Source organism: Adiantum capillus-veneris, chromosome 28 (genome assembly GCF_014529385.1).
Source record: "Adiantum capillus-veneris isolate H3 chromosome 28, ASM1452938v2, whole genome shotgun sequence".
NCBI classification, from domain to species: domain Eukaryota; kingdom Viridiplantae; phylum Streptophyta; class Polypodiopsida; order Polypodiales; family Pteridaceae; genus Adiantum; species Adiantum capillus-veneris.
The window spans coordinates 7,709,967-7,782,055 of record NC_140958.1 but is presented as its reverse complement, the minus strand read 5'-3'; the positions used below and the strand labels follow the sequence as shown (position 1 = coordinate 7,782,055).

At 41.9% G+C, this 72,089-nt stretch overlaps 1 long non-coding RNA gene across 1 annotated transcript; it reads right to left on the bottom strand.

Moving 5' to 3' along the window:
• Window positions 1-55,186: 55,186 nt before the first annotated feature.
• Window positions 55,187-64,933, bottom strand: LOC147420025 (uncharacterized). The gene is made up of 3 exons (XR_015187039.1): window positions 60,567-64,933; window positions 57,296-57,437; window positions 55,187-55,584 (listed from the first exon to the last, which is right to left on the bottom strand). It is a non-coding gene; the product is annotated as an uncharacterized LOC147420025 (long non-coding RNA).
• Window positions 64,934-72,089: the final 7,156 nt, after the last annotated feature.

The following is a 72,089-nucleotide window of genomic DNA, read 5'->3' as shown; positions in this document are numbered from 1 at the left end:
CTCCAAAAATGACTGTTAAACTTGGGATCACGATCACTGACAATGTTACTTGGCAAGCCATACAACTTGTATAGGTTTTCCACAAATAACTTGGCTAATTCTGGAGTCTTAATCGTTGATTTGGTTGGAATAAACGTACATAGTTTAGTCAACAAGTCTACGACCACCCATACTGAGTCATGACCTCGTATAGTGGTTGTTAAACCCACAATTAAATCCATAGAAATACTTTCCCATTTACCATTGGGAATCTCCAAAGGATGTAAGAGTCCTCCTGCTTTCAGACGCTCTGCTTTGTTAACCTGACATTTTTGGCAATGCAAGACATAATCTTGAACAAAGCCATGTAAACCTAGCCAGTAAAACTGTCGTCGTATGAGAGCATATGTCTTTATAATATGCGGGTTTCTTGCACTTGGACTGTCATGACATTCATAAAGAATTTTCCGCCGAATGTCTATGTCTGTCGGTATGCAAACTCTCCCCTTATGGAGTAGGTACCCATTGTCGATGGTAAATTCTTCCATTGCTGTAGTTCAAGACTCGATAGAGGAGAACTGTGCGTGGAGGTTAACAATACACTACCAGCATTGGAGTGAGAAGGATCCCTCATTTGTACATGGCTCCACACTTTGGAATATGTGTCATCTTGCTCATATTTGCTCTTTAGAGAATCCAAAAATTCACTACGAAGTTCCATGAACAAGAGAGAATTGATCTCTGGCATACGACTAAGAGCCTCAGCCACCACATTGTATCGTCCTTTATGATACCGGAGCTTGCCATAATATTCTTGAATAATCTCAGCCCATCTAGCTTTTCGAACCTTCAAATCGGTTTGTTGTGTAAACCATTTAATGATTTCATGGTCAAACACAGTCTCAAACTGAGCATCATACAAATAATGTCTCCATGTTTTCAATGCAGACACTATTGCATAGAGTTCACGTTTATAATCAGAGTAATTCTACTGTGCTGAATAAAGCTTCTTGCTTTCAAATGCAATTGGCCATCCGTCTTGTAGTAGGACTGCTCCAATAGCACGATCACTGGCATCCGTTTCCAAAATGAATGGTTTCAAGGGATGTACAATATCTAGGATTGGAGCTGTAGCTAATGCATCCTTGAGCGTATCAAAACTATGCTGATGAGTGGGTCCCACTGGAAAGCTTTGCCTTTGCCTTTCAGTTGGTCCGTCATGGGAACAACAATATTAGCATAGTTTTTAATGAACCTTCGATAAAAACCTGCAAATCCTAAAAAAATATGTAACTCTTCCAGATTTTTAGGAGAAGGCCACTTCCGAATGGTATCCACTTTGGATCGATCCATATGTAGCCTAGTAGCTGAAATAACATGCCCAAGATAGTGAATTTCTTCCTTCAAAAAATCACACTTAGATTCCTTGGCATATAATTGATTTGTTCGTAAAAATTTGAACACCTGCCTCAGATGTTGTGAGTGTTCTTCTTCAGAAGCACTGTATACTAGAATGTCATCGAGAAAAACAATGACAAATTTGCCCAAGTACGGCCTCAAGACACTATCCATAAGTGTCATGAATGTTGCAGGCGCATTGGTTAACCCAAAAGGAAAAACCAAAAACTCGTAGTGTCCAAACCTTGTTCGGAATGCAGTTTTGGGTATATCAGCAAGTCTAATACGTACTTGGTGATAACCTGCTCGCAAGTCTATTTTTGTAAAAATACGAGCATGAATGAGCTTGTCGAACAACTCATGGCAATGGGTATTTGTTCTTAACAGTAACCGCATTTAAGCCATGGTAGTCTATGCACATGCGCATACTACTATCTTTTTTCTTCACTAATAGGATAGGAGAAGCCCATGGTGAAGAACTTGGTTAGATAAACCCTCTGCTAAGATAGTCAGCAAGCTGAAATTCCACCTCAGTAGCTTCAGAGTAACTCATGCGGTAGGGTGGTTTACTGATTGGTTTACTGCCTGCAACCACATCGATGCTATGTTGCACCGATCGTGTCGGCGGTAATCCTGATGGAAAATCATTAGGAAAAACATTGTGAAATTCATTTAATAAATTTTTAAATCACTAGCAACCTTTGCTTGTTGGGAAGTAGCCATTGGTGGAAGAGATGAGAGAGAAGCATGCGGTGTTGAGGAATGTTCAGCAGATTCAATGTTAGAGAGAAAGTGAGACAATGAGTAACACAACAAAACTTGATCTATTTCATTATCAGGAAATGAGTTGCATAAGCTCAGTTGTACATATCAGTGGTGGTGAAGAAGGCACATCCTTCTCTCCTAACAACAACACATGTGCGCTATGGGGTTCAAACATCAAGCTGTTGTGCTCATAGCTATGCTTCAGTGATGGTCCTAGGCTATGCAACCATTCCCTACCAAGGACCATGACTGCCCTCTCCATGTTCATAACCTGAAAATCCAAGGATATGGAGTAGCCTTGTACTTCCAATGGTACAACTCAGACTTGAGTATCCCAGATTTTGGCATCATATCCATTCATCATTGCTACCTTGTAGCGGTGGGTACATGGAGTTTGAGGCAATTTGAGTTTTTTCACCAATTAATGAAAATGTGAGTAGCATTGTCATCTACCAAGATGCGCACCTTGTGCCCTTGCAGATATCCGTGCATACGTACTAACTCATGTGGTCCGAAGGTCTGTTGCCACATGGAAACTGTGAGACATCATTCATGCACCACCTTGGTGTGTGTTACTTCCACTGTAGAGAATCGTGAGGAAGAATCAAGAGGAAACAGTTGCACCGTGTGCAACTTCTTTCTCCTTGCCATGAGCAGTAGATTTCCCCTTGGGACAATCTTTTTTGCCATGACCGCTTCCCAAGCATTGAAAACATAATTTCTCTTTTTTAGCCTTATCAAAGTCCTTAGGAGAGAGAGGACCTCTAGAACCCTTGGGTTTTTTAGCTGCTTCAAAATTGGCTACTATAAAATTTCCTTTTATTGTGCCCATACTGTGTGCGTGTATTACCATGTGTATTAGCAGGCACGTGATTATTATGTGATTTCTTTTCATCAAGATCATCATGAATGTGTGCTTTCACTATGGCTTCCTCAAGTGTTTTAGGGTCTTGAGTCTTGACGTGCTTCTTAAGCTCTGGCGTCAGACCACTGATAAACCCATGTACCTGCTGAAAGGTGTCTAGTCCTTCCAATTTGAGGATAACATCCCGATACTAGTGAGAGATATATTCAAGTAATGATGGATGTTGGAGCATGGAACACGTGCCCCAAGCTGTCCAATTCTGATCTGCCTCATTTGTAGGCAAGAATTCTTTGCGAAACATAGCCTCAAAGGCTGTCCAAATCTATGGTATGATATTCTTCTCCTTGAGAGACATCCACCACTTGTAGGCCTTGCCTTTTAGGGTTAAGCTTGTTTGCAATGCTCTGATTGCATCCGGAGTACACCGTAAGACGTGAATTCCATCCCACTTGCTGAGAAAGATATTCACTGCATCTTTATTGCGATCTCGGTCTTCTTCCTTAAAAGTTGGTGGTTTGGTGTTTTTCAACAACTAATCCACCTCCTTTGCAGTGAGAGTGTGCAAAGAATCTGGAGATGGACCTTGTCCATGATCAGAAGGGCCTTGCCCCTGAGTAGCAGTTTGCTCATGCATGTGTGTAGCAACATGGCCCTTGGCCTGCTGCTGCGTAAGTTGTATCACTAATGTAGAAAACTTAGTGACGTTTTCATTTAAAGATGCAAAATTTCCTTCCATGACTAATATACGTGTCTGAAGTGCACGGAATTCTTGAATATCGAGCAGTTCATAAGCGTCTTCACCCACCATAGCGTTGCGGGTACTCTCTGTGAGAGCATCCATCCGCGAGCCACCACGGGGAGGATCAGGTGTATGATGCTCAAAATCAAAAGCCATATTGATATCTGAATCCATGGAAACACCGTGCAGTGGAATGAATAGAAGGAAAAATACATGGAGTCAAAAAATAATCCCGTTGCCGTATAACGCACCGCAATAAGTAATTAGCCATGCTAATTACGTTCGTGATCCAAGCTTAAAGCGATTGGTAATTTTTTTGGAAGTCCAAGATTTAGTGAACGTAAATTCACCCGTTCAAGGGTACCGAGTAGATTTATCGCAGGCGGCTGAAGGTTTCACGGTATCTATTGATTCCGGACACCAAGGAGGCAATCAATTTTTTTTGCACTTTAAGCTTGTCTGCAGCAAACAGATTGCCTTTTGGAGTGCCTTTGTCAATATGCTTGCACCCTCAAGTGAGGTCGATGGCATGTTTGGTGGTGATCCCTTGCATGTCGTGTGGGCATGCCCCCTTTGTCAAAAAAAAGTCCAACTTTGGACCTTAGGGCAAGCCCATGTGAAAACAAACCTCCCGTGTATGGCGATGGCATTGCAGGCCGCCATCAAGTGGACGAGAAGGTCTTAGCACCCTACGTGATGCTCCATCGGGGTCGCCTAAGAGATGTAAAGTGGTCGCCAAGGCAGCGCGAGTCCGTAGATCTCCACAGTGCAAGGGATGGTTGAGGTCGACCTTTGCTCCTCCCTCGGCCAAGCCCGCCTGCACACGCTCCTTCGGTGCAATTTTTCTCTTGCTTAGAAGGCAGCCATGCCCGCCTCCAACTCCTTTCTCCTCAAAGCTTGCATGTGCATGCTAAAAAAAGCAGTGGTCCACGACCCACCCCTCTTGCCTAGAATAAACCTTTCTCTTGATACCAGTGTAATGCATGGGGTGAGTAGAGCCTGGAATCCACCTCCCAACCTCCCACTATATAGGCAATGCTCCTAGCCCTTTGCCCTAGCCGGATTCCCTTTTCCACACTGCCTAGTCCGACCCCTGGCCCAATCCATGAATCCCTGGCCTTGCCCTTGTCCTAACTGCCAAGGTATACAATGCCCAGTCATGTGTTTTCCACAAGCTTTACACAAGTCCTCAAATCAACGACCATGCAGCCAATTGACCACGCACAATATGTCTTTTCCACATTAAAAGGGACAAAGAAAGAAGCAAAAATCACATACCTAGGTGCACTAGAGGTTTTGACAAGGATTTCTTACCATGTCATCGGCATGGCCGACAACTTGCCACCTGAGAACACTTGGATAGTGTCAGCACAACCTTTCCCTCAAGCTACAAGATCTGCTAAGAGATTCTATGAGTCGGATAAAGAGTTGGCTCAAAGATTGCCAAAACGGCATAGTAGTGATAGCTCAGATAATGAAGAAAAAAGAGCACGACGGGAGGAAATGAAGAGAAAATCTGTGGCAACACACCAAGAGAAACCCGTACAAAAGCAAGCCCGGTTTGAACGAGAAAAACACTCTTACCAATGCAGCTACCAAGCACAAGGAAAGGACCCAAAAAAGTGGGTGCCTATTGGGCTTAAAGGACCAAGAACCAAGTATCACACCAGGAAGTAGGCTGAAGACCTCACGGAATCCCTGGAAGGAATGTATCAAGAAGTAGAAGCTTTAAAGCTAAAAGAAGCACAAGAAGCAGCAAGTAAAGCTAAAGAGACGGTAGAACAGCAAAAGCAAGCAAATGAAGACATTGCACAAGGAGAAGAACAACATGCTCAAGGTGATGTGTCTCCCCGCATCTCTTCTCTTGTTTCCGAACACCAAGATCACCCAATGCCGGGATCACCACCATCACCAACAGTTAGAACCACAAAAACTGAGCAAACAGAGCCTGAACAGGAAAAGGCAGTTGAATCTAAAGAGGAACCTGAACAAAAAGCGGAAGCTCAATGAACAAAAAAGGCAGTTGAGTATGCACAAGAACAGGAAAAGGAGCACAACAAAGATCCAGAAAGGGTAGCCAGTCCTGCACTAAAAGAGGACACCACAAAGTTTGTGCACACAAGAGAACAAGAGGCCGAGGAAACACCCTCTACCTCAACACAGCATGAGAGGCCGAGGCATCCACGAAGCCTCAGGATGATAAGACAAAAGAAGATCAGCCATAGCCACAAGGGCAACAACAAGCAGCAACCATGACACAGCCAAAGGATACACAAGAGACTGCAGAAACATCAAGTAAGCTGACACGTAATGAAGACTGGCAATCAAATGACGAAGTCATCCTGCAAGTAAATGAGTATGCTAAGAAAATGCAGGATATGACTGAACAACTTCGTTTAACAGCACTTGGCCATAGCACAAGGGCCAAAGAGTTAGAGATGGTGATTGACACACTCCAATGGGAGATAGACGACCAACTCAATGTCATCACTGATCTACAGAGGCAAGTGCAGGAGTTGAAAGAAAAAGCTGAACAACATCAGCTCGCGAGGGATAAACAACAGAAAGAAATGGAGGAGATTGGTGAGTTACTTACAAAATTGTCAGATGCATGCAAAGCAAAGGATGAGCAACTGACAAAAGTTACAAATGAACTTCTAACTACAACCCTCTCAGTTCAAAAAATTCAGGTACAATTAGATGTGGCCAATGCTTCCTTACAGTACTCAAAACAAAGGATAAATGATTAGGCGATATTCTTGTGGCAAATACAAGAGAATCCAGTTGTAGCTTCGATCGAGGGCATAGACGAGGTCTATAAGGCACTAGAGAAGAAAAACAAAGACCTCAAGCTGGAGCTTGAGCTAGAGTAGTCTCAGTGCAAAGACATGGCTTTAATGCGGGTCCAAAGAGAAAACAAGTTACTGAAGGAAACAGTTGAACTCAAAAGAGTCAACCAACTATTGTGAGAGCGGCGGTTGGAAACACAAGAAGAGGCAGACACTTCAGAGCAACCTCAAATAGAAATCCGCTCAATTTCATTCGCTAAAATGGAGACACAGTCAGTAGTAGAGCTAAGTGGCAAGGAGAAGTTTCAAGTACCCATTACCGAAGCAGACACAGTGCCAATGGTCCAGCTATCAAAGGCTGAGGAAGATGCACTGAAGGAAAAAATTACACAAGAGGTAGATGAGCAGTGGAAGGCAGCAATGAATTGGGAGCTGAGAGTAATTCATTTCTTCAATGTCACACAACTCACTCCCAATCAAATCAATGCACAATGGCACCAACAACCCCTACCCTACCCTCTGATTAAAGTGGAGATGCTACAAGTGAAAGAAAGGCTTTACACCGACATGAAAGTCGAGGGTGCAGATCAAGACCACCCAAAGTGGAGGTTGAGCTGGTTGAACAAGAATCCAAGGTACTTGATTATGTTCACAAGAGCACCTGCAGCCCTGAAAAACGATCCTACCTTCTATCCTGTACTAAGAGTAAGGACCTAGATAGCACATGAGGCACTACTAAAGAAGCCACCAACTTGGCTGAATTACCCCAGATTGCCTGCTCCAAAAAAGGAACCACCGATTGAAGAATACATGGTGAAAACCCTCAAGGGTGCCATGTCATTCTTTAAAAGTCTACTAGATTTGTCATGTGCAATGTCATACAAGATCTGCCAAATCTTGCTCACCTGCATCGAAGTGTTCCATGAGCCAGAGCAAGCAGGCACGCCTTGGATGTCATTTCTTGAGGGTAACAAAGGGTTGTGCTATGATCTCAGTGGCCAACCTTTCAAAGAAGTCCTCTATGGCTTCAACGCTAGGTGTATGTTTCTACCTTCTCACAATATGATAGCGTTCAAGGAAGCATTCTACACGGGATTCTTCACTTGGAAAACGAAAATATTTGGGCCAGTGATGATCAACAACCTAACATCAAGGTTTGTGGGCTACTCAGCAAGGGAGCTAAAGAACAAAGTCACCATGTAGTTTTTGCAAGTGCCTGAGAAAGAGCGAAAGATCAAATACGAAAAGGCTCTCAATGCGATTAAAGACCGCCTCACCAGTCTTCAACCCGAAGACTACTTCAGTCCATAAATCTTTGTCAAGGGACGACACATGCGAGGAGGGGGGGAATGTTAGCAGCAAGCTAACACGGACACCACAGATACCATTTTTTGGAGCTCTCATTGTAAAAACACTTACTATTTTGATAAATCGAGAATATTGTAACTCCTATTTTTTGGATAAACCTTGTAATTGATGAGCCGGGGCTACAAGCTCCCAGATTGTATCAACCTGTCATTGCCTATCTTTAGTTAGAGCTCCCAGATTATTAGTTTTGACCACCAAAAACCTTGGCTAAGGTATAAAAGCCAATTTTTGTAAGTTATCTGTAAGTTTTTGGATAATGAAACACAGGTGAGCTAACGGTGCTCACTTTTCTCTTTCTCGAGCTTCCTACTCCCTCCTCGGTTCTCAAATTGCAGACGCGATTGTTGCATTGCAACCGCAAGTAAGAGCTCTAGCATTGACGTAAACACATCACATTATTTCGTAGCTTTTGGCATCCCCGACTAATTTCATCATAAGTAGGAATTTACACTTCAAAATAAAAAACTAAGCATAGGCGGGGTATTGGCGCATCATTACTAAGCATTTAGGTGCATTCTGGGTCGAAAACAGCTAGGTCAAAAATCCACTGCTGTTAATAATCGCGATTTTGGCACTTGACCTAAAGTGGGGTTTGAGACCATAGCAATGTGTTCTTAGGTCTTATAAACTTGTCCTAGAAGTTTTGTTATGTTTGGATGTCATTTGATGTTGTAACGGATGTGATTTATTTGCTGATGAGGGATTGTCTTTTGGTGATCTCAATCACTTGAGTGTAGCTTGAGTTAGATGCGAGTTGTTAGTTGTTCTCCGAGAGATGGACAACCTCTTGTAGCCTCTATGCACTAGTCGAGTCAGCTTCATCCCATGGATTGACAATTTAATCGTGGTTCTTGCTAAAACTGCAATAAGATACAATAGTGAGGTTAGACACGCGTCCCACAGTTATTTTGGCCTCTTAAAGACATTAATATATCATTTCATGTCCTTTCTCTGTCTATTTTTATGTACAAAATTTTTGTGTTCTAGTCTCATAGGTCATTTTTTCCTCTTGAAGATGTTAATATATCATTTCATTTCATTGCATTGCAAGGATCTCTCTCTCTCTCTCTCTCTCTCTCTCTCTCTCTCTCTCTCTCTCTCTCTCTCTCTCTCTCTCTCTCTCTCTCTCTCTCTCTCTCTCTCTCTCTATTGGACAAATAGAGGAGTAATCACCACTACAAAGCTTAGCTCATGCTCACACCCACAATACTCTCATTGATTGAGCATTGGATCCAGGGATATCAAGACGCCATGGATAAGTAGAGGGGCTTCACAAAATTTACAGGGATTGCAACACACGATTCAAACCATACTATCTTGACATGCCGAGTACAGATGACAATAGACTCATGATCCATTATATTGCCCTCTTGTACTGCGCACCCATTGTATCAGTGATCACACATACCCCATACAATTCCAACAAGTAGCTCTCCTACATTCATTTAGCATCTCTTTTTTGTACCCAGACATGGTATGAGATTCAGTAGTCTACAACCGTTTGGTCTCAGAGGCCTTTTTGGCCTCACACGTTAATATATAATTTCATCTCTCTCTCTCTCTCTCTCTCTCTCTCTCTCTCTCTCTCTCTCTCTCTCTATATATATATATATATATATATATATATATATATATATTCCCCCCCCCCTACAGCTAGCTAAGGTTAACCTATTTACTTCCAAGCATGACGTCTTTTTGCAGTAGTTCTTGATTAAAAATGTCACTATAAGCATTAAAATTCTTACTTGTCTTAATCCTTCAATGGGGAATGGCCAATGATCAACACAAGGTAGCAGGCGGCATGTTGCTTGGGAGAGTTGCATGAGCAGCAGCTGAAGGTTTCAAGCATCGCCACGGCCAGACCAGACATACGAGGCATGCATAATATTTGTTTGGGATGATTGAAAGTAAATTTTCATTGTCATGGTGAATCTGGTGATGATTATATCAAGAGGGGAGTGGAGGTAACTGCCACAAGTTGTGTCCTCAAATGCATAAGGAAACAACTGCTGCATTTTAGTAGTAGCGCCCCGGTGCTACTGCACATGATATATATTGGTGGTTTTTATAAAACGTACGAGCTCATGTGACCCACCTTCGGCGGGTCTCATTCGCTCTTACCAAGGGATCATTCCAATTTCAAGCTCAAACATGTGAGTATGTGTGTACGTACCTAAGTGTGTAGTAACTATGTGTGTGTATGTGCATGTGTGTATCCATCCTTACATATCTCCATAAGACACACATCACATTCTCTCTATCTCTCCCTTGTTGGCATCCCTCACCACTCTCTCTCTCTCTCTCTCTCTCTCTCTCTCTCTCTCTCTCTCTCTCTCTCTCTCTCTGAGATTAGTGGCCTCCACACACACACACATATATACTTGGGTACAATTTTAAATTCTATCACGGATGTACTGATGATTAATTTCTCTTGCTAAATTCTACTACAAATTGTGGCAACATGGGTGACACACATCCTATCAAAGAGCACATACCAAGTGACTTTTGTTAAATATGCACTATTTCACCCTTATTTCCAATGCTTGGTATCTTAATGCATTCTTCAAGATCACCCATAGGTATCTTCAAGAAAGGACGGTATGAAGCCCCTAACCTCTCTAAGTATTCACACGATTCTCTCATACTTGACCATCATCCTTTTGGGCCCTAGGTGAAGACAAATGAGAGATATCACATGGGATACAAACTTTTCCATCTCTCTTACATTCTTGCAAGAAGTACGTTGATATCAACATGTAGAGTTGGGCATTGGAATAGGTAGGAGAGGTAGATGAATTCCATGGGGTAGCTTATGTTTTCATGAACAAAAGTTGTAGAGTAGTTGCCAAGCTAGGTAGAGAGAGAGAGAGAGAGCTCTACATCTTGCTCAATAGAGATAGAGAAAGAGAGACTTGCAAGGTAATATGCACTTGTCATGTTAGAGAGAGAGAGAGAGAGAGAGAGAGAGAGAGAGCCATGAATCTCATGTTTCGAGCCAAGCCTCACTTTAGCTCCCAATTGCACCTTCAGATTTGTAGCCTCCACTAATCTTCTCAATACAGTGGTTGTATGTTGTCCCTCTGGCTTCAGGTGTCAGGTGAGTCACATTAGAAGACATGTGAGTTCATTAAGAAGATTGAACCATTCAAGAGGTCTAGAACTAAGATGAAAGACATATCGATAATGCTTACTACCAAGATTTGAGGGAGTATTTGTAGCCCCTCTTTCTTAATGTTTCTTGTAGACGGCTGGATAGTTCACTGTGTGGGAACGTCTTCTTAGAGGATGGGCAGCAAATTACTTAGTAGTTACTATGGTAATTACTACAGTAAACCCGAAGTGTATATATAGGGCCCATTACATTGTAATCGGGTTGGCAATTATTATCAATTGGGTTAGCGCCTTGTCTATACTTGTACTTGAGAATCATTGGCAGTATTGTCGGCTGTACTTTCTCTCTATAAATCATATTCGCTGTAATCTTGACCTGTAATCCCAATCATGGCATATTTTTGAGTTATACTTACTTCTCGTCCAGTCTTCTGAATCTGAATCTGAATCTGAACTTTATTTCCCGTACATAAGTCTAATTCTTACTTCAGTATCCAAATTCCAGTCTAGTCTCTGATTCCTATCCAGTTTGCTGTCTGAAATCTTCCTACATTAGTAGCTGAAATCGTCCAACACTAGAATTAGCTGTCTCAAGAGATCAACTCCAACTCCATTTTGGCGATCACGGTGGCTCGAGCTGAAGCTGGTTGTCTGAAAGAATCTTCTCCCAGTTCGAAGTTTTCAACAATGGCACCAAAATCCAATCGTGGCCGAAAATCCACCATTCCTGTTGACCCCATTCCTGAGGAGTCAGGAAGAGAAGATGACTGACACTCAGGCTAAGGAGGAGCATAGTCAGGCTGATGAGGCGCAAGACTCACAGCACTCCAGTCATTCTCGACGCCGACGGGCAAAACGGGAAGCATGGAAGGCAAAGAGTTCCAAGAGTTCTCGGTCCCGGCGGAGAGATGAGGATACCAAGGGCAGTAAAGGAAGTCACCGTAATTCTAGCAGACAAACCAGAGAAGACACTGACACTGAGATAGAGACAGAGATTGATTGGGATGCTGACACTGACAATTGCAAGAAGGCTCCCAAGCGTCATTCTAAATTCAAGAAGAGACGTGGCAGGATCAGTAGTAATCCAAATGATTACACAGCTTCCCTGAAGATTTCCCGGGGCAGTCACTTTTTAGAATGTGTATGCTATCACGTGAGTTAACCAGAGAGGATTATTAAAAGATCAAAATGTATCAAAATGTATACATACAGAGAGGGGTGGGGGTTTTTTAAATAGGCATGTAGTGTAAATATAGTATGTATATTAAGGTATTATTAATAACCTCTTGAACGCACGTGATATAGGAAGCTTTTGATAAGTGATCGCCCCGGGGAAGATTTCTTTTCCAATATTCAAGGGAGGGAAAAAGGATGATCCAGATGTTCACATACAAGCTTTTGAGCAGTATGCTGAATTAAAAAACATTGAAGAAGATGATTGGGGGGAATATTTTCCACAAACCTTGAAGGAGGCAGCGAGGAAATGGTATTACCATTACCCTACCTGCGAGCTCAGATCATATAACAAATTGCTCAAAGCCTTCAGGTTGGAATATTCCAAAAATAGAGGGGATGAAGATATTCTCAGTGAATAAAATAAGATTAAAAAGAGAAATTTTTCAGTCTGCAGTTATGTGGAAAAGATCAAGGAGCTAACCAAGCAGCTACAGGAACCGCCATCGGAGAAGAGGTTGAGGGCATGGTTCCTGAACGGGTTCAGAAGTGAAAAGCTTAGAGAACAAGAGGTACGAGACCCTACCAAGAAATTCAATGATCTGGTCCAAAGGGCATTAAAGCTGGAACAAGAAGCTAAGAAGGAAAAGAGCCACAAGAAGCGAAGGACCAGTAGCAGTAGCTCTGCTACTGAAACTTCTGATTCCAGTGAGATGTCCAGTAGCTCCGAGAGCAGCTCTAATGAACGAGCAAGAGAGAAATCAAAGAAGGGATCCTGGACCAAGAAAATTGAAGAAATGGCTAGGCAGATTGCCGAAATTAGCCACACAAGACAACCAGTTCGAAAGATGGAGACTTGGTGTTCAAGATGAAAATCCAAGGACCATATCTCCACTGAATGTCCACAATGTACCTACTGCAAGGCCTTTGGTCACCTATGGAATAATTGTGGCATCAAAATTCACCACTTTAAGAAAGGAAGAGATCTGTCAATGGTTGCCTACACTGAATGAGTGAAGGTAGAACCAGTCAAAGCAGCTCAAGAGGAGAGACCAGGTACCAGTGGTACTGGTCAAGGGTGTGGCCGATACCAACCAGGAATGGGCAGAGGTAGAGGAAGAGGCAACTTCTAGAACAGGAGCATGAATTGCTATACTTGTGGGAAGTATGGCCATTTTGCGGCCCAATGTCCAGATGCACCTGTAACGACTACTACTGAGGCTAAGGCACCAGAGCCAGTCCAAGTCAAGGTAGTTACCAACAGCAAGGGGGTAGTCATTGAAGAAATCCCAGACACTTCAGAAGCACCATTCAGTCCTAACAACAGCAAGGGGGTAGTCATTGAAGAAATCCCAGACACTTCAGAAGCACCATTCAATCCTAACAACAGCAAGTGGGCTCAACAAAGAGAAGTTTGGAAGGCCAAAGGTAAAGAAAAGGTGGTCGATGAGTGGCAAGAGCAGAGGGAACTAGCAGCTAAAACCACGGAGGATTTAGCCAAGAAGCTGTCAGAGCAGCCAGAAAGTTCCGAAGCTAGAGTCATTCAGAGGATACTAGCCCAGCCGACTGATAAAGATCTGTCAGTACCGGCCATGATTGAGACCATGTTGGCTGTGGTACATGGACTAGCTGATGAAATGGGAGTAGATGGAAAGAGTGGAAGCACTGCAAAAGAAGAATGGCAGTGTGAAGATACCAGTTCTTCAAGCTCTGACAATCAGTCTGACCAAGAGATAGAAGAAATTCATGTGAAAATTTGTGATAGAATTCAAAAGCTGACTGTAGAGCTGGAGGATATAAGAAAAACCTTGCCTGAGGTGGCCAACTTTATCAGACAGCACAGGAAAGCTGAGGCAGAGGACAAAATAGTGGACCTGACGGCTGTCCAAGATGATGAAGTTCCACTTATTCAGGTAGACTACAAGGTCAGGAAGCAATGGGAAACTCTCTCAAGCATTATCCTGGATGGAGAGACATGAGTCAACATAATGGGAGCCCATCTTCAGAAAAGAATGGGTATCACTAATATGAAACTAGCACAATTCAAAGTACGGATGGCAGATCATAGAGTCGTACAGGCAGCAGGTATGATTGAAAACATGTAGATAAGAGTTGGGAGGGAGAAATTCAAAACCAGTTTCCTAGTCCTAGATGTGCACGGAGCATATGGGATGCTACTAGGGCACCCATGGTTGAGAAAAACACATTCTGTTCATGACTATGCAAACCAAACTTTGACCATAGAAGGGGTCAATGGCAAAATCCAAATCTAGACTGTTAAGGCGGTTACGCCGCTAGCGGAAGCTAAATAGCGAGAACTCAACCAACAACAGAATTTGTCAGACGAGGACGAAGCTTGACCCGCAGGCGCATGGAAACAACTAGGTGGGTGTCAAATCACCTACTCGACCTTCTAATGACAATCACTACTAAGGAAATCAAATCTAAGTTCTAAAAGACGCAAGTGACTGAAATCCGTACTACGAACGAATGCTATACAAAACAGGATCTAGAATCATTGAATCGATCTCAAACTCAAGGGGAAGTCTATGCACTAGGTAAGAACAACACCCTAAAGATTTGAACTGTAAAATCAACCTATAATCACTCCGTGCGGTAAACGCGTATGAAGACAGGCCGAAAAATACAGGTGACCGAAACTTGACCCCGATGGTACTAATGTGTAGCTCTACTCGTTGTGGTTCTATAGATATGCTGCACGCTCTATTCCGACACACGAGTTGGAAGAAAACTCACACCGAAGCTCGTAGGAACTTACCACACGTAGAAGCCGATAGCGCGCACTCTTGGTATCTGTGCGTAGCTCTCACCGTTGCTAACACAATGGCGGTGTCGCTTCTCCAATGGCGGTCCCGTAGCTCGCGTAGCAAGGAGATAAGACTCTCTCTCTCTCTCTCTCTCTCTCTCTCTCTCTCTCTCTCTCTCTCTCTCTCTCTCTCTCTCTCTCTCTCTCTCTCTCTCTCTCTCTCTGACACAGTCACGGCGCTCAAAAACTCACTTTGATTAATAATTGAATCCCCCCCTTTAGGTTACAAAACTTTGGCTTATATACCTCAGCCTTGGAGGTGAGAACATCTCTAATTATTTACATCAGCAGGTGAAATTACGTCGGGATTACAAGCTGGAAACTCAATTGAGTCTCGTTACTTAATGAATGGCTCAAATCAAAATTAATGTCGGAAAGACATTTATTACAATCAATGGTTACAAAATGATGGGTGTGAGCAAAAATGTGGGTGTGATCCTCTGTTGGCTCAACACTCCCCCCCTCCGCGTTCATGTCGTCCCTGACATGACTTTTAAGCTTGATCAATAGAGTCCTGTCGTCTTGAGCATCTGCAAATGTGATTCGTAGCGTAGGTTGCCGATGGTCAAGGTTGGGCCGAATATTTTGCTTTCGTGAGTGAAAAAGCCGGTGTAGAAAGCTTCTTTGAATGTTTGCATGTGGAAGCTAGGCAAAAACATAATTCTTTGGTATAAGAGATGTAACACCTTTGGTGATGGCTGCAATGAAAGATCATACATCATATCCGTCAATGTGTCGGCCGTCGATAGTAGACTCGAGGTCGTGGCTTTATCTGGCGCGAACACTTCAATGCATGCTAAGAGAGTCCTGCAGATTTTCTTTAGCATCTGACACGAAAGGTCAGGAGAGCCAGTAAAGAGTTTGATGGTGCCCATTAGGGTTTTCACCATGTAGGCTTTACCTATTCTCTCTCCTTCCTTTGGTCCTGGCATCCTTGGGTAATTAAGCCAATTTGGCTTCTTTTCTGCAATCCTGCCATGCTCTTTCCGGCTTCTGACTCTTGGCACCGGGCAGAAGGTTGCATCCTCCCGAATCTCCTTTGGAGCCTCTACCAAGTAGATGAGGTAGGCTGGGTATTTGTTCAGCCAACCTTTCCTCCATCTAGGTTGAGAATCTACAATCTTCTTTGATTGTTCATCCTTTGTGATGTCGCCTTCGTAAAGAGCGACATACTGCTCCTCCTCTATTCTCTTTTTCGTCTTTATCACTTCAAATTTCATCAGAGGGAAAGGCAGGCTGGGTTGCATCCACTCTTCATGGAGCACTTTTGTGTCTAAACCTTGAAGTCTAATGGAGATGAGGAGTCTCCTTTCCCATTCCATTTCCGCCTTGGCACTTTCCTCTGTTGACTTTTCTATTTGGTCCTGGAGCCTTTGTTCTTCTTCTTCAGAGATTCCTGAAGTCGAGGCCACTTCTTGAACTGGGGCTGGATCTTCAATTGTGGTTGCCTCTCCAGTTTCAGGTAGCTCTATGGCTGCTCCCCCTGCTTCTTCTTGTGGTGGCTCTGTTTCTCTTCTTTGTTTCTCTTGGAGGTCTTGGAGCTGTTTGCGGAGGGCCTCATTTTCTGTCCTTAGTGTTTGGTTTTCTGATGTGAGCCTCTCCTCTGCAGCCAATGATCCCTCCGCCATGTGCAATCTTTGCACTTGCTCTAACCTTAGCTCTCTTTGCAAACTTCTGACCTGATCTTCCAGAGCTGGTACGAGGGCTCCCTCTTGTTCTGTTCCTGCTCTGCTAGCTCTAGGGGTGGTCCTGAGTCTCGTGATTGTCCTTTCTTGAAGTTCGACTCTTTCCCTTAGCTCAATGAGCTTATCCTTGGCTGCCTCCAGCTCATCTTCTATTCTCTCCTTTGCTTCCTGTGAACTTGTTACCTCTCTTGAAGCTTCGGCTAGTTGGAGTATCAAGCCGTCTCTCTCGTTTTCTGCGTCGTAGAGTGATGCTTTATGACTTTCAGATTCAGTCATAGCATTCTCTAGCTTCTTCTGCAACTCTGCTTCCTTTTGTTTTGCTGTCTCAAGTGCTACTTCCTTTGCTCTGGATCTTTCTTTAATCTTGCTGAGCAGTTCATGCACCATGTGCATGTCGTTTTCATCTTCATCTGTCAACTTGAAAGCTCTTTCTGCCACCACTTCCAATGGCTTTGGCTCGTCCATTTTCTCTTCACTCTCTATTGTACCCTTTGTCTTTTCCTTCGTCCCTTTCCGATCATCTTGTTTTCGTAGGGATATCCCATAAACTGCCTCCAGGGACTCTTCTTCACTGTATCCGATCGCTACCAGATCCTCATAATCATCTTTCTTTTGCTGAACTGGATCTATCTCCTTTTCCTTGGTCCCGGCCTCCGGCTTTTCCATAATTTCTGTTTCTATTTCTATTGTGGTTTCCTCCACAATAATTTCCATCTTCTTCGGGCTTGGTACAACAGTAGAAGAGGGCTGATTGTCCTCAGTCATCTTGGCTTTCCCTTTGTTTGCTTGCCCGTCTTTCTCTTGAGGTTCAGTAGACTCATCTACTTTCTTCTTCCCCTTGTCGTCCTTTTTCAGCTCAGCTTTTAAAAGCTGTACTTCCTCTTCAGTATAAGGCTCGACAGGTTGCTGCTCAATTATGGCCTCCGACTCCTCATAAGCTCTAATATATTGATCATATTGATCAACATGTGGCCTGGCTGAGCTGGTTCCGACTTTACTGGGGTCCGGCACCCACATTTCTTTGAAGTCCCCCTTTAGAGCTCTTTCCGCTCTAAATTGCTCTACCAGCCTTTCCATTCTTGCGGCTTTTTGACTTTTGGTTTGCTTGGGATCGGCCTTCTTCTTCGCTTTCTTCTTGAGCGGCTCGTCCACAGCCTCTTCATGTTCTGAAACTATTTCTAGTTTTCGGCGTGCTCTTGTGGACGCCCTCTTGGATACTTCTTGCTGTTCTTCCTCCTCATCGGCTTCTCTAAGCCACTCATTCTGGGAGGGAATTTGTGGCCCTTGATCCCTAGCTCCAATAGCTTCATAAGCTATTCTTGTTAGGATTTCTCCTCCTCCTATGTACTTTGGCTTCTGGTTGTGCATGGCGATTACTTGCTCGTGGATGTATTGAGCATAGTTCACCTCTTTTGGCATGTTGCTCTTCAGTGCCCATGTGATGGTTGTCGCAATGGCATGGGGTGGTGTAGTATACTTCTACGGTCTTTTACTGCACACATGGAAAAACTGGTTGTATAATCGGCAAAGGGTTGCCGCTCGTTGATCTGCCATATCTCCGTAGGTTGTATTTTGTTTCTTTGATCCATAGACCTCTATGGCCTCCCTTCTTTCTCTGACAGAACTCCCTTTGTTGTGCAGCTTCAATGCATCTGCAATGAGCTGTGGAGTGATCTGTACTTCAACTGTTTCTCCATCCATGGCTGTCAACGTGGCTTTCCCATCCTTCTGAATGGATGTTGCCAACTCATACACTCTTCTTGTGTCTACACCTGATGGTCTCGAGGTGAAGAACGTGTGTAAGTTAGCCTTTTCCAGGTATCTGCTTATGTTCTCTGATCTGCTATAATCCACTAATTCTCGTGGGATCATAGGTACATCGACCGATTGCCCTTGAGGATCTCTGAAAGTCCCCTGGTAGATCTTTATTCCCTCTTTTTCTAGTACTGCTTCCTCCATCCAAGTCTTGGTTGGCTTGAGGGTTTCTGTTGGAATATCAAAAGGTTCTGCTTCTGCAAGAGCATCCTTGATGGTTGGTCTTTTTCTCTTAGTTGCCGATGACTTAGCGGAATCCATGGATCCTGTAACTCCAATTACAGAAGTTAGAGTCTTTTTAGTACTGAAAGCCGAAATGAAGCTTTTAACTATTCAAATGACTTGAAAATTGAAACATGAGCTATTCAGGGCCTAAGGATGCAATGTAGGTGAAAAAATATGCAAACTGTGCTAAAAAACATGCTTGAGACATCATACGCGTATGATGTCTTTTGTGTCAGAATGACTTCATCTTGGTTGTGCTTGTAGCTGATAGTGTATACATGAGTGTCATATGCTTGGATTTGAGTTTGGATCCCATTTGGTCAAGTTTTGGCCAGTTTAGTCCAGTTCAGGCTCTTGGCAAAATTTTGAAAGGGAAATGGATTTTATGATCTAAATTGGGTAAAACTTGGTGGATTACTTTCAAATGGCATGTAGAACACTTCTGTTTGGTGGTTGAAGCCCTGAGGTGCCAAAATCACATAGTGAGACATCATACGCGTATGATGTCTTTTATTGCATTTTTGGACCAATTTTCTCTATAAGCTTGGTTTTGGCTTTAGATAGGCTTATTCAGTGGATTTATCAAGTTTGGATAGAATTTGGGCTAAAAATGGCTCTGGAGACATCATACGCGTATGATGTCTTTTTCATCAATTTTTCATGGGATTGGTTCTGTGGACTCTCCATGTGCTAGTGAAGGACTGTTTATACTCAAATCTTGGTTTGGACTTGAATATGTTGGATTTGGGACAAAAATAGGCTTTGTATGAAGGATTTTCTCTTAATTGGGCTAATGGGGTGATCCACTTGACCAAATGGTTCCAAACCTCATATGTAGCATGTATTAGATATATATAATGGATGTATGATGACAAATGAGCATTTTTGGCTCTGTAAGTGCAAATAGACATCATACGCGTATGATGTCTTTTGTGTCAAAATGGTGCTTTTTGGTTCCAGATAGCTTGTAGATGTGTTAATCAACAATCCTACAAAGTTTCAATGAGTTTGGAGTTATTTTGACAAAATTAGGACCAAAAATCAATTTTATGGCCTACTTTGCGTCTTTTTGGTTTTCCTTGGGTTTTCTAACTCCAATTCTCATGATACTTGGTTCATAGGATGTGATTAACATGTGGAATGAGGCTATGCACTCAAATGTTGAAATGAATGTGAAAATCATGCTGTGAGACATCATACGCGTATGATGTCTTTTCTTGAAATGTTGGTCTTTTTGTGCAAAGAATGCTTTGTGCTAGTGCCCTAAGCCCTGCTAACTAGTTTTCAGCTTAAAAAGTCATCAGTTTAGCTAAAAAGCCCCCTTATAGGCATTTCAGTCTCCGAAGTCGTCTTTTTGCCTTGGAGTTGAATTTCTTCAACTTTTCTTCGTGAGAGTTGCATTTCCAGCTCATTGGATATGTTGTGAAGCCATCCAGTTGGTTGGACTTGACTTTGGCTCCCCGTTCTCCATCTTTCTCCATTTGGTTGCCCGAAAGCGTCTTTTTCACCATCAGTAAGTGAATCAGCTTTCTTTTGGGTTTTGCTTGCAAACATAAGTCATCCATGTATAGTTGAAACTGCTCGTGAAGTTTCATGTCATTTGGTCGTCAATTTTAGCCGTTATGCCAAAATGACGCTTTGTGTGTCCGCAGTCGAATCGGTTGTTCCGACCTACTTTTGGTGATCCAAACCCGGAGATACTCCATGGTTGCATTTCCCTCGATGTTGTTAAGCTTCCTGAGAAGTTTTGTGTCGTTCCGACAACTTTTTTCTGATTGCCTCTTGCAGGCTCTGTTGACCTAGGGTTTTTCCAGTCGTTCTTTCTCGAGCTTTGAGTGCTAGAAACTCATCTCCTATACTAGGGTAACCCACCTCTAAGTTCTTGCAAAGTTTGGTTAGGCGGTTGTGCCCCTACCTAGCGTTCTTCCCCATTCCCCGTCTGCTCTTGTTTCTTGGTTTTGGTGAGTTTTCGCGACAAAAGTTAACGATAAGCATCAAAAGCTTATGGCAACGAGTCTACCTCTCATGTATGGTGTCCTCTGAGCTCTCGTAGCAGTCGTAGAAGGCGGTAGAAGGTCGGATGCTCCTGTGTGCTCTTTGCTCTCTCCAAGAAGGTAATAGTGGAAATGAGCTTGATAGTGAAGTGAAAAATACTTAACTTCGGGCTTCCCGGATCACTTGTTACCAAATTTGACATGTGCTCCTATCTCGTCGTGAAATGCACTTTAGGATTTGAAATTTCTCAATTTGGACTCCATTTGACCTGTTTCTGAGAAATCTGTCCACTTTGCCAAAATTCTGTCATTTCGGGCTTTCCGCAACTTTTTCAGAATTGTACCCCATTTTTACCATGGGTTGCCCTTGTCATTAGGATCATCACCGTCTATTCTTTTCTTTTTTCCGATCTCATTTCACCTGCTTTTTTATTTTTCTTTTATTTTTATTAAGAAAATCGTAAAAAATAAAGAAAAATAGCAAATTGAAGCCAAAAAATTCCAAACATACACGATAAATAGCTGGTAACCCTGTGTATATGAATATACACTTCTTTGTGATTTTTGGACTTGGATTACCACTTTTTTCCACTTTTTAGCTCCAAAAACACTCTTATTTAGTGATATTTACACATCTAGAGACCCAAATTCATCATTTGATCTCTTCTTTGTTGCAAAACAAGGTATATAAGGGCATAAATATTATCAATATCCGCAATCAACCATAAAAATTTGCAAAATCATGTAAGACACTACCCTTGTAATATAATTTTTGTTTTTCTTTGTTTTTTCCGCTTGTAGCTGCTTTGTAGCTCCTGTATACCTCCCCCCCTCCGAGTCTGAGTCCTCCCGGACGACTATGAAGTGTCTGTGGGTGAAGCATTGTAGTTGTTTTGGTCATAAGTTCCCAATGCAATTGTAGAGCGATGATACAACAGTCTTTCCAATAAAGCTGCTTTTTGTTTGATTGATGGATTGGTGGTCGGGTTTTGGGTTGGTTTTGGCAATTTGGTAGTAGAATCAGTAGATGGATTCTTCGTTACCTTGTTGTCTTTTTTCACAATCCAAATCTGCTTCCGCTTTGCTTGTGCTTGCCACAAACTCTTTGCGACCCAAACCTGCTTTGTTCTGTGTGTTGATTTCCTCGCCTTGAAATACCTAGGAGTTTCCGTTGATTGTATTGAAGGGAGTTCCTGTTTACAAATCTTTGGGATCCAAATTTGCTTGCTATAGCTTTGTGCCGTCATGAACTGCTTTGGAATCCAGATCTGTTTCACTGTCCTTGATTGTCGGGGATCACTCTGTTGTCTGGTATTGAAGACTCTATTTGTGTTTTCTGGCACAGCCTTTTTTGGTCTCCATACCAACGTTGACTCCGTTTTTTTCCAAGGTTGAGCTGTTATATTATTGCTTGTCTTCCTTATCCACTGTTGAGAATTCCTCGTCGAAGAGTAATCCAGTTGTGTAGAAACTTTTGGTTGCCATTGCTTCTTCTTTTTCTCTGTTTGTTGTTTGACCTTGTCCGTGGATTCTTCCTTTGGAGTTGGCTCTGCTCCTTTGGTGAACTTAACTGATTGACTTTCACCTTCGTATTTGATAAGCATTGATTTAGAACTCCAGTCAATCATTGCATTGTATTGCTTCTGCCATGGTTGTCCTAGCAATAATGGATGTTATGTAGCTTGGTCTTCAACCACGTAAAACATATGAGGATACACATATTGATTAATCTGTATATGTAAAATTGTGCATCCGACAGTTTTGATTGAATTCTCAGAGTAACTTTTTAACTCTTGCTTGGCAGTTTGTAGTTTAGTGTCATTTGTCAATTGTCTATACAAACTGAGTGAAAGTAGGTTAGCTTGAGCTCCTGAATCCAATAGTGCTCTGGCTTTGATTTGGTTGGTTCCTACTTTGCATTCAATGATGGGTTTTTCTTTGTCATTCCCCATTTCTGTTATACTAACTGCGTTTATTCGTATTGCTCCTTCATTGCGCTGTTTCTGACGCAGTAGTCTTCTTTTCTCCATTCTTTCCTTCGCCTCGGCTTGCGCTTCCTCTTCAATCTTTTTCTTTTTCTGGACACGCAGCTTTTCTTGATGTATTTTGAGAAGCATGTCTTGGGTTAGCGGCAAAAGATACTTTTTCACTCTGCATCCACTAATCCAATTGGGCATTTCTTCTCCGTCTAATGTAGCAAGCTTGACGGCTCCACTTGGTGATAGATCTTTAATCACCAGAGGTCCCATCCCTCGCTTTTTAAGCTTTTTAGCATGCTGTTTCAGAGTGTAAACTAGGACATAGTCCCCAACCTTAAACTCTTTAGTCCGCACATGCTTATCAAAAAATTCCTTTTGTCGCCTTTTTTGAGCGTAGATGGAAGCTACTGCTTTTAGGCGAAGCTCATCTAGCTTTTCCAGGTCATCTATTCTATCAGAGAGCTCGTGCCCTGTCCACTCTAGATCCTTAGCCACCCTTAAGGTTGAAATCAAGAATTCTATTGGCAAGATAGCATTTAGCCCAAAAACCATGTTATATGGGGTCGTTCCTATTGATGTTTTATATGCTACCCTATATGCCCATAATGTTGAATGCAACTTCTGGTCCCAGTCAGTTCTCGACTCAGATACAATCTTCGTAAGGACCGTGCATATGGTTTTGTTTGTTGCTTCAGCTTGTCCGTTTGCTTGTGGATGATACGGGGCTGATTTCCTATGGATTACCATGAATTCATCTAGAAGGATCTCTATCACTTCATTTATGAAATGTGTGCCTCGATCACTCACAATTTCTATTGGCAATCCATATCGTACAAAGACGTATTCATATAGAAATTGTGCCGTGGTCCTGGCATCTGCTTTTTGAGTTGCCTTTGCTTCGACCCACTTTGTTAGATAGTCTGTAGCCACAATGATGTATTGTGCATGAGTCTTATATGCAGGAGGTGAAATGGGTCCAACATAATCAATCCCCCATTTTGCAAAAGCTCTTGCCCCCATCATTGGTCTAAGCGGCATATCATCTCTTTTAAGTGGTACTTTGGTCCGCTGACAGTCATCACACCTTTAACGTATTCCTCAGCGTCCATATGTAATGTTGGCCACCATATTCCTGCGGCTAAGACAAGTTTTGCTGTCTTATCACCTGAGAAATGGCCTCCACCTACTCCTCCATGAGCTTGCTCTAGGATTATCACATACTCAGACTCTGATGCGCAAATCCTAAGCTGGTTGTCTTTACCTCTCTTATAGAGTTGATCTCCTATTAAAGCGTAATCTCTAGCTTCTGTCTCTACAGATTTCTGACGAGCTTTTGACGTTCCTTCTGGGAAAGTTCTATTTGTGAGATATTCAACAATATACTGACTCCATTCTGGAGCGATCATTATCTGATATAATGTTGAATACTCAGCTGGCGGTTTTGATGAACATACAATACATACTGTGACATATTCATGTACGCTTTCTTTCATTCCTGGCCAATAGACTCCCAATTGTAACAAATTCCTATATGTGTTCCTTCTTGAACAATGAAATGCACATTCCTGAACATGTGCTTCGCACAGATATATACTATATTCCTCAGGATTGATGCATAGTCGTAAAACATGATCATTCCCAATTGATACAACCTTCTTGCAACCAATTGAAGATTCTTGGATTGCTGAATAGCAATATGTTTCAGGTTGTATTGTCTTCTATCAAACTCTCCTCCATAGGTTAATAGGTCAACGACATTTTGAGACCACTTAGATATCATTTCTATGTTGAACAAGTACGCGTCTGGCATGTCGTCATCTACTCCTATAGGGTCTTCTCCATTCGTTAATCGCGAAAGATGATCAGCTCTAAGATGTGTTTTTCCTTTCTTTACTACTACCGTGAAGTCGAATTCCAGTAAGATAATGAACCATCTCACTATTCTCCCGGTATTGCATGGTTTATTCACTAGGTAGAGCAAGGCTTGGTGATTTGTAAAAAACACAAACTTGTTGGCTAGAAGATAATGCCGAAATTTCTTCACAGCATATATCATTCCTAATCCCTCTCGCTCTGTTGTGGTGTAATTATTCTCTGCATGGTTGAGCTGTCGACTGGCGTAACAGATAGGAAAATCCATGTTTCCTTCTTCTGGCTGAGCCAGAATGCATCCTATTGCATATGCAGAAGCATCTATGTGCACATGGAATATCTTCTCCCAATCTGGTGATTTCAAGACTGGAGCAGTAATGAGTGCCTCTTTCAATTTCTTGAATGATTCCTCACACTCCTCTGTCCATTCAAAGTTCACTATTAGCCTGTAAAGTGATTGGCCTATTATAGCGTACATGTAAATGAATCGTCTATAATATCCACAATGTCCCATAAAGCTCTGTACTTGTTTCGCATTGGTTGGTCTAGGCATATCCACTATAACTTTTATCTTCTCTAAATCCGTGGATATTCCGTTTTGTGAGACAATATGTCCCAGAATTCTGCCCTGTCGGACCATAAACACACATTTCTCAGGATTGAGACAAATGCGATATGTCCTACATTTCTCAAATACTTTTCTTAGGTGTTCTAGATGCTCATCTCTCAGTAGAGAATGTACACATAAGTCATCCATGTATATTTCGAGAAACAGCCTTAAGTATTCTTTGAAAGCATGCGTCATCAGCCTCTGGAAGGTTGCGGGAGCATTGGTTAGACCAAAAGGCATAACCCGATAAGCATAAATTCCCCACTCCGTTGCAAAAGCTGTTTTATGTTGATCTTCCAGTGCTATGGCTAGCTGGTTATATCCTGAAAAACCATCAAGAAAGGAGTATGCTGTTTTCCCTGATACACGCTCTAGAACATGATCAGTTATCGGCAGGGGATAATTGTCCCTGATTGTTGCAGCATTCACTTTCTTTAGGTTGACACACACTCGGAGTTTTCCGTTCTTCTTAGGTACTACCACAATCGGAGATACCCAATCAGTGTGTTCAATCTCGTATATGAATTCAGCTTCCATTAGCTTATCTATCTCTTCCTTGATTCGCTTAGCAAAAGTATCATTATATGTGTATGGTCTCTGTCTGCTAGGCTTTGCGTCTTGTTTCAGTGGGATTGAGTGTTGGCATATCGATGGGTCAACTCCCTTTAAGTCCTTATAAGACCATGCAAACACATCCCTATACTCTCTAAGAAGACTCAAAAGTCTCTCTTCCTCGCTTGGGGACAAATCTGTGGCTATGTACACCGGTCTAGGCGTCTCACCTGGAGCTGCTAAATCAACTTTTTTTGCATCCTCTGGTCCGTCATAAGATTCGTTCTCCTTCCTCTCTCGAATAGGTGGGGTTAATATCACCTTCCTATCCTCTATTGTGAATTTCCTATAGTGAGAGGGAACATCCATGTTTTCCTTGATTTTGACGTTTTCGTCCTCTCCACTCTCAATTTCAGTCATCCAAACTTCCTTCAGAGTTTTCTTGAGCTCTCTGTACTTGTTTCTACGTTCTAACTTGGACTCCGTGTATTCTCTGTTGCGCTTGTTCTTTTCTGATTTTTCTGTTTCAGTTTTCGTTCCATTCTTTTGAACTTGATTTCTTGAGCCTCTTTTGTCTTTTCGTAAGCTCTTTTGGTCACTGCCTCTCATTCTTCCAGAAATCTTATCCTTAACACAATCTTCAGCCTTTACTAGCATTAGGAATTGATTTTTTCCTCTTATTCTAGGCATCGGATTGGTTCTAACCCCTTTTGTTTTTTTCTTTGCTCTATAGTGTTTCTGGCGTTGTTTTGTTTGGTTTGGAAAATCATGAAATCGGACATCCGTTATAGTTTCTTCGTTTCCGCTTGAATTGTCCGTTGACTCGTTGTCTGCTTCATTTCCCCACTCTGGATGATTTGGAATGTCGTGAAACACCTCTTCTTCATCTTCTTTTTCCAGTGTATCGTTTTTTTCAGTTTCTTTTCGAGTACAGTTCTAACATGAAATACGGAACCACGTCGTACCCGTCCTTGTCGCAAAATTTCGTTGTGGGACCATCCGGAATTGCACAAACATCTAGGGTTGCTAGAATGTGTGTCCATTCTAATGGTTCAAACGTGTCCTCTGGAAAGGGTTCTCTTACATAAGTTTCGTCTTCGATAGCCCTTTCTAAAACACATTCTTCTCGTTTCAGACTTCCACATTTCGAAGCTCCACACATCCATAACTCCTTGGGTTTACCTAACCAAGCTGGAAATTCGGATCCCGCCAAAGTAGCTGAATCAAACTCCTCTACCGGTGTTCGGTTCACATCTTTGTAGCTATGGTCTTTCAGGTTCACACGTGTAGTGGTTTCCATATTTCTCAAGTATATGTGATCGTAGCCCCAATCTTGGACCATTTTCAATTGTTTCATGAATGGTCTTCCCAGTATGATATCATAGTTATTCTCCTTGCCAAAATCGACAATAGCAAAAGTATGTTCGTATTCAATGCCGCAAGAAGTCACTACAACTTTCTCTAATAACCCCATAGGTTTCTCCATGTGTCCATCTGCTAATTGGAGTTTCAACCTAGTCTTCCTTATTGCTGGTTTCCCCCATTTTTTCCAGATTTCTTTTGTAGCTATGGCTACCCCAGCTCCGCTGTCTAGTATTGCCATTGTGTTCACTCCTTGGAATTCAACTGGTAAGGTTGTATTCCCCTCTTCACCTTCGCAATACTCTCCGACCTTGTTTAAGGGTACAGGCTTAGCGTTCTTTTGTGGCTTGCTCAGCTCCTCAATGCTCTCTTGCAATCTCGATGTTGGATCCTTTATCCCGAATTTCTCCAAGCATTTTCCTACAGTGGTCCACATATGTGGTCTTAGCCTCAAAAGCTCAGCTAGAGTGATAGTGCATGTCACTGGTGTTGACAAAATCTCTATCAATCCTTGCGAGTCCATGACTTTTTCTGATGAGATTTTTCGTGAGGGAAGTGCTCTAATCTCGGATTTTGCTTCATACTCTCCTAAGTATGAAGGTAAGGTTTTCAGTGAATGAGGTTTGCTCTCCATTGTTCTAACAGAGCCCCCATCTCCCCAGTAAGATTGCAGATCCAAGTCCACTTGAGATCCTGCCTCAAATTCCACTATGGGAGGATTCCTGATGTCCTTTTCCCAATTTGTCTGATTAGCTTGGCAACTTAGCTCGTTTGCAAAGTTTGCCTCTCTCACTTGTTTCCAAAATTCATTGTAATCATCATCTCTTTCGTAACTCCTCTGTATGACTGGATGAAAACTCTCTATCTCCTGATCGGTTGTGTTCAATACTATGCGATCATCCTTTTGTGTATTTTCAGGCTTTTGTGCACTGGGAGTCTTTTCAGCTACCCGTGAAACGATAGTCTCTTGCTGAATTGGGTTTTCCTTTCCACAATTCATTGTTTCTTTTGGTGGTTCTAATAAGGCTTGTGCAGTCTCGATCATTCTCTGGCACATTTCAAGTCTCTGCTTTTCCAATTCCGCATTTGGGTATGTCATCCACCTCTGTTCTTGTGTTTGGTTGTTCTTTAACCTAGCTTCGTAAGCTCTCATCAGTGCGTCCAATGGTTCGTGTACCTTGTCGTCTAGCACTGATCCCCCTGAGGTTAAGCTCGTTGTTTCTTTGATACTCTTTTGTTTCGTTCTTTCCGGGCTCATCTCTCGTTTCCCGTTTTGACTCTCAAGTTTTTCTAATCTAGCTTTAGTTTGCTTTAGTTCCTTAGCTAGAATAGCGTCTTCACGTTCTTTTCTCAACTTCATGCGTGCTTTTCTAGCTTTCCATGTGTTTTTCTGACTCCGCGGTCCTTGACTAACCACTTCAGTAGCTAACTTTCCATTCTCAGGTTCTCTAGTGGTTTTCTTAGCTTGAGCTCCAGTAACAACTTGCGTTGGTATCAGAGTTTCATTTTCAGACCCACTGCTGGTAGGAATAGTTTCTAGCATATTCAATGTCGTCTTTTGCACTTTGTTTGGATTCTTTGAACAATCCTCAATGAAGTGAGTAACCCCACACTCAGTGCAATAAGCGTTAATTCGAATGATTTCCGTATGTGGGCAAACATTCATCAGATGGTCACCTCCACACTTGTAACAAGGTCCTAGTGCTGGTCTTGGTCCCATTTGATTCGTCCTTTGTGGATAGGATGGTCTCTCTCCTGCTAACCCTCCATGAGCTATGAACATCAAGGTTCTTGCGTCCATATTGTATCTCTCTTCATCAGAAGCACTTGTAACTGTTGGTGTTTCAACATTCCCCATCATGCCCCATGGTTCTGGTTGTTTTGGTTCTTCTGGTGGGTAATACACTGTTGGAGACATGTGTGCACCCGATTCTTCATAATAGGCTTGAACAGGCACTAGGGCTTGTTCTTCCTGATTCTCTAAGGTTGGTGCATATCTAATGCCCACTGGTCTTGCTCCTGGTAAAGGTGGTTGTTGTCCCAATACCGGTTGCGGTCTTTCTATCCCCATAGGTCCTGGTACATTTCCCGTTGGGTATCGAGGTATTGGATGTATCTGAGGTGGTGCTAACTGAGCAGGAGGTGCATATTGGCGCTCCCTTACATACCCTTTGTTGTAATAACACTCCTCTGTTGGATGATTTGTCCATTTTTGTTCAATAGCACACCATTTCAGTGTTTTTGGCAATGGTTTTTGGTATGGTGCCATCCTTTTTAGAGCATCTTCTATCATTTGCTCTACATTTGGCATGGTTGTTGTTTGAACATTCTTTTTAGTGGTAGTCTCGCTCGCTACGGAGGAGGAGCTACTGGATGCAAAATCTGTATCCGCTGACACCTCTCCATAAACCGTACAGTTATCCACTAAGTACAATGCCTCTCTCGTTACTTGCTCGAAACTTGTACAAGCTTTCAAGTGCAAGTCCTTCTTGAGAGTGTCGTTCCTCAGTCCCTCAATAAAGAGAATAGATAGTCTGTCATCTTGTGGTCGTTCACGTACTGGACATCTCTCAATGTATTGTTTGAAGCGAAGTGAAGCTTCCTTCACTTTTTCGTGTTCTCTCTGTTTAAAAGCATATATTTGTGAGACCGTATTGTGCTTAATCCCTCGTTTTGAGAATTCCTCAGCAAACTCTCTTAGCAAATGGTCAATGTCATGGAATCCCCCAATGTTCATTGGTTGAAACCATGTCAATGCGGTACCTTCTAGAGTAAGATCAAATCCCTCGTATTGTGTATGGAAATCTGTTATCTGCTCAGCTCTTAAGACTTGCTTAAAGAGTGACACATGTGCATACGGATCTCCTGAACCACCATACTTCTTTGGCATACACTTGGCTACTTGAGATGGTCTCATACGTCTATGATCTGCTACCAATCTCATTGCTCCTATGTCCCGGCTAAAGCTTTCTCTAGCATCATGGACTTCATGGGTTACCCTTGTCGGTTCCCCTGCCCTGAATCTACTACTAGGAGGTAAATGCGATGGTTCCGCTTCAAACCTTGGACCTGGCGTGGTATAGGTGGGGATTGGAACTGCACTACCTCGATTCGTCTCCATTGACTCTCTGGAATGTAATGATCCCATTGGTCCGAGCTTCGAGTCCCAAGGTTGACTGAAAGAGTCAGCAACCTGAGTTCTTTGTCCTCCTGTTGTCATTGAGTTTTGCACTCCATTTGTTGGTGCTGGTCTATGTGAGCTAGAAGTAACATAATACTGATGTAGTGGTCCCCCAAAGTATGTATATCCTTCTAATTCTTTCTTGCCCATTGTTGAGTATTGCCTGCCATACTTATCGTAAGCGGCAATTTTCACTTCCGATCCCTCTGTGTAGGTAAAGACATAAAGTCTTTTTTTGTCTGTCAACTCTCCGGTGTAGGGTTCTTCACATCTATAATAGAGATCTTGCTCCCCATTATTATATTTGTACAGCCCCACATAGATGTTATCAGTGTTGATCCTTGTAGTTTCATTCTCTCTTCTTAACCTCGCATTAGGGAAGTTCATTATTGGTGCTTTCTCCTCGAGTTCTTCATCTATTTTGGCTTTGGTGCCCATCAATCCCCACTTGTCCACAATGTTAGGGTTTAGGACTACCAAGTACATGGTACCCTCGTCATCTAGATATCTATCTCCGCTATAGCTCACAGGCACTAAGTCCTTGAACTCACTAGGTCTATCTTCTATCTTTACACAATAGCGGTCCATTCCATCTTTGTAGATCTTGGCACCTTGCTCATTGTCGTACTGGTATTTTATGAACAATAGCTTCATGGTGGCGGAAGGGTTTGATGATCCTGCTGCCATATTTTCTCTGTTGTTCAGGTTCAAGTGTTCCAAGTTTTCGGTGAAAATCTCGTAAGACCTCTCCGAAGAAGTATCAGAAACACTTCCTTCAAAGATCGGCTCTAATGGTTGCACCCAACTTTGGTTTACACTTCCCTCGGTTGATATGACACTTGCTAGTTCCCCTTGTTTTGGTTGATTATTCCGGAGATTCCTGCCCGATCTCAAATTCATCAATTCCCCTAAAGGACTGTAACTTTTCCGTCTCGGCAATTTGTTTTCCCCAAGTTTTTGTGGTCAGAATTGATCCAAACTGATTGATTCTTTGTCAATTGTTTAATCTTGTCAGTGGGACAACTTCTGTTTCATCAGGTGAGAATTTTGTTGCAGTTATGCTGAAAAAGACATTATACGCGTATGATGTCTTTTTTCACAGATTTTGACTATTTTGGTTATGCTCACTCTCAGTGGCCCCTTTATGCTCTGTTCACTCACAAAATTCAGTTTGAACTCTGTTTGAGCAAGTTATGGCTAGTTCAGGCTTTTCTTAGCAATTTCCCGCTTTTGACTTGTTTTTTGGGTCAATTGTGATCCAAATGGTATGAAACTTGAAATATAACCTCTAGACAGCTATTACAATGGATCTGTGTTAGCAAAGTATCAAAATATGTCCAAAATTAGGTCAAAGACATCATACGCGTATGATGTCTTTTTCATCAATTTGGGTCCAAACTTGATATTTATGCTTTCTACAGTGTTTGTAACAATCTTGTCAGGTCAGATTTCAAAAATAAGCAGTGGATGTGCCAAAAGACATTATACGCGTATGATGTCTTTTGTCCCAGATTTTGACTATTTTTGGTTTTAAGCCTTCTCCAATGTTTATAATTGAGTTTCAAGTGTTTTTGTCAGGTTTGAATATAAAAACAAGATTTGAATCCAAAATTTCCTATTCTTTGCGTTTCTTGGACTCCGACTTGTCTTTTTGGGTTTCTTTGAGTGTTAATGCTCTTGTTTTAAGTTGATCTTAGGGTAAAACCCCCCTTCTAAACACTCTGGCAATGTCAAATTTTCAATTTTAGTCTCTGTTTAGGTCCTAAGACATCATACGCGTATGATGTCTAAAGTTGCAGATTTCCAGTTTTTCAGCACAGAACTCTTCCAATAGCTCTTTTAAGTGCTCAGCAACAATCAGTTACACAAAAAAATTTTCTGAACTTTGTTTATTGCATATTTCACTACCAAAGCGACTTTTTCAGTGATCTAACATGCAATCAAACACATCAAGCAAATAGAACACCAATTGATAGCTCTAGATCAGGATCAAATCAGGCCCTACCTAAGCTACTTCTAATCATAAAATTGATTTTTTGCAATTGAAAATATAAAGAGATTTACTACCACACAAGGAGTAGCAAATGCTTTTTATGTCAACAACCACTTAAACACCATCAAAAACAATCTAATCTAAGCTAGACTAAAAATACTGTCAACACGGAAGACCCAGGAATACCCCACTTCCTAGTATCTCTCGAGACCTTCGGAGTCCACCACTCCTAGATCTTTTCTAACTAAAGTATACAAAGTAGTTTATACGACTCACCTCGTAGGATTAGTCTAAGGTCACCTACTTAGGGCTCTCGTCCCCGGCAACGGCGCCAAATGTTAAGGCGGTTACGCCGCTAGCGGAAGCTAAATAGCGAGAACTCAACCAGCAACAGAATTTGTCAGACGAGGACGAAGCTTGACCCGCAGGCGCATGGAAACAACTAGGTGGGTGTCAAATCACCTACTCGACCTTCTAATGACAATCACTACTAAGGAAATCAAATCTAAGTTCTAAAAGACGCAAGTGACTGAAATCCGTACTACGAACGAATGCTATACGAAACAGGATCTAGAATCATTGAATCGATCTCAAACTCAAAGGGAAGTCTATGCACTAGGTAAGAACAACACCCTAAAGATTTGAACTGTAAAATCAACCTATAATCACTCCGTGCGGTAAACGCGTATGAAGACAGGCCGAAAAATACAGGTGACCGAAACTTGACCCCGATGGTACTAATGTGTAGCTCTACTCGTTGTGGTTCTATAGATATGCTGCACGCTCTATTCCGACACACGAGTTGGAAGAAAACTCACACCGAAGCTCGTAGGAACTTACCACACGTAGAAGCCGATAGCGCACACTCTTGGTATCTGTGCGTAGCTCTCACCGTTGCTAACACAATGGCGGTGTCGCTTCTCCAATGGCGGTCCCGTAGCTCGCGTAGCAAGGAGATAAGACTCTCTCTCTCTCTCTCTCTCTCTCAGACACAGTCACGGCGCTCAAAAACTCACTTTGATTAATAATTGAATCCCCCCCTTTAGGTTACAAAACTTTGGCTTATATACCTCAGCCTTGGAGGTGAGAACATCTCTAATTATTTACATCAGCAGGTGAAATTACGTCGGGATTACAAGCTGGAAACTCAATTGAGTCCCGTTACTTAATGAATGGCTCAAATCAAAATTAATGTCGGAAAGACATTTATTACAATCAATGGTTACAAAATGATGGGTGTGAGCAAAAATGTGGGTGTGATCCTCTGTTGGCTCAACATAGACCAACAATACCAGGAGCTTGAAAAAGGAACTGAGGCCGAAGGAGTTATGTCAGAAGTACAGATCCAAGAAGATCGAGCGAATGCTAGCGGCTATGAACATATTCCCTTTGGCAGAAATTGACTTGAATGCAGTCTTGATAAACAAAGAGCAGGCTGAAAAGCACAAGAGACAATTCCCTGATCAGTTTACTGAAGTCAATACAGGGGAAAGAACAGTTCAGCTAACTGGAAGGATGGTGGAACCAGCTGATACTGGTATAGTAGAGGAACGAGTATGTTCGGAAGAGTACCCACTGGATCAGAATATTGATTCAAGAATGAATGGACCATCTTGGGATTACGCTGAAGAATCGACCAAACGAAAAGGAGGCGGACCAAACTGGTTTCTTCCAGACGACCAAGAAGTAGAAGAGTGGAACCTAGGATCAAAGGAAAATCCTAGAATGATCAAGGTTAACAAGCACCTCAACCCAACAATGAAGGAAAAGGCACGAAAAATGTTCCAAAGCTATAAAGGTGTGTTTGCCTGGGAACATACAGATCTGAAGGGAGTAGATCCTAAAGTCTGTCAGCACCGAATACCACTGAAACCGGATGCTAGGCCAGTACGATTGCAAAGATACCGAATGAACCCCAACTATGCAAATAAGGTCAAGGAGGAGATTGATAATCTTCTCAAGACTCGGTTCATTACAAAAGTGGCAAGCAGTGATTGGCTATTTCCCATAGTTTTCGTCCCCAAGAAGAATGGAAAATTGAGAGTTTGTGTCGACTATAGGAAACTAAACGCCCAAACTATTAAGGATCCATTTCCCTTGCCTTTTACTGATATGCTGCTTGATGAGATCGCAGGATATGAAATGTATAGCTTCATGGATGGTTATAGCGGCTATAACCAGTTACAGATCGCTCTTGAAGATAGAGCCAAGACCACTTTCATCACTGAGTGGGGAGCTTTCATGTATCTGGTGATGCCTTTTGGCCTGTGCAATGCACCAGCTACCTTTTATCGGTGTATGATGAAGATATTTAATGAATTTCTTCATCGGTTCCTTGCCATTTTCATGGATGACTTCACTGTCTATTCAGATGAGGAACATCACCTTCTATTCCTAGAAATGGTTTTCAAACGCTGTCAGGAGAAGCAGATTTGTTTGAATCCATTCAAATCTACTTTTCTAGTCTGGAAGGGACAGCTACTGGGCATGTGGTTTCCCGCAATCGAATAGAAATGGACAATGACGAAATACAGTGTGTTTAGCAAGCTAAAGCACCCAGAACTGCTTCAGAGTTGAGTTCTTTCGTGGGTTATGTGAATTTCTATAGAAGATTTGTACACAAGTTTGCTTCTCAAGCAGTACCACTATATGAGCTTACAAAGAAGACCAATAAGTTCAACTGGACTGCTGAATGTGAGGAGAGTTTCCAGAATCTGAAAAAAAGCCATTACCAATAAACCAGTCCTTAGGCAGCCAAATTGGGATATTATTTTCCACGTACATGTAGATGCTTGGGATTGGCAATGGGGGCAATATTAGCTTAGCCAGATGGAAGAACTGATTATCCGATTTATTTTGCCAGTCACGCAGATTCAGTAAGGCTGAACAAGGCTATACAACTACTGAGAGAGAAGCCCTTGGAATGGTTTTTAGCACTACAAAGTTCAGGCATTATCTATTGGGAAAGTTATTCCATTTTTATGTGGACCATCAAGCTCTTTTGTTTCTGATTAATAAAGTCATTATTCAACGCAGGCTGATAAGATGGATGATGTTCCTTATGGAATTTGAATTCAGAATTTTCCATAAGCCTGGCCGAAGTCATTGTGGAGATGATTTTATTTCAAGAAGTACGAAAGGATATTCAGAATCACCCTTGAGAGATGATCCAGTGGATGCTGATTTATTTCAGTTAGAGGTAGAAGAATCTGCGGATCCTTAATGGTATGATATTTATCAATTCCTTTCCCAAGGTGCCTTTCCAGAGGATTGGAAGCAGAATTTGAAGAAAGCTATGATCATAAAAAGCCTGAAATTTACTATCATAGGAGGATTACTTTATCGACTGGGTGTTGATGGTATACTTCGACGATGTGTCCCTATGGAAGGAAGAATGCAAGTAATTTCAGAAGCGCATAATGGTGAATCTGGTGGACACTTTTCCAACAAAGTAACCTATAAGAAGATTTTGCAAGCTGGTCTGTGGTGGCAAACACTGATTGCTGATGTCAGAGGTTTTTGTAAAACTTGTGACATATGCCAAAGAATGGGTCGACCAACGGCTGCAGATATGACTCCCTTGATGCCAGTACAACCACTAGGGGTATTCATGAAATGGGGAATAGATTTTATGGGACCTTTTAAGAAGGTTACTCCCAGGAAGAACAAGTACATAGTAATGGCTACTTGTTATGTAACCAAGATTTTATGGGACCTTTTAAGAAGGTTACTCCTAGGAAGAACAAGTACATAGTAATGGCTACTTGTTATGTAACCAAGTGGGTTGAAGCTAAGGCTCTTCCTAACAACACAGCCAAGTCAACTGCAAGGTTTTTATTTGAGAATATTGTCTGCTGATATGGATGTCCAGTAGAGATTGTGACCGATCAAGGAACACATTTTATCAATGACACTATGGAAATCCTATTGGATATGCTTTCAGTCAAGCATCGGAAATCTACTCCTTAGTATCCCAGATGCAATGGACAGGCTGAAAGTAGCAACAAGACAATAAATACTATTCTCACTAAGGTGGTGCAAAAGAAACTAGACCAGTGGGATTTGAAACTTCAGACTGCTCTATGGGCTTATAGGACAGCTTATAAGGTAACTACTACTGGAATGACACCATTCAGAATGGTGTATGGTACTATAGCTATGGTTCCTATGGAGTTTGTGATCCCCAGTCTGAGAATGGTTGTGAAGTATGGCTTAGACTTGAACCATAATCTTAAAAAACGGCTAGATGAACTGATGCAATTAGATGAACTCAGGCAAATGGCTATGTTGGAACAAGAAATTGTTCAACAACGAAGGAAGCACTGGCATGATCACCGAATTAAAGTTCGAGAATTCCAGAAAGGAGACTTAGTGCTTCTATATCAGTCTAAATTGGGTCCAAAGAAGCCAAACCTGAAGATTGCCTGGGCAAGACCTTTTGAGGTAGACTGGGTCTTCTCCAATGGCACAGTAAGATTGAAAGATATATCTGGATTGTTGTTGCCAGGAGTATATACTGGGGCAAAGATCAAGCTTTATTATTCAGAGGCCAGAGAAATTAGGCCAGAACAAGGTACTAAGGAACTGGAACTTGTTGATCAAGAGATACTAGAATCAGACATTTTTGGACTTTTTCATGTGCAACCAGTTCCAACTTTAGAACCAGTACCAGTTAAATCAGATCAGGCTAACCTTAGAATCAGTACCAGTATGGTCGAGCCAGACTGGAAATCAGTCCAGTATCAATGGGGACACACTTTCCAATTTTTAAGCGCCCAACGGTCAAATGGCACACCAGTAGTAATTATTTCAAGGATGGGTCACAGTATTGTCCAATGCATGTCTTCCACGACAGCAGCGATGCACACAAGTCTAGGAACAACAAGTGGTGGAGATTTTATGGCGCGAACACATATAACAGTCAGGAGTGTTAGCATTTTTCCTCATAAATCCCTTGCGCGATGCTTTCCTCCTGTTAACCATTTGCCATCGCCAAGCTCCGAGGTTTCTTCGCTACAGCCGCAAACCTCGACCTCTGAAGAGACAGTTGATTGTCAGCTAGCCTTGCCAGCGACACGAGGAAACGGCTTCGACACGACAAGTAAGTCATCTTCTCCTTCGCCTGTTTCATCGTCATCGTCTTCACAGTGTATGGGTAGAAGGAAACGCTCAGAGAAGATGCAAGAGTCTCTTGAGGAAACCCATGCCATATTTGCTACTGCAAAGGCAAGCCTTCCCATTATACCGTATAGTAAAATCCAGCGTTATGTATTCATTGACCAAGCAATGACTCTGCTACAACTCTGGGATCTTTGAGTTGTGTTGCAAGCTACAAGAATTGCTTTTGATGCAGACATCATCAAGCAAGTTCTTGATTCTTTCGACGCTGAAGATGGCAGTGCCATGGTAAATGGTAGGAAGGTGTCAATGACATCAGAAGCCATAGCATTTGCATTCAGAATGCCCAACGAGCCCAAACCTTCTGTGGCAACTGCACAACAGATAAGTATAGCTTACTTATGAGGAAGAAACCTCAAAGCTTGGCGATGGCGAATGGTTAACAGGAGGAAAGGAGTACCAGTAGCAGGATTGGAAGCTTCCACTACTTACATGTTTGTAGCCGAAGCAGTAAGCCTTAAAAACAACCCAACGTATATATCCGAAAAACTGTTTGCTATGCTGTTGGCCAAGATATTGGATCCACAGGTTTCTATTGACCTTTGTCAAATTATCTCGCACAATGTACTCCAGCAAACTGCCAAGCTAAAATCTCAAAATGTTTTCAAAGCCTAGTATGTTTGGCAATTCCTATATTGGGCTACTGCTGCAGATGTTAATGAGCAGGTAAAGAAGGCTTGGAGTGAGAATCCAATTTCTGAGCCGAAGAATATTGAGATGTTCTCAGACAACAAAGAAATGGACAGCCAAACTATTTCAACAAACTTGAAAAGGAAAGCAACTGCAGAACAGGATGGCACTTCAAAGAATCCAAAGACTACACTGACAAAGAGCAGTGAGTTTTTCAAGCAAATAGAAAGCCAGGTCAAGACAGTAAACACTGAGAAAGCTGTAGTGAGCCAGACACAGCAGTAATCTGCTCAGAAGACTGTGCCTAACCAATTAGTAGCAAAAAGTGCAGTTGCTACTGGTTCTGGGAAAGATCAGGCCAAGCCAGCCACTTCTGAAAAGATAGCAGACTAGTCAGGGGACAAAGGCAAGAGCCAACTGGACAAAGGGAAAGGTCCAGATCTACCAGGTGGAGTTCCTAGTCCAAATATTGGAAACATTTTGAACCTGGTAAAACAGGACAAGTTGCAGCAAATGCAGACTAAACAATTGAAAGGGCATCTTCTGCTACGCAAAGCTGATTATGCAACTTTACCCTACATAGCTCCAGTGGAAATATATGAGCCTACTGATTCTGATCCAACCACAGTCAAAGACAGATGTTCAGTCCTCATATAGTCTTCTTGGAATACCATTGTCAGTTGTACGGGACAACTGATGGAGGCTGCTGTTTCAGAAGATGAAGTCAAAAAGCTTAAAGCTGAATTGACGGAGGCACAAGATCAGATTGAAAAGCTCCAAAAAGCCCGAGAAGAGCAAAACATACAACGCAGGGTACTGGAAGCTCATTCAGAAAGGACTAATGAGTTGTTAAACAAAAAGTTAGTTAAGGATGAATCTGAAATAATGATCATCAAGAATCAACGAAATGAAGCACTGAGAGTTGCAGAGCGGGCGGAAACAATGCTCAGGATGAAGTGGGCAGAATTCAAAAACCTGTTAATGTGCCATACAGCTCTGAAGGCCTCTCTGATTGAAAGATACATCTATAGTAGCTTGTCTGAAATTTTAAATCCATCAGGCAATGCTGTTTTCAATTTAGAGAATTTAAAGTCCTTGATGGAAAGTATGCAGAGTGATTTACAGGACAAGGTGACTGAGTATAATAATGCTCTGATGAATCAAGCTATATTAGATTATATTGAGCAGCAGACTTCTCCAGATGAGGAAGAAGAAGACCATGAAGATGAAGCTGATCAGAAGGAGGATGATCAGGAAGCAGGGCATACAAAGGATGATGATGATGCCCCACCACCATCTCCACCTCCAGTACCTGGTACTTGTGGGACAGGGCCAACTGAAGGAGTCCAATCACCGCTAGACCATCCAAGCAAGAATGAGGGCCAGCAAGAAGGACAGGAAGAAGGGCATCAGTCGGGGAACCAGCAGACTGAAGAGCAGCAGCCCAGTCATACTGGGAATCAGCCAACTGATCAGTCCGATCTCAGCAGAGATGCTAAAGAGAAAATGAAGGTGCAGGATGAGGGACCAGTTGTTGATCATCAACATTCACTCCAGCTCATTACCCTGAATAGGCAATTGAGACATCAACAGGCCTCCATAACCAGACAGTATCTGGAGGATGATGATCTCTTGTCTGACTTGGAAAGATTTAAAAGGCTATATGTGGGAGCCAGGGAAACGGTAGAACATTGGAAATCAGTAGCTTTCCATGATAAAGAAGCTTGCCGTCTACCTGCGCATCCCAGTATAGTCCAGCTGCTGGAACGAGTACCTGAATGGATACTCAATGCTGATGAAAGAGTGGCAAACCCGCACTAGCAAAGGCAGTCTACTACAGATTGTCGCTCCCTAGCCCTGGAACTGGAACTTTTTCTGGGTAACAAACCAACTTACCGATGTATGAAGGATGTTAGGGTACAACTCAAGGAAGTTTTGGTGCAAATGCAAACTGCCAGAGGTGTTTTGGATTAGAGAGTCAAAACCATTCTTGAGGACCAGATAGCCACTAGCAAAGGACCTGAGACTAGAATGTCAGTCGAAGCACAGACAACTGCTCTCCGAACACTGTTCCAGCTAGTGAGAATCACCAAAAAGATGATGCAGCAAGAGAACTAGGCTGATCTCAATTTCTTAGAATTTGTGCCTGATTCTCCAGTTCTCTTGTATGCTGTTCCAGCAAGAGAAATAGAGCTACCAAGATTATTTCCATTGTTGTATCCTCAACATCCAGAACCAGTTCATCGCCTTACATACTTCAAAATCATTGATGACCTTCAGGATTGGTATGAGCAATCAACTGTGGAATGGAAGACTTGGCAGACGCTGTTCAATGATGCTCTCCAAATCAATGACATTCAGGCACTGAAAGAGGAGATGCATAGGATCCAACTGTGTATGGTCCAGTGGAAGATTTAAATCAGAGGACTGACCAGGATTACCAATCAGTTGCTACAACTTACGGTCGAATCTTCTAAATTGCCCGAAAAAGACATTGCAGCAAAGTCGGGTCTGGCACCACAGTACAGGGAGATGGCTGAGATTCTTTTCGAAGCCCGAGTCAAAACCAATCAGCCTCTTCCAGAAGGATGGATCCATACTGCTTTGCATTGTCATAAGATGGCCAGAACCAGACTTAGCAAAGGCAGAAGTACACTCTATGATCCTGACACCAAAACCTATCATTCTCTCACGCCTTATGAAGTAGAGATGACCACCGACCGACGGGATCAGCTTGAGCAGGAGGCCATTTACCGATTGATTCAGAAGGAGAATGCTGATACTGGGACTTCTCAGGCACCCTTCAGGTCAAAGGGCAAATGGAAGACGATCCAATGGAAGGATACTGGGTGGTTCGATCTCAAAATTCAGTGGCGACTTTTCTCCTCAACAGGTAGGTGGAGATGATAGCTCTACCTTGGCTTGATGAGAGCTCCACCTTGGCCTTTTCAGCTGCCTCTTGCAATCCTTGGCCTTTTCAGTTGCCTACTTGTTGGAATCTTTATATGGCCATTCTATCAGTGGTCAAGCTGGATTCCTAACATCAGAACCAGACGATGGATTTTTTAGTCTCACATAAGAATCAGATAGGGGAATTTTTTAGAAATTTTGGAATCTTTCCAAAATTCAAGAAAGAAGGGAAGGATGTAGACGGCTGGATAGTTCACTGTGTGGGAACGTCTTCTTAGAGGATGGGCAGCGAATTACTTAGTAGCTACTATGGTAATTACTACAGTAAACCCGAAGTGTATAAATAGGGCCCATTACATTGTAATCGGGTTGGCAATTATTATCAATTGGGTTAGCACCTTGGCTATACTTGTACTTGAGAATAATTGGCAGTATTGTCGGCTGTACTTTCTCTGTGTAAATCATATTCGCTGTAATCTTGATCTGTAATCCCAATCATGGCATATTTTTTAGTTATACTTACTTCTCATCCAGTCTTCTGAATTTGAATTTGAATCTGAACCTTATTTCTAGTACATAAGTTTGATTCTTACTTCAGTATCCAAATTCCAGTCTAGTCTCTGATTCCTGTCCAGTTTGCTGTCTGAAATCTTCCTACATTAGTAGCTGAAATCTTCCAACACTGGAATTAGCTGTCTCAAGAGATCAGCTCCAATTCCATTGCTCACAATTTCATTTTCAAGTGCTCTCACTTGGTCCAAGACATAAACAATCTACATGGTCATCAACATTGCTGTAAGAGGGTTCACCACCGCCATAGGTTAAATTTCAGTAGCAATGTTGTGAGCGGGATGGAAATACACACAACGCCTCTACGATCACCCAACACACACTTTTGTGATAATACACACACTCACTATGGGGCACCACTCGGCTTTCACAATCAACTTGGTAGAGATAGGGAACACACCGATGGAGTGAGAGCAGAGAGACTATCCATTTGCACACTCAACACACACGCACACACACACATACACACACACACACACAAACAAATTAGCTCAAAGAAGGAATATTTTTTATGCTTAGATACAATTGAGCTTCGGCTCACACGAATGGGGAAAATAGCTCACACCATATGGATCAAATATGCTAGATCCAATCACAAATTTGAGTAGAGGCTTCGCTCATAGGAGAAACTTACACAACCAAAAAAGCAAGAAAATAGTGAGTAATTTGGCAAAATGGACAGCTCCATTGCCCCCGGAACGGCCAAAAACCCCAATCTACAATCAAAGCTCTCAAATCCGAGCTCGGATGAGCAGTTTATGACCAAAACAACAAAAACTGAGTTGCGGTTGTTCCTCATCTTCTCTTGATGTTTTTTCTTGTTTTTTCTCAGGTTTTTTAGTGTCCACACTTCACTTTATCCCTTGGGCACATTTGGAATTTTGATTGACCTCAAATGGACCCCAAACATGCCAAAAAATGGCCACGTAGTGCGTTTTTGTTACCTTCTACATCCATCCGCACACCTGGCACTCAACTTTTCCCAATAATGCATCCCGTGATCACATGAAGTGGCCCCCAAATGTAGTTCTCATGATGACCTTTCTGCATAATCATCACAAGAAAACATTCTCGTTGTGTCCTCACTTATCCACGTGCAAGTGTTGATCCCATTTGACCTCCTAATGCCACTGGATTCCATCTAACGCACCTTCTTAGCCCATGGCGTGGGCCCGCTAATAGCTTCCTCAAGAAGTCTTACACTTTATCAACTCCTCATTATTATAGAAAAACACATTGATATTGGTGATGATGAAAATCGATGTACTATGTACACGCTGTCCTACCTGTACACATGTGGGCCCCACATAACCACCTGGCTCTGGACAATGGGCAATTCATTATTTGATGCACCATGCACGTGTATGTACATATGCACAATGACTTCTTCCAAAAAACTCCTCACATAATTTGCCCATCCCCTAGCATGCTAGATCATTCATGATTAGCAGTAGCAAAAAGAGATATGAGACTCGCCCGTCAAAGGTCTCCTCATCCCTCACAGACATTACTTGTTCCGCACACAGCTCATCTTGCTCCACCGTCATTAATCTAGCATGATATAATTTAAGATGCGCTCTTGAAACACTTGCTCACACTTGTCATCCCATTGCAATGTATCATGCTTTGCCACTTGTTGTAATGGATAAAGGAGCTGTGAATACAATGGAATAAATCACACCATGTACTTCACTTTGTGTATAAAGGCTGTTAATTGCTTTGTACTCTTAGATGATGGAAGAAGAATAATAGACTTAACCTTGTCTCAATGCAATTTTCTGACACCATATGGCCCAATAACTTCACCCTTGGCTGTGCTAGATGACATTTCTTTGGATTTAGTTGTCATCCACATTCATCTTATCAAGCCAACACCATCTTCAACTTATCATGGTGTTCAACCCTACAGTTGTAGACACAAAAGTCGTCCATAAAATCTTTAACACAACTACCAATGAATGGTGATAATATCCAATGTGCTCTCTCTTGATAGAAAGATGGTCCATTTTACAATCCAAATGGCAATACCGTGTAGCAATAACAACCCCATGGCATAATGAAAGTTGTCCTTGTTCGGTCTTTAAGAGAAATCTTCAATTGAAAATAGCCTGAAGAAACATCATACACTGTACCCCTCATAACTTGCCATTGAATCCAAGATCTAATCGATGAATGGAAGAGGATATGGGCTCTTCTTAGTGGCTGAGTTTAAGGGTTTAAAATCTACAGAAATCCTCCACTTTCCATCCTTCTTTGGGATGACCACTACTGGACTCAACGATTCTGTGGTCTCCACTGGGACTATGACCCCTGCTTTCAATAACTTGTCCACCTCTTCCCACAACGCTTCCATCTGCTCTTGACCCATCCTTCTTAGCCTTTGCCGCATTGGTTTAGCACCTTCCTTTAGCTCTGTATGCATGTCTTGTCCTTTGAACCCTCTAATATCTTCATATGAAGTAATGAACAAATTAGGAAAACTAGTCAGCATGTGCAAATATATCTCCTTCTCCATAGCTGAAAGGTCTCCACTGATCATTTGTGTCATCAATTCTTGCTTATTTTACAATTCAACCTTGGTTTGCATCAACCCTTCACTTTCATCTTCAATCTCATTTGGAAATGCAACTAAACCAGACTCATGGATTTCTTTGTTCATCAGAAACGCAACATTAACATCCTCATCACTGCTAGTAGTACTATACTGTCCTCGTCAGACATTGTGGAATAGTCTTCATCACTAGACTCATCCTCATCTTCATAAAGTTCCTCCAATAGTTTCCTTGTGTCCATATTATATAGCTTCTTGGCACCTGTCTTTCCATAGAGGCTAATCGTACCACGTCTCCAGTCTTAAACAGCTCCCACTGCACGTAACCATGGTCTACCCAATATAATATGATATACTCCCAACCCCACTAGAATCACATGAAAACCAACCACCACCTCTACATCGTACGCCTCCACTTCTAAGATCTTTACAACACCCAAACATTTTACTTTCTGATGGTTTGCCAATCTGATTCGAAAGCCTGACACCCCAATTCCTGACCCATCTTCTCAATGCATGAGTGTGTTATGACACATATTTGGGCTCCACCATCAACATAAGCCTGTCCTAGATTTTTCCTTCTATGCCACACATCTACTATTGGGCAAATGTCTGGTAGCTGATCCATCACTAACACCTTCACTGAACCTCTCTCTGGTTCTTTCTCCATTCGGTTAACCATCATTTTCCACTATTGCTTTAGCTTAGGCACCATCTCTATAAGCTTCCTATAAATAACATCGGCTTTCCTGCTTGTCAAATCCTCATTCAAGTCATAGCTTAATTGCCCATCTCCTAGTGGAATATCTGAAACATGAAACTTGCGACGAGCCCTTCTTTTCCTCTTGGCCTTGATATCCTCGTCTTCATGGATCTTTCCCTTCTTCTTACTAGGACCTATGACATTTCTTCCTTCCTTATCTTGTGTGGTCCTCTTCCCAATAGGAATCACTAATATATCCTCCAGCTTTGTTGCCTTCTCCAAAGTGACCGCACTTATCACTTTTGTCTTTCCCTTTTCCTCTTGGGTTAATCCACTAGTTCCTTCTTCTCCCTTAATTTCAATGCCATATTCATTTGACCTAGTTAGCACCTGTTTTGGCAATGGATACATGTCTCCCCCATCCTTGGTGGCTTATCAAATTGCGGGCTGATGTGGCCCAACTCTTTGCAATTATAGCACATGGGCGTCTGCCTCTAGACCCTACCATTGCTTTGTCCAACACCATTCCTGGGTTTTCTTCACCTCCTGGATGATTTGTAAAGCTTACCCGACCTCGATTATTTTCGACATTACCTAGCATGTTTAGGCTGAGATTCTTCATTAAACCTATCACTTGCCTCATGTCTTGCCTTAGCCCATCATCTTGCACTATTGTAGTAACCGTTGCTGGCATAACCTGAGGAGTAAAAAAAACCACGGGTTCATGATGAGCCCCTAGCATGCGACCTTGCAAAGAATCCATAGGTTAAAACTCAAACCTCCTGAGCAAAGACTCTACTCCTAGCTGACTCATTCTTCTCAGCTTCCACTCTTTGTTCCTCGCAACATCTAGTGCATCTTCATATGTCCTAGGCTTCTTTAGCTCCACTCTTCAACATATATTCTCCCAAAGACCAACCAAGAATATGTCCTTCTTCATCATGTCAGGTGGGGGTACCTGTGGTGCTAAGGCCTTGCACATCCGCTCCCATGCCATTGAAAACTTATGTATGTACTCATCTACTGGCTCACCTTCGCTTTTCACCAAACGTTGTACTTCTTGCACACTTTGTCAGGATCTTCTATCTTCACAAACACTTCCAATCCATGCCTTAGATTGTCCCATCTTACTCTCACAGGTCTATCAGTTGTACGGAACTTCTCTTCAAATGCTTAGGACCAAAATTGTGCATCACTCTTAAAAAAAACTTGAGAAGATGTAACATCTGCGTCGGATCATGAATCTGGTTGCTAATGCAGGCAACCTCCATCTTTTCCAAAATGTCTTCCACATCTTCATCACTTCTTTCATGAAATTCCGGATAAGAGAAAGCCATGGCTACCTAAGTTTCAATGTTTTGAGAACCCGTCTAACACACGTGCAAGAACCCAAAACTTTTTATTGACTCAATCCGCATAAAATTCAATGGAGATCAAGATTTAGAAAAGGATGAACACATGCACATCAAATGAGTTTTCATAGTTAATCATTGAAATTACAATAGGCAAAGGGGATTCCAGTCCCATTCAAGTACCTCTCTTAATCTTTTTGGCCCAAACTAAAGACTATGTGCTGCTGGTAAAAAATCTTCATGTCCACATGAACACTTATCTGGATTCTTTGTGCAAAATGAAAAGGAGTGAATTGAGGTCCATCGTGATTATCCATTAAAGGCCAACCATGCTGCTCCCAAGAAAGCACACTTGACTAATTACCCTCTGATTTTGACATAATTTCAACAACATAACAACATAAATGGTTCAAAAGACCAAAAAACCATCCATCAAAACCTGGAAAACTTTTGGCAGAGTTTCCTCAGAATTAGAGCAGTAAAATCCCAAAATATAGATTGTATAAGTATGCATAACCTGCCAACAATGGCACCCAAGCATCAAGTAGGAATTGCTAGTACATAGCCCATGACGAGGTCACGAAAAGGGTGCTCCAGCCACCTGTATCATCGAAAGGATCTCACATTTAAAAATCCCCCAGATCAATATAACCTCACCACGACCCTCTCACGAAGGTTTATGCAAATATCATAAAGTCAAGTCTCAGAAATGACTATCTTCTAGACCAAGTCTCAGAAATGGTTGGAACTGCCGAATAAAACCAAGTATGGCTCCACAAGGGTGTACAATGGTAGTATCCACAAGTAACGTACAATACCAGACAATGCGCTCAAACATGCACCAAATGATGCATACCCATGGAAACTTCAAGTGACTCCCACTTGTCAATATATCATTCTACTCTATCTACCTGTACTTGTGTATATCACCTGTTCCTATAACATGTAACCTGTAATCTGTAACCTGTAATCTGCAACCTGTAATCCCAAAGCTGAAGGTACTCGAAGAAGATCCTCATTGGGGGAACCAAAAGAATGTGAGCACACCGATAAAGTGAGAGGAGAGAGACTATCCATTTTCCCACTCAACACAGACACAGATACACACACAAATAATCTCAAAAGAGTAAGATTTATGATGCTTAGATACAATTGAGCTTGGGCCGGCACCAATCGGGAAAATAGCTCACACCATATGGATCAAATATGCTAGATACAATTAGACTTCGCTCACAGGAGAAACTTACACAACCAAAATAGTAGGAAAACAATGAGAATTTTGAAAAAATGGACAACGCCATTTCGTCCGAAATAGCCAAAAACCCCAATCTACAATATCAAAGTGCTCAAATCCAAGCTCGGATGAGCAGTTTATGGCCAAAACAGGCTCCGAAAATAGCAAAATTTGAGTTTCGGTTGTTCCTCCTCTTCTCTCCACGTTTTTTCTGGGTTTTTCTCAGGTTTTTTAGTATCCACACTTCACTTTATCCCTTGGGCACATTTGGCCTTTTGATTGACCTCAAACAGACCCTGAACATGCCAAAAAATGGCCAAGTAGAGCGTTTTTGTTACCCTTCTACATCCATCCGCACACCTGGCACTCAACTCTTCCGAATAATGCATCCTGCAATCAAGTGAATTGGCCCCCAAATATATTTCTGATGATGACCTTTTGGAATAATCATCAAAAGAAAATATTCCTGTTGTGTCCTCACTTATCCACGTGCAAGTGTTGATCCCATTCGACCTCCTAACGCCACTAGATGCCATTTGACGCACTTGCTTACCTCATGGCATGGGCCTGTTGATAGCTTCCTCAAGAATTTTTATGCTCTACCAACTCCTCATTATTATAGAAAAACACATTGATACTGGTGATGATGAAAATCAATGTACTATGTACATGCTGCCTACTTGTAGACATGTGGGCCCCACGTAACCACCTGGCTCTGGACAATGGGCAATTATTTATTCGATTCACCATGCATGTGTATGTACATATGTGCAATCACTTCTTCCAAAAAAATCATGACAACGTCATATGCCTACTTGGCCACCTGTGTCAGTCAATCCTAAGACATTAGCTTGCCCAAAATATCCACAGGGAGACATTTTAGTGAGATTGAAAGCCACGGAAAACTTCCCCAAAAAGATTTCTAAGATGTCAAGATTAGGAGCTTACAATAGATCAAGAAGGAAATGCATCATTTCCAGCACGTGGTCTGTAGTATCTTCCCATTCCTTTTCCAAACCTAGCTCCTGCAACCCGCAATACATCAATTAAATATCCTAAATTGTTGGGATCAGGGTTGCAGAGAAACGCACATAGCTTGGAGAAGATGAAGGAAGCTCAAGGCACACAACAGAGAGTGTGTTTCTTAGTGTGTAATGGGATGATAGATAGCCCTACAGAGATGGGTGTATATATAATGCACGGGGGGAAAAACATCCTAAAGAGGGAAAAAATGCCCCAATGGTCCTAGTGTGTTCACACACATCACTACCACATGTATATGGTAATAAATCCCCCCTGGAGTGATGCGGTGAATGAGAGCTAGCACATGAGTAAAGGGAAGTGCTATGCCCTGAGGACATGATCAGTCCACAAAGGGAAGTAAGCCCAAAGCTTTGTAGAAATCTTCGAGCTTCTCACGAGACAATGCCTTTGTGAAAAGATATGCAAGGTTGTCCTGTGTTGGCACATAAGCTAAGTTGATCTCTCCTACTGAGAGCATCTCCCTGACATAGTGGTAATGCACCTCAATGTGCTTTGTGTGAGCATGAAAAAATGGGTTCCTCGCAACTACCAATGCGCTCTGACTGTCAGTGTAGATAGTGTTGGCAGTGTCTTGTCCAGCACCCAAATCAGCCATAAGGCGTCTGAGCCATACACACTCAATTGTAGCTTTGACGACTGCCTTGTACTCAGCCTCACAACTCAAATTGGCCACAGTAGGTTGCTTCTTGCTCAACCATGATATACATGAACTGCCAAGCATGAGACAAAAACCACTTGTGGACACTCGCGTGTCAAAACAACCAGCCCAATCTAAGTCCGAAAAATCATGTAAGTATGGCGGCAATGATCCTCCCTTGGGATAAAACAAACCAAGATGTAAAGTGCCACTAAGGTAGCGGAAAATCCTCTTGACAACCTGCCAATGCTGAGACCCTGGGTATGCATAAATCTGTTGACCTATGAGACTGCAAATTGAATACCTGGCCTTGTGTTGTATGCATAAATGAGGCATCCAATAGTAGTTTGGTAAAGAGTGACATCTGTAGGATCACCGGCTTCATGTAGACTCAATTTTAAACTTGTTTCCATGGGGGTGGCAATAGGTTTGCAATCCTCAAGTCCAAACTTACATAGCAATGTCTCTATGTAACTTTTCTGACACAAGGCAATACCACCATCACACTGCTTAAATTGTATACCCAAGTAATGATGCAACAGCCCCAAATCTTTCATCTTGAAAGTAGCATTCAAATCAGCCTTAAATTCAGAAATATGTCTCTCATTTTGTCCAGTGATCAACAAATCATCTACATAAAGAACCACAATGAGAAGTACATCACCCTCACGCTTTACTTACAATGTGCTTTCTATTGGACTATTACGAAAGCCTCGTTTGACCAAAAAAGTTTCAACTTTCTCATACCAAGAACAACGAGATTTCTTCAACCCATACAAAGCCTTCTTACATGTACACACTTTGTCCTCTTATCCTTTCTTGACAAAACTGTGAGGTTGCGTTACATAAACTTCCTCAAATATGTCACCATTCAAGAAAGCAGTAACAATGTCTGATTGATGTACATCCCAACCAAAATGAGCTGCCAATGCACATAGAAAATGCACAGTAGTCATATGACAAGTGGGAGCAAAAGTCTCTTCATAATCTATGCCTTTTTGCTGTGCATAACCCTTTGCAACAAGTTGAGCCTTATGGCGATTGATCTCACCATCCGACTTGCTTTTCATCTTGTAAACCCACTTTGTACCAATGGCCGTTTTTCCAGGAGGCAAATTTCATAAAGTCCATGTGTTATTTTGTATAAGTGCATCATATTTTGATTGCATGGCAGCCATCTAATTTTTTGAATTCTGTGGTTCATCAAAATACAGAGGTTCCTAAACATCATGTAAGCTAGACACAACCAAAGAATAACAATCTGATGCATAAGATACATGGAAAGAGCCTGAACGCGTACGACAAAGGTGCATCCAATTTACTGTCACGCAATGTATGCCTACTCATTTTTAGCCCTTTCCTTATCGAGTACATCATGTACATTTGCATCAGTAAAATAGGCTCATCTCGAACATTTTCAGAAACCCCCATAGGCTGTACATTTGCCTCATTGGAATTTGAACGTCCACCACTAAAAAGAGGCAACAATGTGTCATAAATGTCTTGTGAGCTTACATTTACTGTCTCTAGTACATGGCAGCAAGGGCTAAATAGAATCTTCCACAAACACTACATCCTGTGAAACCAGAATACACTTTGTTTGCGGATGAGACAACGTGTAACCTTTTCTTTCAGCACTATAACCAACAAAAATACATTTGATAGCCTTATCATCCAATTTTTTGTGTTGTGTTTGTGGCACCAAAGCATATACCAAACAACCAAAAACACGCATGTGCTCAAATGGAACACATGATGGCCTCAAGCCAAAAAGAATGCGGCAAAGCTTGACTTTTGACCATACATCGTTCCATTTTTGTAAGTGACCTGTTTTTCCTCTCAGCAAAACCATTTTGCTAAGGCGTATAAGGCATTGTACATTGGTGTTTTATCCCACGACGAGACAAAATTACATTAAATTCATAAGACATATACTCCCCCCCTCGATCGGAACGAAGGGTGCCCATAGTACATTTCAAGACATTTTCAGCCATAGCCAGAAATTGTTTGAAGCACATAAAAACTTCGGACTTTGCTTTAAGAGGAAATACCCATGGATGCCTGGAGTAATAATCAATGAAATTCACGAAGTACTTGTAGTTGCCCAAGGACGGAGTTTGCATGGGTCCACAAACATCACTATGCACAAGCTACAACCTGCATGTGGCCCTAATTGAACCATTCTTTGGAAACAGTGAACGTTGCATCTTACCCAAAATGCAACCTTCACAAACATGTTTGGAAAGTGCTTCAAGAGGCGGTAAAGAAGCCATATCAGATTTCTACAAATGCAACAAACTGGAAAAATTCAGATGACCAAAACGTGCATGCCAAAGTTTTGCATCTGAAATAGCCCTTGAATCTGCAACTGCATTTGCAAAATTTTGTCACACTTGTCATAGAAAGTGACCTTATACAGCCCACGGCACAAAAGGACAGATGAAAACAATTTTATCACCAAGATTGAGATCATGAACTGTACATCTGTCATCCACAAATTTGACTACAAGTCCAAGTCCAGCAAGTGCAGATACAGACAAAATATTCTTCTTGATCCTAGGTACATAAAGTGCATCAACAAGTGTGAAAGAACTGCCTTTTGCAGCAGTAAGTACAATCTTTACAACTCCGTGAACAAGATAAGAGACATTGTTGGCACAAGTGACTGAATTCCCATGAGGGACAGACTCGAGAGAGGTGAATAATTCACAATGTGAGGTAATGTGCTTAGTAGCACCAATATCAAAATGCCAGCACATGTGAATTTGCAGCAACTGACATGCATGCATCATGGACAATAGGATTGTAAGTGCACTCTACACTAAAAGCCCATTCTGCATCAACATTAACATCACAGTCTCCTTTCACAGAAGACTCAACAATGGTTGCATTTGTAGTGGAACCAGCATTTGCAGTGGAACCACCCTCTTTCTTCTTAGCCTCTTTGGCCTTCAACTTAAGACATTGCTTGATCAAGTGATCATTAGCTTTATAATAATGGCATTTCATCTTCTTTTTTCCCTTATCACCAGAATCTCCAGAAAAATTGCTGCCAACAGAAGCATTAGGAACAAAAGTTTTGCCACTCGCAACAGAACCATAAGAAGTGGCTGCATTGTTGTTACCACCCTTTCTTTGAGAAGCAATAAAAGCATGTTCAATTGCACGCTGCCTAGTCCTGTTTTTTCTGGAAAGTGACTCTTGCAATAGCAATGTGCATAATGCATCAAACTTGACAAATTCACGATTTCCTTGGGTCATCAGTCTCCAAGTACTAGCAAAAGTCTGGAATGAATCTCGTAAGGCATCAAGAATAATCTGCACAAGGGAACTGTCTGAAATGAATTCACTTGCAGAAATAAGTTGCTCCTTGATATCCTTGACATCAGCAAGGAAAGTGTCCATATCATCTTCCTCATGCATAATCTTTGATTCTAGCTCTTTACGCAGCAAATCAATTTTAGCCTCATTGCGGCTTGCATAAAGACTTGCTAGAATATTCCAAGCCTATTTTGCAGATTTCGCTAAATGAATGTGAGGAACAATGGTGCACTTCACAAGAAATGCAATCAATGCATGAGCCTGCACATCCTTTACATCCCAACGAGCTTGTTCTGCCATAGGAAAAAAAACTCTAATAGCATCAATCCTTGCAGCAAGACCTATAACATCCTCAACATCACCTACATCCTTAGAACCAGGACATACATCAATGCCCTACACAATATTCTAGATTCCATTTGACACAAGAACATGTTGCATCATGTAAGCCCACATAGGGTAATTGTCCCCATCCAACGTGTCCTCAACAACAACATCTTGAACACATTTGTGTTGTTGTCAGCCATGGTAAATGCTACACCTGATGTGAAAACTGCCCAAAATGAGGAGAAACTGAGTGAGACCAACATGTGTTATACAACACAACCCACAGTAGACTGTATGGGACCTGTTATGAAATATCTAGCACTAACAAAAAATTTGCACAAAATGACAAAATTGCCTGTGCAGACCTACCTGTAGTGGAAACGGAGGCCGAAATGAGCACGAATCAGAAATCTGAGCAGACTAAGCTCTACGAGCTACCCCAAAATTTTTGTTGACCTGTGAATGCTTGCCAAAGCTCACAGAAATCGGAGAAAGTGAGTAGGCATGTGTTAAAGCTACTAGCCACCAAGCCCGGGAGGATGCAACCTGCTCGGATACCAGTTGTTGGAATTAGGGTTGTAGAGAAACACACATAGCTTGGAGAAGAAGAAGGAAGCTCAAGGCACACAACAGAGCGTGTGTTTCTTAGTGTGTATTAGAAGGATAGATAGCCCTAGAGAGATGGGCGTATATATAATGCACGGGAAAAAAACCTCCTAAAGAGGGAAAAAATGCCCCGATGGTCCTAGTGTGTTCACACGCATCACTACCACATGTATATGGTAACATAAATCATACTGTTGGATTTCTGCATCTATGCTTTCACGTGCACTCCTAAAGTAGCTATACAGAGCACCTCTCTCTCTCTCCCTCCATCTCTCTCTCTCCCTCTCTCTCTCTCTCTCTCTCTCTCTCTCTCTCTCTCTCTCTCTCTCTCTCTCTCTCTCTCTCTCTCTCTTCGTCTTCCATCAATCCTTCGGTTGCCTGTTCACCTCTTGTAGACCCTCCAAGCTCTCAGGCCTTGGCACTCACGTTCCCCACCAACCACGTGTCCTGCTAGCTTGAATTTTTGGTTCCATAATAGAGTAGAATAGATATAGATGAGTAGCATCACCTCCTCTCTATTGGAATTTCCAAGCCTATCCTCGATCTCCAATCTCTAGCTCTTGCCATGCCATTCAATGCTCACAATGCCTCAACTCCAGCTAGCACCTTCCTCTTCTAGGCATCCCCTTCCACATGCATATTTTGATGCTCCTTGCTCTCTACCTCTAGGTCTTGGCCCTCCACATCGTGCAACCCTACACGACCTTCCTACACCCCCATAGGGTCGCAGGGTCGCACCCTCTACTCGGACCCCTCTGTCTTACCCACTTCAAGACCTCTAGTGGTTTTTCACAACCCAATGAGCCCCCCTTCTCTGCTTTTTGGCCTCTTTAATCCCTACCAACTCCTTCTTTTTCATGCAATCGATGGCACCTCCTTTCCTTCTAGAAAATGGCGACCTCCCTTGCCATGCAACCTCCCGATTTTCTCGCCCTCCTCTAGATGGAGTATCTCCTACACACTTTCCTTCTCCCCTCGAGCTCCTCATGTGACCTGCAATCACTTGCAATGTTCTCTCTATCCCAGAGATGTAGCACCCATCATTCATTGCTATGTTGTAGCCAAAAACATGGTATTGTTCATCGTTTTGTCTTCCAAATTAGTAAGCACAACCTTGGATTTAAAGTCATGCAATAGCATATGCCATATGGTGCATAGCAAGAGATTTGGAGATCCAAGGCAAAGGAGGCATGTACTCATTCGAAGAGTGGGTCTTCTTCTAAGCAGTGGAATAGCGTAGGAGACATGGCCCGCGAGAGAGAGAGAGAGAGAGAGAGAGAGAGAGAGAGAGAGAGAGAGAGAGAGTAGGGAGGCATTGTAGCACAACCTAATTGCAACCCACAAAATTGTCAAATCGGTGGATCGGTAACCTGGCTAGGGCATGGAAGCACGAGCATAGGATGAATAGACATAGAGGATTCAAGGGATCCTTCTACTCATCATAGAGAAAAGCCATGGAAAGGGCTTCCTCTAATCAACCACACATTCCTACTTGTTAATCACTTGTACACAATCATGTCATTGAAATTAACCTATCACATTAATCACTCTAATCACAACTCTTAATCACACAACTACACAAGCATGCAATTAACATACCTACTCCACATTAGTGTTTCCATTCTGGTACATCCCCTCAATGCGACTACGTATGCACACACACTAACCGCACACCTTGTGGAGAGAGAGGAAGAGAAGGAAGGCATAGCCCTCATATACAATGGCCAATGGTGTGGATAGAAGAGATTAACTCAAGAAAGGGATAGAGATCTACCATCACACTAATACAATCTCACTCCACATAATCAAACAAAGGAAGACTAATAAGAAAGAAAGTGTAATTGATTATTAGAAATCAAGAGCTACATGGGCATGGAAAGCCCATGAGCCTCATGACCATCCACTCTACAAAGAGGAGAACTCACCCAAGAATGACTTCTCATTAAGCATGGGGCTCTTTTATAGATTTGGGCCTCAAACCCTTCAACTATGGGATAAAGTTGAGCTCTTTAGCCTAAACGTATACAACTTTGGAACTCTTAAATGAGCCCAAGGCCTTATACAATGAACAGGAAATATTGTGCACTATAGCACATCTACAAATTGGTGCATAATTGGTGTAGCATGTGTTAGCCACTGATAACATTTCCCCCTTCCTAATTTGGCACACGTCCTCGTGCATCGGTGAAGCAAGACATGATGACATGGTAGAAAGCAAGTACATGGAAGAAATGTTGAGCTATAAAACATAAGAATCAGTAATGAGCATCAAAGGCCACCAAGAAGAACAAAACATGAAGCACAATGAAGAATCACAGAGTGAATTTTTTACTTCTAAAAGATGGGTGAATCATAGTAAAAAACTAGACAACATAAAGCAAAAAAACCGTGAAGATTAAACCACTTGAAGTTTCAGTTTTATGCGTGAAACACAAGCAATCAATTATGACCCTAGCTAGGCTAATGCAAGTTCATAAACCTATTAGCCTAAAAACTATGTGAACAACCTTAATAAATTATTAAATTCCATCATGTCTACGGGCTATAAAAAAGCTCCTAATCTATTAGTACATTGTCAAAGATTTTTGAAGCTCGTGCAAGTTTTCTTTTTGTCGTTCATTGAAAAAATTAAAGCACAATACAAGGCTACCACCCCAAGGAAATTCTAGGTGCGACTCTCGGCTTCTTGAACCCTCAAGAAGGTGTTCCAAAAGACTACTAGCCTACCAAGGCGACGGCTAACCCCTATCAGCCCAAGGCATCGGTTTAGGGCCTTGACCAAGCAAGCCAAGGTGATTCCCCTCGCCTGCCAAGTGCCAATAAGGCGCTAGGCCTCACATAGACACAACATAACATATATATTTTTTTCACGTGTTTAGTAGCATTTTTGCTACTTTTCCTTGACACTTTTTTGCTTCTTTGATTCATTTTTTAGCACTTTTCTATTTCTTCCATTATGAGATGCTTATGGCAATTGGACTAAAGAGACTAAAGCCTAATCATATCCCTAGGTTATGTTAAAAATGAATGGAGTATTAATTTAAGACTATCACTAAGAGTCTAAGACTAATGAGAAATGAACCTACATTAACCTAAGGTCAAGGCCAATTACCTATGATTAGCACACATAAAACCTAATTTTTTGATGAGTTAATTTTCACAAAGCAAAAGTGTTGAAACTTTAGTATGCCTAGCTTTTGAACATGGAAAAACCATATCTTGGAAGCAGATTCACTTAATCCAAGCAAGAGAATGGAGAGATGAACACAAGAGAAAAATCATGGAAGGATTACACCTATTCATGCTCTTTGTGCATCCTTGAGCAAGCATCCCCTTTGTGTAGAGAAGTCTCTTGATCTTTTTATTAAAATCCAAGCTGATTTGAAGCTAAGTATAAACACAAGCTCCAAAGGTCTTTTATTGAAATCCACACAAAAAAAACGCACAAGAAAAACATTAATGAAAACCTAAAGCTAGGGTCTTCCAAACCCGAATTTGCCAAAGGGAAAAACACAAGGAAAAAAAGTACCTTTGGTTATGCACATGATGCTCTTTGTAGAAAATGCATGCATACATAACAACAATGAGAGATAAAATGCTTCTACATAAGCAAATTTTGCAATTTCTACCACCTCTCATGCATGGTTCAAAAATTAATTAGTTTCTAGCTCACTTGAAGTGTGGAATTTTAAAACAAGCCAAGAGCTGAAAATAATGCAACTTGGATGAATGAAGTGGATCTTGATAGCCAAATTTTAAAATTTAAAGTTTTTCAAAAAGTTGGCTAACAGCTAGCTCACATGAAGTTTCACAATTTTTAGAGAAATCTATGAGCTAGAGATGACTGCAACTTAATGAAAATGAAAGTGAATGGCTCTCAATAGCCAAATTATGTACTTGAAAGCTCAAAAAAGCTGGCTAAACACTAGCTCAAAATGAAAACAAATTACCTTTTGACCAAGCTATGAGCTAGCATGTATACAACTTTTAGTCCAAAGAATTTGGAATGGCTCTAATTAGCCAAATTTTGCAATATATTGCAATGATGAACTCTTCTTGAATCACTTGAAAGTACACTCCTGCCACACAACCCTTCAAAACGAAGCTCAATTGTTAGTGCTTTTAAGCATTTGAAATCTCCACACAAGCACTAAAATTGCACGATCAACCACAAGCTCAAAATGATATTGTACGGCCACTCAGAAAAACTAAATTTTAGTGTTGTGCAAGGATTTTATTTTATTAAAAAAAACCAATTCAAATCAAGCACTATAACATTCAAATCCAGGTTTGTGCATCAAGTGTTTTGATCAAGCATGCATGTCTACTATAATCTCTCAAAAGTGAGACTCATAGAAAAAAAAGAGCTTATAGTGCAAAAGAGCTCTTTATCGGATCAAAACAAACATCACAACATGCTCAATCACAAAGACAATCCTTGTACAAAACCTTAATTCATGACCCATTAGTACACCACTGTGCTTTCATGCTCTTTTGTAGCAATTTTGACATACAAGGCAAGGAAGTAGAGAGAGAATTGGCATTGGGAAATGAAGACACACAATATGAGTAACTTTGATTCTCATGCATCATCTAGCATATATAACAAGAAAGTGTTTATTATCATCGAATTGGATCTTCACTTTGAACTCCCCCATCATGAGCGGTCTCTTGAGGATAACATGCATAATTCATAAGAAACTCATCTTTGAAAATGCTAGCCATGAAGTTATGCGAGCTTGGCATGGCCAAGAATTGTAGCTTATCATCCTTTAGTCATTGAAAATTCGTCTTTTCTAATCACCGCCTCATAATAGATTTAGTGCACAAAGGAAAAATCTCAATAAATCATGCACGAGATATCATAATCACACTCATCCATGCAAGTAAGCGGATTGTTCGTTGTTTGCTCAATACCAAGTTTTTATTTTTGTAAAATTAATTTTGTTGAAGGTCGAACGACTCTTCGATGACATTACCGATTGGATATGAGGTTTTCAAAGGGGAGGAGGGTGACCCGTGGGAATCATCCCCTACATTTTCAATAATTTTTTATTTTTTTTTCAATCTTCATTGGCGGCTGTCTGTGTACTCAGCAATTGCAGGGCCGAGAAAGGGTGCCACGGTGCGTGACTTGCAAGCACGAAGCCACAAAAGGTAGAACGCGCGCGTGTGTGGCGTGTGTGTAGCCACTGGCTGTGGTCAGCACTCGCAGGACTAGGCAAATAAAGGCGGAATCCTGAGACTCTGAGAGCAATGCCTACAAGTGTGTGTGGGCATTTTGAATGCCCCGAGAAGGTCATCCTAGTTGCGAGGCCATGTGTAGGTGCAATTGCAACTCCAAAAGCCGAGGAATACAGGCCTCATGGTGTGTGTGTGTGTGTAGGTAGCGAGTCAACCTTGGCGGGTAGTGAGGGTCGTGTGTTTTTATGCGCAGCAACTAGGCAAGGGTGTTTCATCTTTATGCGCCCATCGTCATGATCTGGGAAAAGGGAAGGGTGCAATAATACCTGCTTTGGTGTGTGTGGGGCAGGTGTGGGGTCAACACACGAGAGAGAGGGAGAGTGAATGGTGAAAACTATGTGTGTGTGTGTGTGTGTGTGTGTTTCCAAAAAGGGTGCATCAGAAGCAGCCAAAAAGCTTTTTTTTTTCTCTTTTTTAATAAACAAACCTATTTCTTCAATTAAGAGCTCAGTCCCGCAGAGAGATAGCAGTATATCGCATGCTTCTAGAAGGTGAAGGCACGATGTGGGTTTGTACATATTGGCTTCATAAAATTTGATTTTAAGCAAAATTTTAGCAATCCTCAATCGTAATGTCTCATGCACACAATTACCAAAGTCGCATTTTATGCATAGTTTTTCATTCTATGTATGCAACCATAAGTCACAAAAATCCTCGACATTGAACTTGTTTGAATTCCTCAGGTCACTCGATATTATTGCAAGAAGTGCATACAAAGTAATTCCAAAAAACACACTTAGCATATCACACATCCAATTTACAATAACTCCTTTTACACACATTACAATAGATTGGAGTGCACAAGTATTTTTGGATTTGAATTCAAATTTGAATCAACTTGTATTCAACTAGAAAATGACATATACTTGATTAATGCACGATTTTCTCACTATTGCAACTTCAACCCCATGTATTAATCATTGCAACTTTGAATTGCTCAATACCCAAAATCCCTAATCATCCAAACCCTGTTGGATTTGTCATTTTTGGTTTGTATGGCTCACTCATTAGACTCTATGTTTTCTGTAAAGGCATAAAGCATAAAAAAATTTACCATTTCCATTGGTATACACATGCAATGGTAATAAAATCATCCTCAATCGTATACAATTGAGATATACCAAGGCATTTGATCATATACACCAACCTTTTAAGCCTTTCAATCATCATAATTGGTAATTGCTCCCAACTATTCATCCTTAATTTGGATATCCAATGCCATTGATTAGGCACACACACCCAAATTTAGGCCAAAATTGTACGAAATTAAACCATAAATTCCACATTGTAATGCTCAAATTGCACACTCGATCAAGCATAAGTGAATGCATGCATGCTCAATTTCTTAAAAATTACACTATTTTTACCCAATCAAGCAATGCACACACTCAAAATTAAACATAAAACTTCAAATTTGTCTTAATTGACAATGCATTTAGGCTTACACCTAATGATTGCACATACTTTTCATGATCATTTCACAATCAAAAACCATTTAGGTGTCCCAATTGACCATCAATAATTAAAAATCAAGTGGTCATGGATGGACACACACACTCAATTTTTGCCCAATTTTGGCAATTGGGCTTATCCAATGATTGAAATTGCCTAGCATACACATCATTTACATGATTTCATACTCATGTATCATCAATTCCATCAATTTATATGCATGCACACACTAAACATTAGGTGCACACACACTTGAAATTTTTGACAGTTTTTTTCCTTCTCTGGTGCATGCACACACACAATGATTTTTATGCACACACGTGAATTCTTGATGAGAATTAAGCATTATTTGGATACACACAAAGCTCATTAGTCACAATTTGACTATCAATTTCATTCAAAGTGTATCAAATTAGGTGCAAAGTGTAAGTCAATTTGTGTTACACACTTAATTTTAGTAAATAATTAGCAACATTGAACCTCATTAATCAATCAAAAATTGACATAACAAGTGAGTGCACTTACATCGTAACTAAACTCCAAGCTATTCCTTTGCTCCACGCAAAGTCGCATCATTGCACGCACAAATGTGTGCACCATCAAATCGGCTCCAAAATTGACCATTTGTAAGTCAAAATTCAAACAGTCAAATAATCAAATTAGGCATAAATTGATACGATTAACTTGATTAGAGTGATGATTCCACCTCTAAAAAAGGGATTTAACATTCATTACACTTCAAATGTTAGTGGTTAGGTTAGCAAGGTTAGCTAAAATTAGTAAGGGTTAGCATGAAATTAGTGAAATTGGGAGTGGAATTAGGGGTTTGGGGTATTCATAACTCAACATTAGTATCAATTTCTTGCACAACATCATCAAGTCAAACCAAAAATTGAGTTACACACACTCGAAAACCAACAAAGTTAGTAGTAGTGAAATTACTCTCTTCTACACATCCTAAACTCACTAGCTTAAGTTATCGATCCCCGGAAACGGCACCAAATGTAAAGAGGCGTTGTAGCACCACCTAATCGCAACCCACAAAATTGTCAAATCGGTGGATCAAAAACCCGGCTAGGGCATGGAAGCACGAGCATAGGATGAATAGACATAGAGGATTCAAGGGATCCTTCTACTCATCATAGAGAGAAGCCATGGAAAGGGCTTCCTCTAATCAACCACATATTCCTACTTGGTAATCACTTGCACACAATCATGTGATTGAAATTAACCTATCACATTAATCAATCTAATCACAAATCTTAATCACACAACCACACAAGCATGCAATTAACATACCTACTCCACATTAGTGTGTCCATTCCGGTACATCGCCGCAATGCGACTACATATGCACACACAGTAACCGCACACCTTGTGGAGAGAGAGGAAGAGAAGGAAGGCATAGCCCTTACACACCATGGCCAATGGTGTGGATAGAAGAGATTAACTCAGAAAAGGGATTACATATCTACCATCACACTAATACAATCTCATTCCACATAATCAAACAAAGAAGACTAATAAGAAAGAAAGTATAATTGATTATTAGAAATCAAGAGCTACATGGGCATGGAAAGCCCATGAGCCTCATGACTATCCACTCTACAAAGAGGAGAATTCACCCAAGAATGACTTCTCATTAAGCATAGGGCTCTTTTATAGATTTGGACCTCAAACCCTTCAACTATGGGATAAAGTTGAGCTCTTTAGCTTAGACTTATACAACTTTGGAACTCTTAAATGAGCCCAAGGCCCTATACAATGAACAGGAAATATTGTGCACTTTAGCACATCTACAAATTGGTGCATAATTGGTGTAGCATGTGTTAGCCGCTGCTGAGAGAGAGAGAGAGAGAGAGAGAGAGAGAGAGAGAGAGAGATAGATAGATAGAGAGAGAGAGAGAGAGAGAGAGAGAGAGAGAGAGAGGAACATGAAGAGGCTAGGTAATGCCACCATCTTGCAATATTTTGGGGGTTGGTTAGGGGAAGGAGGTAATAAGCGAGTAAAATGAAATTCGTGTGAGAGTCATACAATATCCTATGGCACATAACAAGAGCTTTAGAGATCAAAGGCAAAGGAGGCATGTAATCATTAGAAGAGTGGGTCTTCTTCCAAGCAGTGGAATAGCCCAAGTGACACGGCCAGCGAGAGAGAGAGAGAGAGAGAGAGAGAGAGAGAGAGAGAGAGAGAGAGAATTATGCTCATAAGACCCTCTTATCTAAAGTCAATTTTGAGAAAATAGAGAGGCCCTCACTCCCTATATTATTGAGGTATGTTACGATAATTCCTCAATCTGTCTAGGCGTCAGCCCAAGCGTACAAATCTATATTTTTATTGAGGTATCCAAGCGTGCAAACTTTCAAGTCAGCTCCAACATTCCTTGTTATGTCCTTTTTCCTTGCACTTTGCTCGCACCAACTCCTTGGCCTCAAACCTCTTTCACGGCTCCATGGCCTCACCACCTTTCACAAGCTACTAATGCTTTTTGGGTATCCCACACCCAATAAGCTACCCAAGTCATAACTTTTGCTAGTTGCGCAGCCAATTGAATTACACAACAATAGAGACTTAACAAAACCGTTGTACACCGATTTATCTTTGCGCTAATAGGAGGTGGGAGATAAAAGTGGGCAGGGATGGAGGGCAATGGGAGGAGTGTCAAAGGTGGGTGGAGTATTCAACATGCAAGAGAGGAAAGGTGATGCCACTTGTAGTGAAGAATATACTGGCCATAGCTTCACCATCTCCATCCCTCGGCCCATCACCATTGTACACCGGACTAATGAATGGTGGACAAGTGAAATGTAAGCGACAGGGCTAAGCGATGGTGGTGCAAGAAAGAGGACACGAATATCATCAACAAAAAAGCACGGCAAGGAGTCCATTATCACCTTAAATGGGCTTTTCTAGAATTCACCCTTAACTTCCTGGGAGAAGGTGGTGAGAGCAAGAGGGTGGTGTGCAAAGCACAGTGCAAGGAGTGAGAAGGTGGTGTACAAATTGTAGGTGACATCTCTGGATAAGGTTCACCATACCCATGCAATTGAGAGTGAGGTGTGGTGCATTATTTCAACTTGCCAGGTGGGGGGGGGGCGCACCACAGTTAATAAATGTTAATAATTGACCCTGCCCCTCACCATCAATGATTGCGGTTGCATTAAGGCTCAAGCACTTCGAAACTTATATTTGAAAGAAAAAAAAAATTACCAAAATACCCCTCTAATTTGTGAAAATTTCCAAAATATCCCTCAAATTTCAAAAATATCCTTGTATCTATTTTTGTTGGATTGTTCAAGATTTTCTAATCTTTATTCTTGTTTGACATTTGAGAATTGTTTTTGAGTGATTAGCACTAATTTGTCACAAATTACCTAGCAAAAAAAGGCAGTTATGTCTAAAAGTAATGAAGAAATTCATCCCCAAAACGTATATAACCAACTCAAATTCTATTTTTAGCATCTTGTATTGATTGACAATCAATCTTCTCATGAAAAGCTATAACTTTTCTTATTTTTGGAAATATATATTCTCATAACCATGGGTATTTTGAGAAATTTGGAAAATTTGAAGGGCATTTTGTGGAATTTATGACAAAATATTGAGGGTATTTTGAATTTTTTTGAAAATTGAGAGGTATTTTGAAAATTTCCACAAATTAGGGGTAATTTAGAGGGTAATTTTCCCAATAAAAAAGCACTTCTGAACTTTCGAAGTCTAGAGTCCAAGTTGCCAAAAAGATTCTCGCCCTCTGTCTGCCTGTGCATGCTTATTATTGCTCAGTCTTGAATGCTATGCGGCGCTTTGATAAGACAGAGCCTTTCCCTTTCTCCTGTTTCTTTCTTCCTTTGCAATCTAGCCATGACGAAAACAAACTCCTTACACGTCCCCGTCTCTCTCGTTTCTTTTCTTTTCCCTCTTTCTGGACGTAGATGGTACAATGATTCTGGCCAAGGACTCAAACGATGCAGTGTCACTCATAGCCGAGGCCCTCCCTTACGATGCGATTTCCATGCCGTCCAAAGGAGCCATGTCGCTTGCGTTTGCGGTGTCAACAGTTCAAACTTTGCATGGCGGTGCATTATACTTTGTGCCCTTTTACACAGAGTTTCAGCTGCTCCTCCTCCAGCTCCGCTTCCCCAGCCCATGGAGAGCCTTCGCGAGACTTCTGCCCCACGTTCTCTCAGTCAAACCTATTGTGTTTGCGGTGTCAGCAGGTCAAGCTTTGCATGATGGTACAAACTTTGTGCTTTTCACACAGAGTTTCAGCTCGTCCTTGTCGTGCTGCATCTCCAGCTCTACTTTCTCAGCCCATGGACAGCCTTTGCGGGACTTCTCTCTCACATTTTCTCACTCAAACCCAAATCTATTGTCTCCTCAAACGTTTTCCCACTACTGTGTTGTGTGTTTGTGTAGAGACAAAGAGAGAGAGAGAGAGAGAGAGAGAGAGAGAGAGGGGGGGGAGGAGGGCTTACCAGGTAATATCGTCAGTAGTTCAACTCGCACAGCGCGCAGCAACTCTGTCTCGTCTGCAGTTTTGGCTTGGGCAACAGATTCAACTCTGACACCAATAGCAACTGATCTCTCTCTCTCTCTCTCTCTCTCTCCTCCTCTCCCCTATTTTGCAGCTATCGACTTGAGAGGCCGGCTGAAAGCCTTTGATCAGAAGGCGAAGAGGTAGCACAGGACCATGGTACGAGAGCCCCTCTTGCTATAGCTATCCGCCCAACTCTCTCTCTCTCTCTCTCTCTACTAAAGCTATAGGAGATATTAGAGTGAGAGAAGAGAGAAGGAGAGAGTAGACGGAGAGATGGAGGTAGAGAAGAGAGAGAGGTGTGAGAGAGAAGGGAACGTGGAGCTGACAGGAAATTCAAATTTGAATTACACATACAACTGCACTAGAAAAATACAAAGGGGAGTTCATTTTATAGGCTTGGATAAGCAATATAGTCGTTGTAGGGATAAGGTATCTGTGGTGAGGTTTGAACTCTAGCTTAAGTGTAAAGTGCAATGCACTTTCCACATCCCCCTCAAACCAAAACCATAACAGAAGGCATAGAGCATTTGTGAGGAGATCTCCCCTCAAATGCGAATACACAAATAAAACCATGCTGAAATACAATGAATGTCGTTGAAGATGAAGCTAGGGATCTTCCAAACCGGCTCTTGTTGAGCAAAGGGTATGTTTCTCAGGAGGAAATGCTTTGGTAAGGAAATCAGCGACATTCTTTGTGGTAGAGATGTATTTGAGGTGAATGAAGTTGTCTTCTACTAGCTCCTTAATGAAGTGATACGCGAGCTTGATGTGCTTTGTGCGCTTGGTAAGCTGAGGACTCTTCTCCATTGCAATTGTGGACTGATTTTCGCAATGTAGAATGATTGGAGAAGTGGCACATGGAATCGGCAGTTCTTCTAAGAGTTGGTAAAGCCACAATGCTTCTTGAGCAGCGAGGGATGCTGCTATATACTCTGCCTCAGGCGATGATAGAGCAAGTGAAGTCTGGTGCTTGCTTCACCAAGAAACAACACCACCTACAAGAAGAAACACATGCCCAGAGATGCTATGCATATTCGGGTCTTGCCCGGCCCAGTCGGCATCAAGAAAACCTTTGAGTTGTAGTGGTGATGAGTGGTGCTGCATTAGGGCCAAAAACGTCTAAAAAAGGGCTGTTTGGTAATCCACGGATTAAGTACATTGTCGTGGACCTAGGGCCATAGGATCTCCAACTGGAACATAAGGCTATGTATTGGAGCTTATCCATTGTTGCTCATAAACCCTGGGGTCATAGGATTTCCAAATGGAATATAGGGCAACTTATGGCTCTTGAGCTTATACATTGCCACCCTATGGCCCTAGGTCCACAAGCTTTCACATTGCCACCGTAGGGCCACAAGGATCTCACAAGATAGAAGAAGAAAACCCTAGGACATAGGATTTTCATGCTTTGATCTTTGACCTCTAACGTTGTCGTCCTATGGTGTGAGCCTAAGGGTGGCTGAGGTGTCTTCATAATAATTTTGGCCATTCAAGGGATATACGCAAGTGGCATAAATTTAAAAAATAATTTAAAAAAAATTTACGCTACGACAAACTTTGTCATAATGGTTTTTCAAATACACTTATTGATAACGGACAAAAAAATAGCGCACAATTTTCGGGATAATTTTTTTAAAATTTAGCTATTTTTGACTATGCAGATTTTGATTCCGTAGTCAAATTTTGCTTCATGGGTGTCGTTCCACTCGTACTACAAAGATATGGACATTGACAAAGCCTAGCACCAACTTTTTTTTTTCCACACACTCTTTTTTTTTTGTTTTGTTTTTTAAAGCTCTTTCAATTTCGGAGCCGACGAGCTATGTCTCATTTTTGAACAAAGCCTAGAACTCTAGTAATCTCGACTGCAAACCCGTGAGAACAGCCCCTACATTCAAAATTTGAATTTTGAATTTCTAACCTAACCTAACTAACCTTATCTCTCTCTTTCTCTCTCTACCACAAATTTTTTCGCACAGTCGCTCTCTTTCTCTCTCTCGTTTCTTGCTCGAAACCTACACAGAAACCTGCACAGAGCTTGTCTTTCTCTGTCTCTCTCTCCCTCTCTCCCTACGCATACAGTTCTACGCCATCGTTGCGACGCGCACACGGATCTACGCGAAGCCATTGCCACAACCTTCAACAGAAGGACTGTTGTCGTGACCTCCCAAACACACATTTGTTACCATCATCGTCGCGACCTCAACACACCTAAGTGACTGCTTGCTACTGCTGCAGCCGGTTTTCATCAAACACAGATTTACTCAGAGGTAACATGTAGAAACCCTAATCTTTTTTCTTAATTCGGTTTTAACTGTTCTTAATCTAATTACGTTTTAGCTAAGTTGTGAATCACCTCTCTCTAAAACAATAAACAAAAATCATTAATTACCTCTCTCTAAAACTGTAAAACTATAGACTGTAGAACTATAAAACAGAAAAATCTCTAATTAGAGATCTAAAACTGTAATACAGAATACTCTAATTAGAGACCTAGAAATATAAAACAGAAGACACTAATTAAGGACCTAAATTTGTAAAACGAAAAACTCTTATTAGGGACTTAATCTGTAAAACAGAAAACTCCTCATAAGTGACCTAATACTGTAAAATTGTAAAACTCTAACTGCAAAAATCTCTAATTACAAAAACAATTATAAACCTGCAAATACAAAAGACAATAACTACACAAAATGCTGAAACTATGGATACCTGTAATTGGGTTGTGGGGAGTTGGGCACACGTTGTAAGAGGACGAGTAGAGCGCGCTGTTGTATGAGGATGGATAAGGGTTCAGTTGCAAGAGGATGGGAAAAAAAAAGAGGCAAAAAGGTGGGAAAGAAAGTGTACACTATATGGGTTTGTAAGATATGGTGTAATATAGTTTCTTTAAATGCATTTGTAGTCACTAAAATAAAACTAGACATCAAATCTTTAGAAGGGTAGACAGGGTGTGCCTACATAGGGTTTCACCTCATACTAAAGAGTAACATATGGCCCTAAGGCACCCAATGACCATAAGGCCATAGGGTGGTCTCACATCGTACTACAGGGTGACCAATGTCCCATCTGGCCATAGGGTGCCAATGTACAATCTCAAGGGTCATAGGGTTCCCTATGTTCCTATTGAAGATCCTATGGCCATAGGGCCATAGGATCTCCAAAACGTATATATGGCACTATGGCCATAGGATCACATGGTTCTCTATGTCCAATCTAGAGACCTTGTGGCCCAAGGGCCTTAGGGTGGCAATGTACAATCTCAAGGGCCATAGGGTTCCCTATGTTCCTTTTGGACATAGGGTGGCACTAGGGCTATAGAATATCCAAAAGCAACATATAGAACCCAGGGCCATAGGATCAAAGGGTGACCTATTGGAGACCTTGTGGCCCAAGGGCTATAGTGTGGGAATGTACAATCTCAAGGGACATAGGCTTCCCTATGTTCCTTTTGGAGATCCTATGGTCCTCGGGCCATAGGATCTCCAAAATGAACATATGGCCCTACGGACATAGGATCACATGGTTCCCTATGTTCCTTTTGGAGATCCTATGGTCCTCGGGCCATAGGATCTCCAAAATGAACATATGGCCCTATGGACGTAGGATCACAGGCTTCCCTATGTTCCTTTTGGAGATCCTATGGTCCTCGGGCCATAGGATCTCCAAAAAGAACATATGGCCCTACGGACATAGGATCACAGGGTTCCCTATGTTCCTTTTGGAGATCCTATGGTCCTCGGGCCATAGGATCTCCAAAATGAACATATGGCCCTACGGACATAGGATCACAGGGTGCCCTATGTTCCTTTTGGAGATCCTATGGTCCTCGGGCCATAGGATCTCCAAAATGAACATATGGCCCTACCGACATAGAATCCCATCAAGAGACACAGTGGCCCAAGGGCCATAGGATGGCAATGTACAATCTCAAGGGCCATATGGTTCCATATGTTCCTTTTGAAGATCCTATGGCCCTAGCGCCATAGAATCTCCAAAAGGAACATAAGGAACCTATGGCCATAGGATCAAAAGTTGCCCTATGTTCCATATTGAGACCTTGCGGCCCAAGGGGCATAGGGTGTATTTGTACAATCTCAAGGGCCATAGGGTTCCATATGTTTTTTTTGGAGATCCTATGGCCCTATATCCATAGGATCACAGGGTTCCCTATGTCCCATCTAGAGACCTTGTGGCCCAAGGTCCATAGGGTGGCAATCTACAATCTGAAGGGCCATAGGATTCCCTATGTTCCCTAGGGTCACAAGGTGCCCTACGTTCCATCCGAAGACCCTATGGCCCAAGTGCCATAGGGTGGCAATGTACAATCGAAAGGGCCATATGATTCCCTATGTTCCTTTTGAAGATCCTATGGTCCTAGAGCCCTAGGTGCATGGGGCTGCCATGGTGCCCGTTAATATGCACCATGGTGTACTCTATGTACGTAGGCCACCCTTGGGCCCTTGGATGCCCTCTGTCTCATCTAAAGACCTTGTGGTCCAAGGGCCATAGGGTGACAATCTACAATCTCAAGGGCCATAGGATTCCCTATGTTCCCTAGGGTCACAAGGTGCCCTACTTTCCATTTGAAACAATGAGGGCACCTTGTGGCCTTCGGGCCATAGGATCTCTATGTAGAGCATAGAGCAAAGAGCATAGAGAGCTTCTTACTACCATAGAGGGAACCCTATGGCCTTCAGGCCACAGGGTGTCAATATAGAGATAACAGAGGTACTTACTAGCACAAAGGGGACCCTATGGCCTTCAGCCGACAAGGTCTCCTCAATATAAAGAAAATAGTATTTTTTACTGGCATAGAGAGCACCCTATGGACTTGGGTCCATAGGTTTCTTTAAAACATACAGGGCACCTTGTGTCCTTAGGGTCATAAGATGTGTAGAGCATAGAGAGGTTCTTACTAGAATACAGGGGACTCTATGGCCTGAAGGCCACAGGCTCCCAATATGGAGCATAGATCGGTTCTTACTAGCATAGAGAGACCAAATAGTGCTTTATACATGGGGCCATAAGGTGTCAAAACAATGAGGGTTTTTTCAAAACAATGAGAGCACCTTGTGGCCTTGGGGCCATAGGATGTAAATATAGAGCATAGAGCATAGTGCATAGAGAGCTTCTTACTACCATAGAGGGAACCCTATGGCTTTCAGGCCACAGGGTGTCAATATAGAGATAACAAAGGTTCTTACTAGCATAGAGGGGACCCTATGGCCTTCAGCCCACAAGGTCTCCTCAATGTAGAGAAAATAGTGTTTTATACTAGCATAGAGAGCACCCTATGGACCTGGGTCCATAGGTTGCCAAAAAGCTGTCATGAATGGTTTCTTTAAAACATACAGGGCACCTTGTGCCCTTAGGGTCATAAGATGTGTAGAGCATAGAGAGGTTCTTACTAGAATACAGGGAACTCTATGGCCTGAAGGCCACAGGGTCCCAATATGGAGCATAGATCAGTTCTTGCTGGCATAGAGAGACCAAATAGTGCTTTATACCTGGGAGCATAATGTGCCAAAACAATGAGGGTTTTTACAAAACTATGAGGGCACCTTGTGGCCTTGGGGCCATAGGATGTCAATATAGAGCATAGAGCATAGAGCATAGAGAGCTTCTTATTGTCATAGAGGGAACCCTATGGCCTTCACGCCACAGGGTGTTAACGTAGAGAAAATAGAGGTTCTTACTAGCATAGAGGGAACCCTATGGCCTTCAGCCCACAAGGTCTTCTCAATGGCATAGAGAGAATCCTATGGCCCTAGGTCCATAGGTTGCCAAAAAACCCTCATGAAGGGTTTCTTCAAAACATATAGGATGTGTAGAACATAGAGAGTTACTTACTAGCATAGGGGGGACCCTATGGCCTTCAGTCCATAGGGTGCCAATATAGAGCATAGATCGGTTCTTACTAACATAGAGAGACCAAATAGTGCTTTATACATGTGGCCATAGGGTTCCAAAACAACAATGAGGGTTTTTTCAAAACAATGAGGGCACCTTGTGGCCTTGGGGCCATAGGATGTCAATATAGAGCATAGAGCGTAGAGAGCTTCTTACTAGCATACAAGGAACCCTATGGCCTTCAGGCCACAGGGTGTCAACGTAGAGAAAATAGAGGTTCTCATTAGCATAGAGGGGAACCTATGGCCTTCAGCCCACAAAGTCTCCTCAATATAGAGCAAATAGTGTTTTTACTAGCATAGAGAGCACCCTATGGCCGTGGGTCCATAGGTTGCCAAAAAACCATCATGAAGGGTTTCTTAAAAACATAGAGGGCACCTTGTGCCCTTGGGGTCATAGTATGTGTAGAGCATAGAGAGGTTCTTACTAACATACAAGGGACCCTATGGCCTTCAGGCCAAAGGGTGCCAATATAGAGAATAGATCGGTTCTTACTAGCACAGAGCGGACCCTATGGCCTTCAGGCCAAAGGGTGCCAATATAGAACAAAGATCAGTTCTTACTAGCATAGAGAGACCAAATAGTGCTTTATACCTGGGGCCATAGGGTACCAAAACAATGAGGGTTGTTCAATGGCATAGATAAACACCCTATGGCCCTGAGTCCATAGGTTGCCAAAAAACCCTCCTGAAGGGTTTCTTCAAAACATAGAGGGCAACTTGTGTCCTTGGGATCATCGGATGTGTAGAGCATAGAGAGGTTCTTCCTAGCATACAGGGGACCCTATGGCCTTCAGGCCATAGGATGCCAATATAGAGCATAGATAGTTCTTACTAGCAAAGATCGGATCCTATGGCCTTCAGGCCAAAGGGTGCCAATATAGAGCATGGAGCGGCTCTTACTAGAATATAGGGGACCATATGGCTTTCAAGTCACATACTGCCAATATAGAGAAAATAGTGTTTTTACTAGCATATAGAACATCCTGACCTAGGGGGATTGGTTGTCAAAAATCCATCATAGAAGGGTTCCTATGGCCTTCAGCCCACAAGGTCTTCTCAATATAGAGCGAATAGTATTTTTCATTGGCATACAGAGCACCCTTGGGGCCCTTAAGGCCAACCCTATGGCCTTCAGGCCATAGGGAGCTAATATAGAGCATGGTGCTTTCTATCGGCATAGAGAGCTATGGCCCTAGGGCCATAGCAAAACAATGATGTGTTTTTGGAAATGATGAGGGCACCTTGTGGTCTTGGGGCCATAGGAATTCAATATAGATCATAGAGCATAGACGATAGAGCATAGAGCACAAAGAGATTCTTAGTAGCATAGAGGGAACCCTATGACCTTCAGGCCACAGGGTGCCATTATAGAGTAAACAGAGGTTCTTACTAGCATAGAGGGGACCCTATGGACTTCATCCCACAAGGTCTCCTCAATATAGAGCAAATAGTGGTTTTTACTTGCATGGAGAGCACCATATGGCCCTGGGGTCATAGGTTACCCGAAAACCCTCATGAAGCGTTTCTTTAAAACATTGTGGCCACCTTGTGGCCTTGGGGCCATAGGATGCCAATGTAGAGCATAGAGAGGTTCT